The 60,948-nt window shown below is 45.7% G+C and overlaps 5 protein-coding genes across 6 annotated transcripts in view; 3 read left to right on the top strand and 2 right to left on the bottom strand.

Moving 5' to 3' along the window:
• The first annotated feature begins 6,887 nt into the window (after positions 1–6,887).
• On the top strand, positions 6,888–19,304 carry LOC307070850 (ribosomal protein S6 kinase beta-2-like). 2 transcript variants are annotated; one of them, XM_079729523.1, is made up of 17 exons: positions 6,888–7,178; positions 7,296–7,322; positions 8,762–8,816; positions 9,019–9,056; positions 9,530–9,644; positions 10,235–10,303; positions 10,613–10,760; positions 11,122–11,179; positions 12,247–12,347; positions 12,642–12,732; positions 12,980–13,070; positions 13,612–13,719; positions 13,921–13,983; positions 14,066–14,143; positions 14,251–14,358; positions 14,769–14,878; positions 16,589–19,304. In XM_079729523.1, exons 3-17 carry the CDS (start codon positions 8,763–8,765, stop codon positions 16,764–16,766), a joined length of 1,410 nt encoding a protein of 469 aa, XP_079585649.1. In that variant the 5' UTR covers positions 6,888–7,178; positions 7,296–7,322; position 8,762; the 3' UTR covers positions 16,767–19,304. The 2 variants fall into 2 exon arrangements, with proteins under 2 accessions (XP_079585649.1, XP_079585648.1); XM_079729522.1 differs by lacking the exon at positions 7,296–7,322.
• Positions 19,305–20,189: 885 nt separating this feature from the next.
• Positions 20,190–25,354, bottom strand: LOC307092142 (uncharacterized protein). The gene is made up of 10 exons (XM_079759045.1): positions 25,252–25,354; positions 24,424–24,507; positions 24,029–24,079; positions 22,887–23,029; positions 22,636–22,739; positions 22,384–22,535; positions 21,401–21,730; positions 20,906–21,045; positions 20,706–20,806; positions 20,190–20,605 (listed from the first exon to the last, which is right to left on the bottom strand). The coding sequence occupies exons 1-10, from the start codon at positions 25,340–25,342 to the stop codon at positions 20,479–20,481; spliced, it is 1,323 nt and encodes a 440-aa protein (XP_079615171.1). The 5' UTR covers positions 25,343–25,354; the 3' UTR covers positions 20,190–20,478.
• Positions 25,355–47,341: 21,987 nt separating this feature from the next.
• tmem176 (transmembrane protein 176) lies at positions 47,342–51,944 on the bottom strand. Its single transcript, XM_079728762.1, has 7 exons — positions 51,815–51,944; positions 51,415–51,607; positions 50,697–50,807; positions 49,214–49,270; positions 48,950–49,102; positions 48,261–48,377; positions 47,342–47,479 (listed from the first exon to the last, which is right to left on the bottom strand). The coding sequence occupies exons 2-7, from the start codon at positions 51,538–51,540 to the stop codon at positions 47,426–47,428; spliced, it is 618 nt and encodes a 205-aa protein (XP_079584888.1). The 5' UTR covers positions 51,541–51,607; positions 51,815–51,944; the 3' UTR covers positions 47,342–47,425.
• A 91-nt stretch (positions 51,945–52,035) lies between these two features.
• Positions 52,036–57,199, top strand: LOC307070331 (uncharacterized protein). Its single transcript, XM_079728763.1, has 6 exons — positions 52,036–52,153; positions 52,995–53,073; positions 53,172–53,285; positions 54,129–54,185; positions 54,911–55,078; positions 55,833–57,199. The coding sequence occupies exons 2-6, from the start codon at positions 52,999–53,001 to the stop codon at positions 55,938–55,940; spliced, it is 522 nt and encodes a 173-aa protein (XP_079584889.1). The 5' UTR covers positions 52,036–52,153; positions 52,995–52,998; the 3' UTR covers positions 55,941–57,199.
• Positions 57,200–57,857: 658 nt separating this feature from the next.
• Positions 57,858–60,948, top strand: part of vps37c (VPS37C subunit of ESCRT-I) — a 10,669-nt gene continuing 7,578 nt past the window's right edge. Inside the window, exons 1-2 of the mRNA XM_079729349.1 lie at positions 57,858–58,349; positions 58,802–58,911. Of these exons, the coding sequence (XP_079585475.1) occupies positions 58,819–58,911 (93 nt within the window). The 5' untranslated portion in view covers positions 57,858–58,349; positions 58,802–58,818. The remainder of the gene's footprint in view (positions 58,350–58,801; positions 58,912–60,948) is intronic.

Below are 60,948 nucleotides of genomic sequence, written 5' to 3'. Positions count from 1 at the left end.
AGTCTTTTCGTAAGTTTGACGTTCAGATCGTGGTACGATTTATATAAGCTACATTTAACTGATAGGCATTTTGTTGGAAATTTATCGGGTCAACGACCTAGCAGCATATATTTACCAATCATACTACCTTTTCCATTTCCTCTCAATATACGTTGACTAATCAAATCTTCCCCGTCCATTATGTTTTTCCGTTTCTTACCTGCCGCCAATCACGGACAGGCGACCGTGGCACGTAGTAAGAACTTCGGAAAAGTACACTGCACTACAAGGTGACTATTTGATTCACATTAAAACGCATGCTTTACATTTAGCACACATTAAATTAAATCTTGTAAATGATACAAATTGTTAATTCGTTAGCTCGTTAGCTAATGCATATTCGTAGTAATTCATCCGAAAGTTCGACGGCTAAAGTTAAAATGCGATCTATGTTATGTATCGTAATTTCTTCGGTTGTTACTTCCCTAACTTCGGTTAACTAGCTGGCTTTACTAACTTTATTAGTATCATTTCACTAACTTCGGTTAACTTATTGTAAACTTGGTGGCATGTTAGCATCAGTATGGTATTCGACCTATTAGCGACAGTACCCCGATGGACACCACGCGACGAAAATAACGCAAAATAATAATTTACCTGTTAAATCGGACATGATTGATTGACAAGGGATTATTGGTTTCGTATGTATGTTTTGGAATTGTTAATTGTCATCTATAAACGACTATTATATTATTAGTCCTTCACCGTGAACCTGTGTAACCTGTGGCTACTGTGTGGCGAATTATGGTAACTTCGCCATTTTCGTCTTGGCGTCAGATGTCTACTAAGAAGCATATATCCATGGGTTCTGAGGAGTGGGGGGGCCGCCTGGAGGCATTTGCCTCTTCTGGCACTTGGCCCTCAAGGAGAGGGAACAGACCTTCTCCGAGGCAGGCAAAGTGGTACAACCTCTACAAGAAGGTAAACGTTGTCCCAACAATATACCAACACTTCAGATTAAACCGATCGTGTCTGTAATTAATTCATGCATTTCAATTGATTACAGATTGAGGAATGTCCATTGCTAATGCGTGGGCAGACCTCACCTTCCAGGGGGCTGCAGATATGTACCTGTGGCTATCATCCCTGGCAGGTAATATTGAGAGCCTGGATGAAAAAAATGCATTCGGCAGGCTTACAATTTATGACGTGGGCAAAATCCCATAATGAATAATATGATTAATATTAATTCTTGTTTCATGGGTTAATCTTTCTCAGTCTGTGAGTAGTCCTGCAGCATTCATGCCAGCCTCTTCTGGTCTGGCCTCTGCAGCTACCTTAGCCCTCAGCTGCACCTGCACAGGGTCCTGGGAGGCCTGCGTGGATGATGTCAATGGTGAATATTTCCATCACATTAATTACCATGTTGTTCACCTGGTTTACCATGATCAACTCATGTCAGATCTGTGTGTTTACATCTCTTGCATGTGTATCATTGCATGGTATTGGTGTGTATTATCTTATTTTTAACATAATTGTATTAAGACCATTGTTGTCCTATCTCAACGTGACCAGGAAGCCAGGTAATTGATGATCGCTATTCCCTTCTGGTTAGTGCAACTGTAATAACCTCTATACGGGTCTTACATACTCTTTGCTTGTAGTGGATAGATGTTTTATTGTCTTTCATTTTCTTAATGTAGGTTGCATCAGATAGGAGTCCTGCTCCTCCTGGTCTCCTCCCTGCTGCTCCTGGTCTCCTCCCTGCTCCTCCTGGTCTCCTCCTGGTCTCCTCCCTGCTGCTCCTGGTCTCCTCCTGCTCCTCCTGGTCTCCTCCCTGCTCCTCCTGGTCTCCTCCCTGCTCCTCCTGGTCTCCTCCCTGCTCCTCCTGGTCTCCTCCCTGCTGCTCCTGTTCTCCTCCCTGCTCCTCCTGGACTCCTCCTGTTCTCCTCCCTGCTCCTCCTGGTCTCCTCCCTGCTCCTCCTGGTCTCCTCCTGCTCCTCCCTGCTCCTCCTGGTCTCCTCCTGGTCTCCTCCCTGCTGGTCCTGGTCTCCTCCCTGCTGCTCCTGGTCTCCTCCTGCTCCTCCTGTTCTCCTCCCTGCTCCTCCTGGTCTCCTCCTGCTCCTCCTGGTCTCCTCCTGCTCCTGGTCTCCCCCCCTGCTCCTCCTGGTCCTGTCCCGACCCCTCCTTATACTGCTTCAGTTCCAGGTCCGGCTCCAGATCCGTTCTGGCCGCCGGCAGGAATGAGGAAGACCATTCCCCAGCAGGACCAGCGCTGGATCGCGTCCACTCTGTGGAGGAACCAGCAGCTGCGGCCGGACGTCCAGCTCTGGTACGAGCCCCCTGTGCCAGCCCTAATGTATGACAAAGCCCCGACACCAGAGCCCTTTTTCCGCGCACCGGCTCCTGGTGTGGATGCCCTACCGCCTGTGGAAGGTGAGGCTGTCCTGCCCCCCAGTGTAAGAGGCAGCTCACCGGGGCCGGCATCCACAAGAGGGCACGGAAGGTCCTGGACGTGGACAGGTACTACCTGATGGTGACGGAGACCCGCAGGTGCAACTCCCCCGGTTGCAGAACCAAGTACCCGTCCACGAGCCAGAGCGTCCTGGACCAGCTGAGCCTGCCTCTCCGCGGGGGGGTTCCGCATCATCCTGACCCCCAAGTGAGTTCAGATCACGTTCACGATCACGTTCAGATCATTATGTGGCACAATTCATCCCGCCAGTAATCTAGCAAATGGCAACATTTGACTTTGGCACAACATTTTGAAAAAAAAAAAATCTTTGTCCAACATAACATCAAACGATTGGGTACTCATATGCCAATTGTCAGGATGCTACGGGAAAGGGAGAGGCTAACAGCTCCACACGCCTGGCCAAACAGCTAAGGGAGAACCATAGCGAGGAGTGGCTGCAGCGTGTGGCCCGCTGCATGGAGCTGTGTGCCGACTTTGCAAGCAGGCCCAGTCTCTTCCCTGTGGTCTGTCAGAGGCCCCCCCCAGCCTGTGGCTGTCCCGACCAACAGGTGGCTCCTGACGGTGCACGGGAAGGACTTGGTGAGCCGTATCGACCACCTCAGGGCCAGCATCACCTCCACCTTTGGCTCTGTTTTAAAAATGGATTCAACAAAGAAGGTAAAAAAGGACATTTACAAGCGATGACCTCGTCATCCGGCTGGACGTCTGGCACTTTCTTCGGCGGCTCGCGGCCGGGTGCACGATCATCCCCCCCCCCTGTACCCGTTCTTCATGGCCAAGCTCTCCGTCTGCCTGTTGGAGTGGGACCCCGAAGATGTGGCCCTTCTGCGCCAGGCCAAGAGGGAGGGGCTCCGGAGGGAGGGTGTGCCCGGCATCGCCGAGGCTCTGGTGGACAGCCGTTTAACTAAGGCCCAGTTGGCGCTGTACTGCAGGCGGAGGACCCGCGGACAGGCGGCCACCGTCCGCCAGGTGGAGGCCCTGCTGCAGGAGCTGATAGGGGACAGAGGCAGGGACCTGCTGGGTGTTACCCTCCTGGACCGGGTGAGGATGGAGCACATCTGGCGGGTTCAGAAGAGGCACGTCAAGTGCATCCAGGACCTGCCAGGTGTGCCTCTGTACACAAAGACCGGCACCACCAGGACCAAGGAGGGCGTCGTCCGCACCAAGTACAGGTGTGCCCGGGGTTTATCGTCCCTGGAGTCCTTCTACCGCCACCTGAACCGCTTTCTTCCTGGTGAGTTCTGATGGCATCCCCATTATTTAATTTCCATGACGACCATGAACCTTTATTGTTAATATAGATGTTTAAAGAATATTTTCTACTTTCAGGGACCCAGGCCAAAGATGTCGACTTCCAGCCGTACTTGTTGGGCGGGCTGGCCAGGTGGAATCAGGACCGGGCTGCTGCTGAAGTGGCAGAGTGAACGTCGGCTCTCCTCAGCTACTCAGGGGACCTGATGCAGTGTGTCAACACGTTGGGCCCCAGGGTGTTTGGACAGGAGTTTTTCCCCTCCTTCCGCCCCCCCGCCAAGTACACCAGTAAGTTACGCTGAATAGGGAATACTTACAATGCTCCACATATATCGTTTGATTTTGTGTGCTTGTGACATGAAATGACGACCAGGCATGTATACGTTTGAAATAAAATGTCTCTATTTCTGCAAAACAGATTAGATTCATATATTTGTATTTCCTGTCATCAATTCACCAAATAATAAATATGTTAACAAGTCATAACAAGAAAGTGCTACAATCAAATAATAACATGAAGGTAGACTGCACATTATGTATCTGTAATCAGACCACCATTAATATGGGTTCAACACATTATTATTATTATTATGCTACTTATTCCATTATTTTTCTCATTCCCAGGAGAGTTGATTGGAGTTGATTACCTGTACGCCCAGACAGGCAACGTCATGCAGGAGATAGATCTGGAATCTGATGGTGACGGAGGATCAGCTGTCAGGACTCAGCCGACGAGGCAGAAGACGAGGACTTCCCTGACGACACCGTTGACCCCAAAGTGGCTAGTCTGGAGGTCTCTGCCGTCCTTTCAACTGCACCACCTTCTCGGTCCCACGCCAGTGGTGCCGGGCCAACTGCCTTACCTCCTTCTCCGCCCCCACCCCCGGCTCAGCCCTCCACCAGTGATGCCTGTTCCTCTGTTCAGCCTCCTCCTCCTCCTCCTCCTCCGCCACCACCACCTGCTCAGCCCTCCACCCGTCCTGCCTGCCCTACCTGGCAAAGGATTCAGCCTTCTCCTCCACCACCACCACCTGCCAAGTCGTTCACCAGTAGTGCCTGGTCCTCTACTCCCACCCTTGCCCCCGCTTCATTCGTTTTTTCCCACCCAGTCATCACACAAGCCCCTGCCTTCTTTGGCACTCCTGCCCTCACCCTGACCCTATCCCAGCCTAGAGCACCTCCTTGTCAACCCTCTTTTTACTTACACTCCCGCCCGGACCTCCTGTATGGTGGCTGTCCCCTCAGCAGTGCCTCCACATGCCCCTACAAATAAGAAGACATACAGGAGGACTGGAGAGGCCAATCGCTGCAGGAGGTGTGGGGAGTCCAGGGATGCAGAGACCGGCCACAGTCAATATAAGGGGTTAACTTACTGCCAATCCTCAGAATCCTTGACCAAGGAGCAGGGGTTGGCAGAGATGAGGAACAAGAAAAAAATGTAAATAAATGTTAATATACTTTAACAAATCTTTGACTTGAGTTTTATTTCCTGGTCGAATCATTCTAAACATTTTGTGTTATGCAGTCCAATCTGCTAATATATATGTATTATTGACTGTTATTTTTAAATTTAACATTGTAGATTGAGAAACATGCAATCAGTCTTTGCCAGGCAACGTTAGTTGTTAACAAACTATAGCTTAGTTTGGATTTGTTTTGGTCATTTAAATGCATAATATATAAAGAACACGAATGATTATGCATGCGATATAACATGCACACAGAATGATTTTTAGATGAAACACTTTTGAGAAGGTGAAGGCTGAATCTAAATTGAGCCTACACGTCACAATACAGTGTCGGCTTGTATAAGTATACAAGTAGCTTGCTAAAGAGTACAGGTGTAGAGAATGGCATAGTAATGAGAAAATTCCAATTAAAGTAAGTGCATATATGTGTGTAAATATTGGAGAAAGATGATTATATTTGCGCAAGAGTTCTTAAATACATCTATGAAAGCACGAAAGAAAAGTGTTTTGTTTGTCACTGGTGACCATTGAACCGGTGATCTCAACAACTCCAAGGCTTAACAGTGCCGCACAAAACTCCATACATAACTGGCCAATCTTGGATTCTCATTGTTTTTTAATTCATTCTAATGAATAACAAAAATTGAATAGGTGACAATTTTAAAATAAGCCTTATTTCTCTCTTTCCCTTCCCTTTCCCACTTTTCTAAATTGTTCCTCTTTTTCGTCCCTTTCCTCTTCCCGCCGTCTCTCCCTTTTTCCTCTTCCCCCCCAGAAAAAATATTATTCCTCAGTTTTGGATACCGTATTACAATTTGTAGAACCTTCAATTAAACTTTATTTTTTAATTCCTCGAATGTAACGACCCACCGCCACGATAGATAGACATGGCGAATAGCAATTTGAGTTAAAAAGGATGGCCGCCCAACGTGGGGCTCGAACCCACGACCCTGAGATTAAGAGTCTCATGCTCTACCGACTGAGCTAGCCGGGCGATACTCTATCTACTTCTAAAGCTTTTTTTTATTAGACAAATAATGATAGAACATCTCATGAGATATTTGTGTTGTCTTTTACACCACTTTAAATTAATTGTATGCATAAAATCGCTTATTGGTCTCTACGGATAAATAAAACTGAAGGTATTTCTGTACCTCCATGACACACTGCATTTGTATAATATTCTTGCATAACAGCAATGTTGGCACGCACACGTCATACTTGGGATATATATAGGGTTACCCTAGGCTTACCCTAACTATGGCCCCCAAACCCCTAGGCCGCCTAACGAGGGCTCAAAAATTAAGCACATAGAATAAAAATAAGTGAGCGATAATCACAGTCATAAAAGGCTCAATTATTGATGGGTATACGTATGTGTGCTCATATGTTTATTCTCGGTTGTAATGATAATAGTGGCATGGCAGGCTCTCCAAATTTGGATTGGGAACATGTATGTTATCGGGGTAATTTATAATCAGTGGGTGAAAAACTGTGGCACAATACTGTTTTTTAAAGTAAGGGAATGGATAAAGAAAACCATTAGCAGTTGCTAATGGTATATATGTTCCTACAATCCAAACTAAAAATAGGATTTAGATTGGAGTAAAATTGGCTTTTAATCATTGACAAAAAGTTAGGGAGGGCGCGCCAAGGAAAACTTGCGTAGGGCTCCAGATTTGCTAGGACGGTCAAGCCCTGAGCAAGGTGTCTGTTCTTTGTTGTAGTTCCTGTACAACACTTGAGGCAAACCCTATATACAATCGCAGGATGGTTTTCCCTTAAATATTGATAACATATACCGTATAGGCAACTGATAACTAACAATAGACAAAACTACTGTACCAAACAGTAGCATCCATACTGCTTATAAAGTAGCCTCGCTGGTTGTTTGACTTGGGCGGCAGTTTAAAGACACAGTACTGGCGGAGCTTTTCCAAAGCCAACGAGTTCACTTGGATAATAATGTGAGACCAGGATCAATCCAATCTTCGCTACTGGAAGTAAGACGCACATACAGTTTATGGTTTGGGTGGGGGTTGACTCACTGGACGATAAGGAGTAGATCACCGGGTGTGTACAGGCACAGTGCTAACCGAGCGATTTCGTTGCGGTACCAGCTGTCAATCTCTTTCACGTGATCTCAGGTAACATGATTTAATCTCAAATTGTTTATCCAATTTAGTATTTATTCTTTTAAAAAAATCGACACGTGGCCGAAAGACAATCTGTATGGACCCAAACAAAGTCGAATTATAACGCAAGTTTTCCAACTTCGAACCTCACATGCTGGATGTTTTGGTAGCATTAGCAGTTAGCAACATAACTGGGACGCTAGCAATAGCCGTTAGCTTGGAGCTGTCAGCTCAACCAAACCCGATAGGCTTGTAGCTGATCTCTACAGCAATACAATGACTTACAACCAATACTGCTATTAATGCTAGCAGTTGTATCATATAAAGGCCTCGTGTAACCCTATCTGGTAAGGTGCGTTCATGTCATGTGGGACGTGGAAAAAGTGTTGGGGAAGCATTCCCCTCTATACAACTCTCGAGGGCTCGCGACAGTGCTTCACAAACCACCAGATGAATGCCACTGCTTTAGGTTTTCTAATTGTTGATTTGTGTGAGTGGTAAAGACTTCATTCAATTACGATACAATGTCCTTGATCAGCGGGCTTATGCTGACGTGTGGTTTCCATGTTTGTTTGCTTTTGTAATATTATTTACCAACTAGTCGGATTTACCGGCAAATTTCTGGAAGATACCAAATTACCATTTGTAATTCACTACCAGGTGGCTTTTGGTGTTGACGTCGTTTAAATGTCGGAAGTTGGTAATGAATGGTAACTCCCATATGTCTTGGACGCAGCGTTCGTTTGCTTTCATTCCTCTTTCATTTCCTTCCTCAACCAACTCCTTTGCTATGTTTAATTATTCATTGCTTCGGTTTCAGCTTTTATTGTTGTCTTGGACTTCTTAATATCATGCTGCAGTTTAAATCTCAGACAAGTCTATCGGTATTCTGCATTCTAATAACCCACAGCCCGTCATAAGGCTGCCTGTTGACTAGTGTGTACACAGAAAACAATATTTCAGTTATCGCGTGACTAGATTAAATGTCTTTAATAGTTGCCCATGATTTTGCACTCGACTGTATGATGAGGGAATAATACAGTTGTAATAACTCTTCTACGTCATTAACTTCGTCAAAATATCATATGTTCGTATTCTTCCCGAATGTTACGTTCAAACGTATCGCTGAGTGACGTTTTCCTGAACTAATATCCTGAACTAATATGTGACGCTACCAAGGGATGAGGCCAACCTGCTCTCACAATAAACTACATAAATGTATTAATAAACAATAAAAGATAATCTTACATGGTTTATTTATACTCTCATTTTAAACTAACATCTTTCTACTTATGGTCTATTGAACTACTATCGCCTGGTAGATGCTACAGATGTCCTGATGTCTACATGTGGGATTTAGCCACAGTACAACGCAGTCATACGGGAAGTAGAACTGTGTCAACATGTACAACAGTACCAACCCTGCAGTCTAATGTGTGACTGTCTTTCAGCATGGCCAGCATGTTCGACATTGACATAGAGACGGAAGATGTCAGCGAGGCCGAGGTGCGTTGCTAAGGCTGAGGTTGCATGATGCACAGGGTTTCTGGGGACCCTTCTCTCTTTAAAGTTCTAAATTCAGTCCAACACTTGCTGTGCAAGAATGTTGAAAGAATTTCATTCACTCATTTTCAAATGTTTACTTTACTGGCAAATCCCGAAATCTGGCCTGGCTGATTTCGGGATTTGTTATTCCACTGGTTTGTAGGATGAGGTGTGTGACTTCACTGTGGCAGAGACAGACATGTAAGTCCAATTTACTCCTCACAATCTTGGCTTCTGTACATCTAAAAATATTTATAATGGACTGTTTGTAAGTATATTACTTCTAGAAACAAGAAACAAAATGAAAAACTATTAAAGGTCCTATGACATGCAACCAGGTGTGCGTGTCCACCTAGATGTGTGCTGGATAGATCAGTCTACCAGCCTACCCAGTGGACTGTAGCAAATCCTGCTCATCTATCCGTCACACATCTAGGTGGACACCACCTGTGATGTCATAAGGGGCAGATTTCCAAAACGGCTTGTAACGGCTAATCACACCACACCTGGTGGCATGTCATGGGACCTTTTAAAGTTAATGTTATAAAATGAAAAGTGCAGCACAACAACATCTGCATTATGGCTTTGATGTTTACCACGTAACAATACTGAATATGTGGGCGGGCTTAACAGTGTGGCAGTAATTCTGCTCTCTTCCTGCCTGCCCATATTAGTGTCCAGACGGAAGAGGTGGAGCTGACCAGTGCCACCGTCAACCGAGACAGCGAGCGAGTTGGACCTGAGTGCTTTGAGCTGCTCACCGTCCTCGGGAAGGGGGGCTATGGCAAGGTGTGTGTGCGTGTCTGTGTGTGTGTGTCCCTGAGAACTGTCCCCTGCAGCTCACAGCTTCCTGGGTCACAACCTATTTTGGGATCAGACCCATAGTTCTTATTTAAAACTAAAATAAAACTGCGCAGAGGGCTTTTCTCAGATTTGGATTATTTTCTTGCCTCCAGATGGATTGAACCAGATTGAAGAGAGCAGTAGCGTCACTAATTGGCTCGAGGTTTTTGAGCAAAATGTTTGGAGATCAACGGCTTCCCAGCTGAGGCCAGTGATATTCATAAATTAAACCGGAAGCCTGAACCTCGTACAAAGTTTGTCTTTTGAGGCAAAATATGGTCTTAACAATAAGTTGTTGACTTGAGAATGTTTGTACAAGCAGTAGAATGAATAGAGAAACGACCAGATTGAAACTACAAACATAACCAATAAATGCCTTTGACCACTCAGATCAGATGGATTAGACTATGATGCCCATCAATCATTTATCAGATGAAGTAGAGTATGCTGCCTACCACTCATTGATCAGATGAATTGGACTATGCTGCCTATCACCCATATCATCAGATGATGATACATTTAAAGTTTCTCTCCAGGTGTTCCAGGTCCGCAAAGTCCAGGGGGGACAAACAGGGAAGATCTTCGCCATGAAGGTCCTAAGAAAGGTACCGTGGTGCAGGTTCTGCAAGAACCAGCTTCTCACTCACTCACTGACTAAGTCCACTAACTCACTCACTCACTCACTCCACTTACTAACTCACTCATTCACTCACTCACTCCACTTACTAACTCACTCACTCACTCACTCACTCCACTTACTAACTCACTCACTTACTCACTAAGTCCACTAACTCACTCACTCACTCACTCCACTTACTAACTCACTCACTCATTCACTCACTCACTCCACTTACTAACTCACTCACTCACTCACTCACTCCACTAACTCTGTCTCTCTGTCTCTGTGTGTGCAGGCTAAGATAGTGTGTAATGCTAAAGACACGGCCCACACGCGGGCCGAGCGAGAGATCCTGGAGACGGTGAGACACCCGTTCATCGTGGACCTGCTGTACGCCTTCCAGACGGGCGGGAAGCTCTACCTCATCCTGGAGTGTCTGAGCGGTGAGCTTCCTGTGTGTGGTGTTGGATAGTGTGTGCAGTGTGTTTAATCTGTGTGGCGTTGTTTAGTGTGTGCAGTGTGTGTTTTAGCGTGTGTGTGTAATGTCTGTCGCATTGTTCTGGTGTTTTAGCGTGTGATGTGTGTTGCTTGTATATTAGCGTGTCGTAACGTGCGCAGTGTGTAACGTGTGTGCCGTTGTCTAGTTTGGGTTTTAGTGTGTGCAGCGTATTTAACGTGTGGGGCCTTGTCTATTGTGTTTAAGCTTGTGTTTTAGCATGCACAGTGTGGGGCCTTGCCTATGGTGTTTAAGCATGTGTTTTAGCGTGTGCAGCGTGTTTAACGTGTGGCGTTGTGTCTCCATAGGGGGCGAGCTCTTCATGCAGCTGGAGAAAGAGGGCATCTTCATGGAGGACACTGCGTGGTAGGTCTTCCTGGAAATAATAAGGGCGGCACGTATTGAACAAATAGGTGTTATTCTAAAGGAAACATTGTGATCTTTCCATCTGGAGCCTGTTTCCTGATTATTATTAATCATTAATCATTATTATTAATCATTAATCATTAATCCCTTGGATTAATGATGAAGGATTTTTGATATTGGGCGAGAACGCTGAAGCCTTAATGGGCTAAACGGGCTGCAATTTAATCCTCTGGGGACAAAACGCCGGTCAATGTCTGCCTCTAAAAGGGCTGGTTTGCCACTTACTCAGATTTAAGTCATATAGTCATAACATAATGGAAAGGATCCCTACAGAGAAATAAAATGCTATTGGGGAGCTATTGACCCAAAGGATAACATTGCAGCCCATTTAGCCGGTTAAGGCTGCAGCAATCTCCCCCAATACTGGAAAAATCATTAGAAAATTTGTTGTCTGCATCAGTCCCTTTGGTGCAGTCACACCAAAAGCGGTGTGAATAGTCATGCCATGTGTACGCGCGAACTGCAGACCATCCGCACAAACTTCAAAACACTCGCGGGAGTTTTCAACCATGGCCGAGATAACCACCACTACGAGTCTTTACTTGTTGTGGAAGTACCAGAGACATCAGAGAACCCAACACCATCGTTTAGGGTCCATAATATCATCCAGAGGCGCACATAGCTTTTGGCCGTGATACTAAATATTATATTATATAGATATTATATCGGGCTCCAAGAGTCCAAGGGCCACAATATCTCTCTCCTCCGTGTTGCGGTTCAATCTGGACTCCAGGGACTGAATGCTGATAGGCTGTCATGACAAAGCGAAATTCACAGAAAAGTAAAAATATTTCGAATTGCGCAAAATTCACATGAACCAGATATTCACGCCGCGCCGTTGATCAGTTCACGCCGCAGGTTTTTCTGGAGGTAAATTTTCCTCTAAACTCGTTTTTGCATTGACCTTGCATGCATTTGCGCTCTAGGTTGAAAGTTTAAAATTTCCTTTAACTTTTGGCCCTGTCGTGTGTGTGTGTGTGTGTGTGTGTGTGTGTGTGTGTGTGTAGTTTCTACCTGGGGGAGATCACTTTGGCTCTGGGTCATCTCCACTCTAATGGAATCATCTACCGAGACCTTAAGCCAGAGAACATCATGCTGAATCACCAAGGTAACGTCTCCATGACCTGCTGAATCACCAAGGTAACGTCTCCATGACCTGCTGAATAATCAAGGTAACGTCTCTATGACCTGCTGAATCACCAAGGTAACGTCTCTATGACCTTCTGAATCACCAAGGTAACGGCTCTTTGACCTGCTGAATCACCAAGGTAACTGTATCCTAAATATGGCTACATATGCTAGGTAGCGTTTATCCTCTCGGCCCGGCTACACTTGCTAGCTAGCATACTAAGGAGTAGCTCATGGATTTGTGTGGATGACAGGTTGGCTTGTTGTTCCATAGGTCACATCAAGTTGACAGACTTTGGTCTCTGCAAGGAGTCCATCCACGACGGGGCCGTAACACACACCTTCTGTGGCACCATAGAGTACATGTGAGTGGTGCTGAACGGGTGATGTAATCACACGACGTATGGCATCAAGTGACATCACATCATATGCTCTCTCTCTCTCTCTCTCTCTCTCTCTCTCTCTCTCTCTCTCTCTCTCTCTCTCTCTCTCTCTCTCTCTCTCTCTCTCTCTCTCTCTCTCTCTCTCTCTCTCTCTCTCTCTCTCTCTCTCTCTCTCTCACTTTGTCTCTCTCTTTGTCTCCATGTGTGATTGTTTGTCTCTGTCTCTCAGGGCTCCAGAGATTCTGACCCGTTTGGGTCACAACCGGGCGGTGGACTGGTGGAGTCTTGGAGCTCTGATGTACGACATGATGACCGGCTCGGTGAGAGGGAAGGAGGGAGGGAGGGAGGAGAGAGATTTAGTACGCCCTTGCATCCTGTCGTAAAGCCCTTCCCAATACACCCCTACCCGGCCCCATCTGTTGGGTCCTAGTGTGTCCTGGTTCTACTTTAGGTGTAGGGTGTTCTGGTTCTACTATAGGTGTAGGGTGTTCTGGTTCTACTATCGGTGTAGGGTGTCCTGGTTCTACTATAGGTGTAGGGTGTCCTGGTTCTACTATAGGTGTAGGGTGTTCTGGTTCTACTATAGGTGTAGGCTGTCCTGGTTCTACTATAGGTGTAGGGTGTCCTGGTCCTACTATAGGTGTAGGGTGTTCTGGTTCTACTATAGGTGTAGGGTGTCCTGGTTCTACTATAGGTGTAGGGTGTCCTGGTTCTACTATAGGTGTAGGGTGTCCTGGTTCTACTATTGTTACTATTATTCTTACTTACTTATGGTACTCCAGAAGACGGTACGTACTGTAGTAGCAGGTTCGGACGAGCCCAAGTCTTCCAGGTAATAACTCTCTCTTCCCCCCTCCCCAGCCTCCCTTCACAGCAGAGAACAGGAAGAAGACCATCGATAAGATACTCAAGTGTAAACTCAACTTGCCGCCATACCTCACTGTGGACGCCAAGGACCTCATCAAGAAGGTAAAAAGCACGCACTGACTGCACTGTGGTGGCAAAGGACCTCATAAAGAATGCAACATGCATACACTTAATTCACTGTGGTGAACAAGGAGTCCATAAAGAAGATAACACGCACGCACTTCACTGTGGTGGCCAAGGTCGTTGTAAGACGGGGAAACACACAAAGCCCACGGTTACATGTACGCCTCTGTATCCCTCCAGCTGTTGAAGAAGAGTTCTGCCCAGAGACTCGGCTCCAGCAACATGGACTGTCTTGATATACAGGTGACACTCACTCACTCACTCACTCACTCACTCACTCACTCACTCGTAAAGCCATTGGTAATCACACTCCTCTCTTCTGCAGAAACATCCGTTCTTCCGACACATCAGCTGGGACGACTTGCTCAACAAGAGAGTAGAGCCGCCCTACAGGCCCCAGCTGGTACTGCACGCCATATTTCTATAGCTATAATGGGGTTTTGAGTTGTGTCTAGAATGCTCTTCACTCAGACTGTGTGTGTGTGTGTGTGTGTGTGTGTGTGTGCGCAGAAGTCGGATGAGGACGTCAGTCAGTTTGACAGCATCTTTACCCGCCAGACGCCGGTGGACAGCCCGGACGACACCTCCCTCAGCCACGGCGCCCAGCAGGCCTTCGCTGTGAGTCCAGCAGCGCGCTTAGCGGCCACCATCTTGGCTCTAAACGCCTGGCACTTGTTTTGAACCAAGATGGCGGGGCTAGGTGAACCATGTCCACAACAGATATTGTGAACCCAGCAGACTCCTGCTGGTCTTCCATTGTTGAAGTGCATCAAGTCAAGTCAGCATCTTATATCTGTTTTGGTGTTGGTGTGTAATCAATGGGTGTAACGTGGTCTTGTGGTCTTATTGTGTAGTAGCCTCACGCGTGTGTTTGTGTGTGTGTATGTATGGTCTAGATGTATAATGCGTGTGTATCTTCTAGGTGTATAATGTCTGTTTGCGTGTGTGTTTGTGTGTGGCTGTATAACGTGTGTGTGCATCGTCTAGATGTATAATATATATGTATGTATTTGTGTGTTTGTGCGCAGGGCTTCACCTATGTGGCTCCGTCCGTCCTGGAGAGTCTGAAGGAGGGGTTCTCCTTTGAACCGAGAGCACGGACCAGACGACAGAACAGTAGCCCTCGCACGCCCATCAGGTAACACACACATCACACCTGCAAACTTCTCTATTGGGTCTATTGGGTCATTTACGTGAACCGCGTAGAACTGCAGAGTTTTCTTTTTTGGGGGGGGGGGAGGCTGTCCCTCATATGCATGCCATGCAGGCTAGAATTGCGAAACATTATTGGATAATTCTTATCATTTACATTTCTCTGGGCCAATCGGAATCTCAGCACTTGCTTCAGAATCTTGAAGCACACAGCGCCGACTGAGCTCGCCTTTGCATGAGACGCTTGCCTACCGCGCGAGTCTGATGGAAACGCTTAACGTCAATTTGAAGTACGGGTGTACGGTATAAACGGTATAGAAAGTACACCAGTGTGAATTTGCGCTACGGTATGGATTTTTGACGTTACCGTGTGACCGGTAGACAGTGTTGTGTGTAATGCGCAACAAAGTAAGTGACGCGTTAATACAGTAACTAACTGAAAATATGGTAACGAAACATAGTTCCTTTTTCAATTCGGCGAAACGTTACTTTTCCCAGGGACAGATTTGACAGCGATCAAATCTGATCGCTGTGCGCAGCAAGCGCGCAAGCGCGCCTGCATGCTTGCCGGTAGTCCCTTCACAAGCTCTCATTCCACACCGTACGAGACAGGCGGCAGCGTGAAGCTGTCTCTGCATATCAGACATTGCTTCGGCAGGCATTTTCCAAAGCCAGTCCTTACGACAAAATCGACCAATATGTCGATAGAGAGGACTTTAAAGAGATAGTCAAAACACTCAATCCCAGGTACGCGTTACCTGCCCGCACACATTTCAGCTAAATTGAGATAACTATACTGCAAGGTCCGCAAGCAAGTGGAGAAAGAAATCCCTACTATTAAACATTAGTGTTTTTCAGAGATGGAAGTAACTTGAGATAAGATTTTTATTTTTTTAATGCAGTTTCGCTGCCTTACCAGTATTTTACCCCATCAGAAGCATTAATATCTAAATTAGAAGATAAAATTAACATACCGTGATATAATACCATTACCGTCTATGCCTCAAATCATACCGTGATATACATTTCATTCCATACCATGCAGCCCTTATTTGAAGGAACTATCTTATGTTAAATTCAAGGTAAGTCAAGCTTTTTGGAGCAAAAACAACAGCTATTTGTTTGCTTGATTCAACTAACGTTAGCTACCGCTTTTTTGATGTGATATAATTTACAATGATATTGTATTTTTAGGACCGAGTCAACGCTGAGTACTGCACAAACGTAGACCTTGCATAAAGTTAGTAAATTCTAACAACATAGGGCTATTTAGATGAATAATCTGGCATGGGTGTTGTCCTAGGCTAATACACCAACAGCAGATTTCTGTATAATAAAGGGATACATTTTGCATCCAAGTCTGTCATTTGAAATCTTTCCTTTGTATTGTGTGCTACAACCTCCGTAATGAATATTCACGCTAAATCCCGCCCAGGGTAGCTCAGAATTCGAGTAGCCGTATATCTCGAAACACTGATCAGTGCCCCCCCCTGTGACACTGTCACCTTTTTTACTCTGAGGAGTTTGCAGGTCTCACACACACACACACACACACACACACACACACACACACACACACACACACACACACACACACACACACACACACACACACACACACACACACACACACACACACAGACACAGGGAGGGAGGGTGATGACGGTCAGTAAGAGGTGCCTCCCTGTCTCTTCAGCCCCCCTAAATTCTCTATGGCCGGACCCTTCAAGTCCAGCATGGAGGGAGAGCACCACCCCCCGACCCCTCCCCCACCAGCCCAAGCCACAGCCACAGCATCGCTGGACAACGGCTCAGCCTCTCAGCCAATCAGGACGCCTGCCAGGAACAAGAAGCAGAAGGCCCATCGCAGATGAATGACTGGTGGACCAATCACAGCACCATCTTCCCTTGATTGACAGTCCCCTGTGTGAGGGTTTGCCCTATGGGGCGGGATCAGGGTTTTACTGTAAACCCTCAATTTTTGGTTGTCATGGCAACATTATAATTAATGCAATGTTTCACATCTCTCTAAGCTTGTTGGTGTCTATGTCGGGCGTGGCTTCCTTTTGCAAAGGAGGTGTGGTCTAATATGTGAGTGTGGTTTGTTTGGTGGGCCTGGTCTCTTTCAGATGACCGGGCCATTTAACACACACACACACACACACACACACACACACACACACACACACACACACACACACACACACACACACACACACACACACACACACACACACACACACACACATATATATATATATATATATATATATATATATATATATATATATATATACACACACACACACAGGATCTGGTGTGAACCGGTTCTGTGAACAGCTTGTATAAATATTATTTTGAGTAAAAATCAGTAAAGTATTTTTGGCTAGCAGTGTTAAAGGACTACGGGACCCTTCTCCTCCCCCTAATCGCCCTGCATTCAGTTCACTGAGGGACAGGTGTGTCCCACCGATACTGCATCAGCAGGTGACCAGGTGGGAGCCAATGAGAGGTCATGCCTGCAGTAGTAGGTGTTGAGGTGTTGCGTTTCTCTGGCTGTTTTACTAGTCGGTGGTTTCACTGAAGGCCAACACCACGATGTGATACCAGGGAAGAGGGCGATCCCCACCTCTCCTCTCACACGCTGGCTGGCGACACCTCTCCCACCAGGCGTCTCTTGCAGGGTGAGTCAGGTCCTGTGGTGATCATAGGCGGGAATGTATCTGAGATAGAACGTTTGTAAAGAATATAACATGCCCATCTGTGATACAAATATTTTAGTGGCCCTCTCACCATTCCAAGAGGCTGCTAATTGGACAAGATAGATGGTGCAGGTTTGATTAATTCATGTTAAAGGAGTAATCCACCGGACAAATCTTTTTCTGTACTTACTCTAGAACTAAATATTTTGGAACATTTAGCAATCATTACGGAAAATTGTGCCAAAAATGTGAAAGCCCTCATTCTCAGGCTTCTAAATAGCAACGATTTTCTAAAGGGCTCATGCATTGTATAGGAGCATAAATATGTTCTTGATAGTAATGGCGTTTTGGTCATTGTTTAGTAATTGATCTGGAAATGAGTTGTCATTATGGGAAGATGTGTTTGAAACTAGCACCTAATTTCTCATGAGATGTGGTGCAAGAAAAGTTTTTATTGGGTTACCGTACATTTACGTTTCTTTAGGATTTTACAGTACTATACATTTCTTGAGCCATCACAAAATGGCGGAGCATCGCGACCAGAAAGTCCTGTGATGCATTCTGCTGTGCAAGCCAAATGCACTGCATGGTGGGAGCCCCGTCCATGGGAAGCGTTTTTACCGTTGCATGCAATCAGTCATTGTGTATTTACATACATAGAATAAAACTAATGACTTGCAGAATCATATATCAAAGGGAAGCTGAATTCCCGGTTAATAGTATATGCCTTGATGCAAGACCCACTGATAAGCATCATAACCCCGACATCCCTTTGACTGTCAATATAGATCATGTCTTTAAGAGGCTCAAACTGATGAAGATAATGTACCCTGCACCAGATGTCATCAGAATCCGCTTTTATATAGCCGCTGGGGGCTAGCTGCTGTCAACTTTTTTGATAGTCGTTTTGTGATTTGCAATGGGTTATGGGTAACCGTTAACGTAGTAAACGGTACCTTGAGATGACCGCATCTGTCTACTTTGAGGTTGATTTAATAAAATACAAATGTTGGAATGTATTTGGTGCACAATATAATTTGCATTGACTAACAGAACAAAATCTTCCGTTTTCATTCAAATCTCCGAGTCCTGAACATGTAGTGCTGTGACCCCCAGAGCTACGCTTCGCTTTTAGCTAGAGAACTCCTAGGCAGCACAATTATGAAAAATATTGTTTTTTGACCAATGGCTTAACAATCATTATCAAGCATAATCAATAGAAATGTAATTTTATTCCTTTTAAGTTAATTAGTGTTTACGTGTTACATAGCTAGCGCTTAGTTAATCTATTTAACTATCCCGTTGTTGTTGTTGTTGTTCTTTTTTTATTACTTAGTGGTAAGTTACCTAGTTGACAGTTAATTAGCGTTGAGTCAACTAGTGGTAACAACTGCCAAGTGCCAAGGTTCTTATGGGCATGTCTGACAGAAAGACAAGCCGTCAAAATTAAATGACAATGTTCGGGTAACTGCCAGTCCACAACCTTCGCATGCTGCTCTCTGCTGCCCCTCGTGGACGTCCACTACGATGTCTCAAAGATATTTAAAATTGTTTTTTTTCACCAATCACCTGTTTTAATCATTTTAGCTCGAGTTGCTGTGAAAAACATTTTAAGTTATGTTTTTTTTAATTTAATCTGTTATCCAAAGTTAAGGTGGCTTTATGATTGATTTTGCTGGCGGGTTGAAGAATAAATGTGGGTGAACTCCGCAGCGTTGTAATGTTTGTGTTGGCCTCAGGCCTCATTAAAACATAAGCTTTGACCTTCCGTTAGTAGAGGTTGGAGGCTTGGAGACGATGGCCCTGCTGGGCATCCATGGGGTGTGTGAGGATAAAACGTTTGACAGTCTGCAGGTTTGAAACCCACGATCAAGAGAATGAAAGCGGTTGGATTGACATCTGGCACTACACATATTCTTTAAATTAAATTAGCCGCAAAGTAATACTGAAGTCATTCTGTAGAAGTACTGTCGTAAGGCTGCAGAAGTACTCTTATGGTGTTGACTAGTGCAGTGGTACTGTATTAATACTGTAGTAGTAGTAGTACCCTAGTGGGGCACGGGCGAACCGGGCAACCGCCAAACCGGGGCGGAATTTTTTTATGACCCGTGGGGGGCGGCAAGAGCACTTCAAAAAAAATAAAATGCCCCGCACCGCGAAGCAGTTTTCTACGATCTATCATATCGCTGTGTGGGGAATTGGCATATTGGCGCCCCCTCCGGCTGCAGGCGCCCCTGCTCGCTAAGAAGGTGTCTTGCACAGAAGCTGTGTGAGAAGGGGAGACAGGGCGAAACCTCGCGGGGGACAGTTCACACCCCCTCCTCGCCAAGGGTTTAATTCAATATAGAAAAGCCACTGAGTTCAGTGGAACTGTAGAGCAGTGTGGCAGTATTAGAGTAGAACTAATACTTTTTTTGACAGTATTAGTACTATAGTATTCATCTATTGATCTGTACCAAGATAGAATGCATCGTAAAGGTATATATCAGATGGTACTTTATTGTTCTTACATGTGAAAGTACAGTACAGAAGAAATATAGCCTTGATAATATTCAAGTTTTGGAAACAGACATTTGAATCTGTAATGGTATCCTCCATGGTTGTCTCCTCCATTTTGATGAGTCATGTTTCATATATTTCATATAAGGGTTGGCGAAGCTGAAGCTCAACAGAGACCTATTGGCCTACCTCAAATATAATAAGTAGTATCGTATAATGTACAGAGAATAGAAAGGATCAACATCTCAATTGACCAATACAAACAAAGCCTACAGACGCTCTTTGTTCAGGTCAGCATCCAGATGTTCAAGGACTGCGACCTTCTCACAGATCCAGAAGTAAAGCGCGGCACACAATCCATCATACCAGCCTCTGTCCCAAGCTCCTATACAGTCTTCTCACAGATCCAATTATTTTCAGAGGCACAGGGTGTAGGAATCAACTGGCTGTTGTCACTTAATGCACAGGCTTCTGTGATAGTTGGATTGTCTGGATCACCGGACAGCCAGGAACTGAAACGAGAAAGAATATAAAGTTGAGCCCAGTGTTGAGGTGATATCACTCTGTCCCTCTCAGAGAAGAGAGGCTGCTGAATGGAGTCATCAGCTTTACCTTGAAGTCAAGTTGGTACCATCCACCCACTTCCAGGTCTCTGTGTCTCGGTCCAGTCTCAGTCCAGTCCAGGTACAGATCCTCCATTTGGTAGCAAACTCCTGTTTCAAATATGAATAACAGCTGCTGTCATGAAAACACACCTGGCTGAATGAAACACTTAACTACACAGACACACAGACAGACAGAGCCTCTGTTACCTGTTCTCCTTTGCTGTTGATAACCACCAGGTCTGCCTTTCTTTGCAGGCAGTCCTCTCTGCTGGCCGTCCAGTTCCTCTTAGTAAGTGAAACAAAGTAGAGACTCCGGTTGAAAATATTCCAGCCCTCTGGTGTCAATCCTGTTGAATGTAAAGAAAGACCTTGTGTAGTAGACCACAATAGAAACCTGACCTTGTGTTGTAGTCCACAATAGAAACCTGACCTTTAGTAGGCAACAATATAAACCTTACCTTAATAGACCAACTTAAATGCCTGACCATGTGTAGTAGAACACACTAGAGACCGGACCTTGTGTAGTAGACCACAATATAAACCTGACCCTTGTTTAGTAGACCACAATAGAGACGTGGCCTTGTGTATTAGGTCAAAATAGATACCTTGTGTAGTAGACCACAATATGTTAGAGCAGAACTCCTGATCCAGCAGTCGTACTATGTTATTGCAGATCATCTGATCCAGCAGTCCAGTTCTTACCAAAGACAAACAGCACGGCGGTCTTATTGGCTGTGCCAGCGCTGTTGTTCGCCAAGCAGCTGACCGTGTCCACGCTAGGCCTCATACTTCTAACGATGAGGTCCTTCCCGTCCAAAATGATCGAAGGCTCTAGTTTGCTGTCTGCCCTGTCCCTCTTCATGGGTTGGCCGTTGTGTAGCCACTCGATGGAGGGTTTTGGCTGGCCACTGGCACGGCAGTATATGACCATTGCCTGGCCCACAGACACAAAATAAGTATCCTGTAGTGCTGTAATGGCCGGTACTTCCTTCTCCTCCTCCACTTCCTCCTCCTCCTTCTCCCTGGGCATCCCTGAAAGGAAGATGAGATGAGTCAACTTTGTTGTACAACAGGAATGCAAACAACTTCAATCACCATTTATACATTTACAACTTCCACAGCCATTTAGTGTGCAGTCGTGAACCCCTTAAATGTGTTCAAATTGCCGGCGAGTGTAATGTGGTCAATGCTGAGACGTTTACCAATGGCAGTAGTCATTTTTTATTCACTATATTTATTTTTCTACATCCAACACAGAACAGAAGGTTATGTGATGGGACATTAGTGTTCAAACGTTATACTACTGATTGGTCCGGGAAGAGGCCCCCATCAGCACGGCGGAGGACCAAAATCCGGGAGGCTTCTACCTTTTTAAGGGAGTGGTTACCTAGGGCTCTTTATATGAAGGCAGCACCAACAATCACCATTGAGCAAGCCTAGAGTAGGCATCGTCATCTCAGACCATGCATTGCTACTATTTTATTACTCAATTATGTCATCTAATAGGGGCCTTTCCGTGTGGCGATTACGCGTGCAATGATTGAATGACAAAAACTAAATTGGTTGAAATTAATATTGATTTTATTTTCAGCTGAACTCAACCCAAACTTTAGCATCAACTTAAGTTACACAAGCAGCAGTTCAAAGGAACACCTTAAAACAATAATTAAAAAGAGTCTACAGACCCTCTTTGTTCGGTTCAGCTTCCAGATGTTCCAGGGCGTTGACCTTCTCACAGATCCAGATGTTTTGAGAGGCACATGGTCTAATCACCAATCGGTCAGCTGTTACTGCACAGCCATCGTAGTAAACCCAGTAGTTTGGTACATGCCAGGTGCTGAAACCGGAAAGAGTACAAAGTTGAGCCCAGTGTTGAGGTGATATCCCTCTGTTGCTCTCAGAAAGGAGGGGGTGCTGGATGGAGTCATCAGCCTTACCCTGAAGTCAAGTTGGTACCATCCACCCACTTGTAGATCCCCTTCGCTTCTCGGACCATTTGAAGTCCAATCCAGGAACCCATCTCCAATTTTGCAACAAACCCCTGTTTCAAATATTAATAGTATCTGTTATCATGACAACACTGCTTGCACACACACGCACACTCACTCTCACACACACACACACACACACACACACACACACACACACACACACACACACACACACACACACACACAGCCTCTGTTACCTCTTCTTCTTTGCTGTTGATAACTAGCAGGTCTGCGTCTCTCTTCAGACAGAAATCTCTGCTGGCCTTCCAGGTCTTCTTAGTAGTAGAAATAAAGTAGAGACTCTGGTTGAAATACAGCCAGCCCAGTCGTGTCAAACCATCTGTTGAATGTAAAGGAAAACATTCATAATCATATATCTTTTAATGTTACTGTTTTAATTACATGTGACCCACAAATACCTCTACAGGATAGAGACCTGACCTTGTGAATAGACCACAATAGAAACCTGAAGTCACAGCTACTTCTGTTGAGCCAATATGACAGTTCAGCGTCAGTATGTAGGTTGAGATCCACGTTGCTACCCAGAGATGTGGCTCTATGCCTGCACGAAGACGTGCAGTCCTCCCAGAGCGTATAGCAACACGCTGCTCGTCTCTGGAGAGGTTCTGGTCACTAGTAGCTGATGGTCGATGGTCGAGCAGGGAAGGGCCGTAGTGCTTTGATCTGTTTTCGACAGCCAGAGTCGACAATACAATGGATTCACCAAGGCGAAAGGGCGGTGGACGATACATGGCCTTTCTCTGGTTCTAGAATACATAAATCATCTAAATGATGATGTAAAGTAGCCGCAGGGTGCGATTTGTTTGAGGGAGATGGGAGGGATTCCCCCTCTCAGTTTTTTTTTGGGGGGGAAATTAAATGTCATGTCTTTTTAGTTTGCATTAAAGATGAATGCAAACTTTAGGGTAATAGGGCCTACAATTAACTTAAAAAAAGAATTAGGGCTGTTGATTGCCCATTTGTTCATGAAAGAACAAATATATATACCCCGCAAAATTTGAAAGTTCCTTATGTACTACGATTGAGGGTCCTCGTCGGCTTGTGAGTGAGCCCTCAGCGGTTGGAGCGCATAACAGAGAAGATCCTCTGTTCTGGCTCTACAGCTCTCCCTGCTGGAGAAGACTCACAACAAATACAGTACCACGATGCTAGTAGTACAACACTGTGCATGCGCTTTAAACCTGACAATAGATTTATTTATATTTTTAGTAAGAGAGTATTTTCAAACATAAAACGAAAAAAAGCAGAACGTTTTTTGAAAGAAAGTTTAATATCGTGATTAATCTAGTGACATTTATATCGATTATAAAAAACTCACCAAGCCTATCCATTAGGTGCTCTCTCCCCTTTGTCCAAGACGTCGCTGAATCTAGAACAGGAGAGAGGATTACCGCAGAAATGAGCTCCAAACCAGAACAGAATAGTCTTTAAACAGTGATTATTATGAACAAGGAGTTGAATTAGGATCAGAGTTATCTGAGACTGGAGTTTTAGTTGCAGTAGGTGTTACTCTTTCACTGTAATCTTTATGTTGTATTATAATTATTGTTATTTTAGTACCATTATCATGGATTATGTTTTGTTATAATTGTTTTATTAATGATACAAATATGGATTATTATTATTATTATTATTATTATTATTATTATTATTATTAATGTATTATTAAGATCAGTATTCTTAATAATTAAGGATTAATTTATTTAGACTCACAGAGGCGCAGGGAGATGTTGAGAGTGGCTTGTAGAAAGCACAGCAGTGCTATGCTCAGAGCGACACAGACGTACAGCTTTAGAACTGTTCAGAGGCAGGACACACACACACACACACACACACACACAATGATGTACATCCTGATATATTAAAACTGCATGGATATCGTTCACAGTCCAGACATTACTTACATTAATTAATTAGCTGATGCTTTAGTCCAAAGCGACTCCCAATAAGTGCATTCAACAATGAAGATACAACCCAGAAGTTCATAAAGAGTTCATAAGCTCATCATATATGCAAAAGTGCTACATTATAAGAACAATAGATAGAGATGTTGTATTGTTTAAAAAATATATAGCTTTAATATTATTATTCATGATTGGAATAAGTTAACTAGCTCCCTCACTTTTACACAACACTACTAACAAAATAATCTTCCAGGGGAGAATGCAGGAACCGCCTACATTGGTTCTGGATTGATCTTATTTCTAGACGGGTACTTATCTGGACACTGATATTCAATTGATGTTCACGCATAGCACACAATATTTAGTTTGTTGTCTATTTGTCTACCTCACTTATTTCTAAACCCTGGCTACGGCTCTGACTGTAACTCTGGTGTGGAAATTAGAAAACTTTATTGAGATGTACTATCTATATCTCAGTATTAATGAAAATAATAAACTTGTGTTTCCTACAGCTGCACTCTGTCATTTGTTGTAGCTACTCAATATTGACTGATCATATAAATGAGATTTATTAAATGTAAAACTTATTTTATTACTGATTCTTTATTCACTCTAAATCCTCTAAAAAGGCTCCTACCAGATCTCCCCTTCCTAGTCCACCTCCTTTCCAGAGACGTGTCCTCAGGTTCCTCAGGGGGTCCAGGGTCCAGCTCAAGGACGGGCTCCATGGTTCCTCTCTGGACGGCCTCCACTGCTTCAGCTCTCAGGCTTCAGCCCGGCTTTATCAGCTGGAGGAACCACGTCACATGTTTTAATTCTGACCAATCATCTGCTTTCATTTTGAACCATTACTGTCAGTAGATATTTTTCTTCTACTCTTATCAGACGCCATCATTTAACACACACGCACGCACGCACACACACAAACACACACACACACACACACACACACACACACACAAACAGACTCAAACACACACTTAAACACACTCTCTCACCAAATCACTCACTCACTCACTCACTCACACAAAGCTCCTGCAAAACCAACAACCCTTTCCTCCTGTAAAACTGGCTATACAAATTATATACATGCAACCCCGGGGGGTTGCGGGACGCCGAGGGGTGGGCCGCGGAATGATTTCAATGAATCAAATAATAAAATAAATTATAATAAAAAAATTAAAAAATACAAATAAAACAATACAAATAATAAATAAATTAATAATAAAATAAATTTTGAAAAAATAAAATACAGAAAAATTCAGCCATAGTTGTAAAAATTATGAAACATGGTAGTTAAAATTAAAATAAAACTACAGATTTTCCTCCTGAGGTGATTACGACAGATTAACGATAGCATCATTTGCAGGTGTCAGGTCACTTTACGGCTCCACAGCAAACATCACAAAGCGGACCAGTAGATTTTCTCTGAACTAGCTCATTGATGATTTTTTGATGATTTTTCAAAATGAAACGTTGGTTAATACCGAGCAAAGAAAAGACAGAGAGGCCAGCGGACGAGGCAGAGAAACCAGCGGAGGAGGCAGAGAAGCTAGCGGAGAGGGCAGAGAAGACCTCTGGCGTGGGAAGAGAATCAGTGCCGCTGTCTGACGGGACCATTTCCCGGCGCATCAACGATATGGCCTAGGACATGAAGAGTCAGCTGATTGACAGAGTGAAGAAAGGGAAATATGCTTTACAGTTAGACGAATCCACGGATGTATTGTGGCATCCCGCCGCTGAACCTCGGACCGGGCGGGTCCGAGGACACGCAGTAGACGGGGTTTACCGTCGCCACCCTCCAGCCGGCGACAGAGAGCACCACGTCTCTCCCCCCAATCAGCGCGATCGGGGACACCTGGCCGGAGGAAGGGAAAGGACCAGGAGCCGGCATAAAAGGGGCACCAGACCGGGTGAACGAGAGGGGCTGACACGGAGGGAGTAAGCACCAGACCGGGCGAATGGCAAGTGACACGGAGGGAGTACGCACCACGGGGAGAGCGACACGGAGGGAGTAAGAACCAGGCCGGGTGAACGGCGAAGCAACACGGAGGGATTCCGCACCACGCTGGCGATCTAGAGGCTCCCGAAGACCCTAGCACGAGGATACAGAGTATTTATTCTTGTGAAATAAACTCCGACTGCGGCTTTAACCCTTGCTTTCCGCGTTATTCCTACCGGGTACCTGACACTTGGGGAAACGGGCTGCCACGTATGGTGGAGAATGCAGGCAACTCGACCGCGCTACAGGCCGGTGTTGTGAGGGAACCCCCTTTTGCCGGTATGCAGAACCCGGGTGTGACCGCGGCGGCGTCCGCCCAGCAGCAGCAGCGGGAGACCACGGAGAGTCTGGCCCTGCTCTACGAGGCCGTACTACGGCTCGCTCAGCTCGCCGTCCACGCCGCCCCGACCAGCCGGCTCACCAAGCTGGGACCCGACGACGACGTGGAGGCGTACCTCGAGGCATTCGAGTGGACCGCCGAGAGGGAACGCTGGCCAGAGGAGCAGTGGGGCCATATCGTGGCCCCGTTCCTCACCGGACCCGCCCAGCAGGCCTGCCGGGACCTACCGGCGGAGACCGCCCGGCAGTACCCGGCCCTCAAACAGGCGATCCTGGCCTACTACGGCCATTTTTTTTGTGAGTGAACGCCAACCAGCAGCGGCGACACGAGGCAACGCTATCCCTCGGGGAACCCCAAACCAGACCGTGATGCCGCCGGAGACGACGCAGCCGGGGACGACGCCGCCAGAGACGACGCCGCGGCCTGAGATGAGGCCGCGGGAGACGGGGCCACGAAACGAGCCACGCTGGCAGCAGACGCAGCCATGCATGCTAGCGACCTGTTGGGCACAGGGGAAAGTAGGAAGCCCGACCATACCGGCGCGGGTAATGAACCGGGACACGCAGGCCCTCGTTACCGGCAGCGTGGTCACTCTCCTCCGCCCCGACTTGGCGGGCGGGAAGGAGGGGGCACCCATAGACGTGGCCTGCATACACGGGGACACCCGGACGTTTGAGACCTGCCACGTCGTCGTCCGGACCCCGCACGGGGTATTCACGAAGCGGGCAGGGATCGTACCCCACCTCCCGGTGCTGCTGCAATCGGGAGGGACTGCCCGATCTTCCACCGGCTACAGGACCCGGCGCGTGAACTCCGGAGCCGGAAAGAACCACCCCGCAGAGGGGTGAGGGGAGCTCGACAGGCATACGGGGCCACCAGGCCTCCGGCGTCCCCCGGAGGGCGAACAGAGGAAGTTGCCCACGTCAAATCTAAGCCAGCGCCGTGCGAGGCCAGCCCGGCCGCGCCTGAGGCCGGGCAGGAGGCCTCCGGCGAGGCCCGGCCCCCGACCGAGGACGGCGTGGACACTGAGCCCACGACAGAGGCCTCAATCCTGGCTGATGAGACGTCGGTCGAGCCCCAGCCTGTGGTGGAGACGGAGCCCGAGGCGGAGGCTGAGCCCGCGGCCTCACCGGAGCCAGAGGCTGTGGTGCTGCTCGAGGCCGACTCGGAGCCAGAGCTCAAGGCCGATCCAGGGGCCGACATCGACACCGAGCCAGAGGCAGAGACGGAAGCGGCAGAGACGTCGGTCGAAGCAATGGACTCCTCTACAGAAGCTGAGGACGATCACCGGGCCGTGTTGATCCCCAACGAAGACGCCATCACGCTGGACGTAGATGGGGACGACCCCCTGGAGACAGATAAACCTGGGAAACTTCCAGATCCCGACAGGAGCCCTGACGACCACCTGGTCCCCTCTGGACCCACGGGCCACGATGATGACTACGACCTGAACACCAAAGAGTCAGGGAGCCACGTCTGGGTCCACGATGGACAGGCCCGAGACTCGGTGATCTCCGGGCAGAACGTGTGCCCGGGCCACAGCGCGGGCAGCCCCTGCGTGGAGGTTGACGTGCTGGGCATGCCCGTGGACGCCAGCCACCTCCTGTCCAACCCCAACCCCACCGACTACGTCCTGATGGAGGAGGTGAGCAAGGACCCCGGCTCTAAGAAGGCGTCGACCGCCAAGCTGCTTCGGCGAATCATATTGGACCACGAGTGTGCCTATCAAGCCCAGAGCCGGTGGAGGGAGGTCATCGTGGTCACCGACCACGCCCCCCTGAAGTGGATGGCCGGAGCCAAGGACACCAACGCCCGAGTGACGCCGTGGTCCCTGGCCCTCCGAAACTTCAGGTATTAACTCCTAGGGAGGGAGGTCATCCTGCTCACCGACCACGCCCCCCTGAGGTGGATGGCCGGAGCCAAGAACGCCAACGCCGACGCCCCGTCACGGCGGGATGCCTGCCTGAGCGGGTTCACCGACGACCAGAGGCCTGAGCAAGCGGTGGAGGAGTGTGGCATCCCGCCGCTGAACCTCGGACCGGGCGGGTCCGAGGACACGCAGTAGACGGTTTACCGTCGCCACCCTCCAGCCGGCGACAGAGAGCACCACGTCTCTCCCCCCAATCAGCGCGATCGGGGACACCTGGCCGGAGGAAGGGAAAGGACCAGGAGCCGGCATAAAAGGGGCACCAGACCGGGCGAACTAGAGGGGGTGACACGGAGGGAGTACGCACCACGGGGAGAGCGACACGGAGGGAGTAAGCACCAGGCCGGGCGAACGGCGAAGCAACACGGAGGGATTCCGCACCACGCCGGCGATCTAGAGGCTCCCGGAGACCCTAGCACGAGGATACAGACTATTTATTCTTGTGAAATAAACGCCGACTGCGGCTTTAACCCTTGCTTTCCGTGTTATTCCTACCGGGTACCTGACACTTGGGGAAACGGGCTGCCACAGTATCAAACTGTGCCCAGCTGCTTGTTTTCGTTAGATATCGTTTTGATGGAAAACTTAACGAGGACCTGCTATTTTGCGCCCCGCTGGAGGGAACATGAACAGGCGAGGACATTTTCAAAAAACTTGACAACAAACTGAAAGAAGAGGGACTGTCTTGGGATGAATGCATCGGTCTGTGTACAGACGGTGCCGCAGCAATGCTGGGGAAAAAATAAAGGACTTAAAGCAAGAGTCTTACATGTGGCGCCCCACATCAAATTCACGCACTGTATAATCCAGAGAGGCTCTTGCGAGTAAAACGCTCGGGCCAGAGCTGAAAAATGTTCCTGAGACTGCAATAAAAATTGTCAACCACATTAAATCGCGTCCACTCAACACCAGGCTGTTTGCCGCTCTCTGCAACGAACTGGGATCGCAGCATGAGGGCCTGCTGTTCCACACAGAAGTCAGATGGCTTTCGCGGGGAAATGTTCTCAGCCGCCTGTCTGAGCTGCGGGACGAGGTGCGCTTATTTCTGATGGAGCATGGGTCCCTGCTCGCTGACCACCTGACTGACCCTGACTTGTTAACAAGGCTAGCGTATCTGCCTTGCATTTTTGACAGACTGAATGGACTTAACCTGTCATTGCAAGGTGAAAAAAAGCATCATGTTAATGAGTGATAAAATCCGCGCATTCAAGAGAAAAGTGGATCGCTGGACTGCAGAGTGTTCACATTGTGAAGACGTCTATAACTACCCACCTTCAAGCCCTCCTGGAACACTTTGACAAGTATTTCCCTGAGGAAACGGCTCCGGAACGATATGACTGGATAAAATCACCATTCACTGTAACCACCGCAAGTCATCTGTCAGCTGGCATGGAGGACGCACTGATTGAGCTGTCATGTGACCGCACTTTAAAGACAGATTTTAATTCCAAGACGCTTGCTGAGTTCTGGATTTCAGTCGAGAGGGAATATCCACAGCTGTCCAAGGCCGCGATGGACGTACTGACGCCGTTTGGCTCCACATACCTGTGCGAAAAAACTTTCTCTGCACTGACATATATTAAAAATAAATACAGATCACGTCTAAATGTGGAGGATGATCTCCGTGTGGCCGTCTACACAATTAAACAGAGAATGGACTTGCTGTGTTCCGCGCATAGCGCGCATCCATCTCATTAGATGAGATTAACGCTGAAACATAGTTGCCAGCAACAATGTACATATGTTTACAACAGTTTGTGGATATTACCCTGACTGAGATATTCTTCTGTTCAAATGGAAATGAAAGTAATGTTTCAAAGTTAAGTTTGCACATGACAGCAATACTGTGCACTCATGTTACATGGATATTATTTTGACTGAGGTATTCTGCTTTTTATCAAACAGTAAATTTCTATATGTCAAATTATAACAGGCTGGTCTGTTCTTTTGTGTTGTTGTTAAGCCCGTGTTTAGATAAGCCTAGTGCGTACGCCCTGTGCGCACATTTTATTTTATTTTTTCAGTTACATCCGGGGATAGTGGGGGTCGCCAGTCTCTGGCACCGTTGTTTTGGGGGTCGCGGGTTGAAAAGTTTGGGAACCCCTGTCCTAGAAGGTAGTGGACATATCTACGATTGGTCAAGCTGACCTTGTGTTCTTCTGTCCCCAGACGCCGTCCTGGAGCCCGGTGTCACCGTAACGTCTGTGAGCAGCGAGGGCTGCACCCTGCTGTGTGTTGTGGACCAACTGAGTGGAGGGACTCTCTCCTGGTATGAAGGAGAGGACCTGGTGGACCAGAGCAGCACCCAGCGCTCTCTCCCTCTGACTGTGGACAGGCTGGGTCTCCTGTCCATCATCATAATCATCATTGTCATCATTATCATCATCGTCATCATTGTCACCTAGTCCTATAGTTGACACACACTGATTTGATTTAAACACCTATAGTCAACGCACTATAATGTAATATAAACACCATATAGTCTACACCCCGCAGGTTCTGTGGTTCCTCTACACCCCGTGATCAAGCTGTATGCTCGAAGGTAGTGGACATGTCTAGGAGTGGTCAAGCTGTATACTAGAAAGTAGAGGAACCAGGTTCCCTGATTCCATTTGAACCCCCTGCAGGTTATCTGGTTCCTCCAATCCCTGCAGGTTCTCTGGTTCCTCAACACCCTGCATGTTCCCTGGTTCCTCTACACCCTGCATGTTCTATTGTTTCTCTAAAATACTGTTTGACGAAAGGCTAGTTGTAGATGTTCACTCTGATGCATCATGATCATTTGTGTGAAGACCATCTGTTCCATTAACTTGATCAGAAACAGTTGCTCACGGTTACAGATTTAAAGACTACATAGACTCAGCTAAAACACCATGGACATGATTTGGTCCTGATTTGTCCCTTTATGAACTCTTCATTTATTTTCATGTTTAAATATCCCTCGACCAACAGAGTGAGAGAGGCCGGCAGACTTGAGTTTGACATCTGCAGCAAGAGGGTTTGTAGCGTTTCCTGTCAGCAGCAGCTTGTTCTCTGGTGCTTCTAGTGTATCGTGTGGATCTCACAGGATGTTTCCTCACAGCCAGGTCCTTTTTTTATCTTCTGGTCATGCATTTCATGATCTAAAGATATGTTGGGTCACAGGTAAAAAGTTCATGAAGTGTTCTTGAAGCTCATCATGAAGACAAAAGTGCTACAATATAAAAGCAATAGATAGAGATGTTGTATTCTTAAAAAAATATATAGTTTTATTATTATTATTCATGAGTAGAATAAGCTAACTAGCTCCCTCACTTTACCACAACACTACTAACAAAATAATCTTCCAGGGGAGAATGCAGGAACCGCCTACATTGGTTCGGGATTGATCTTATTTCAAGACAGGTACTCATCTGGACACTGATATTGAATTGATGTGCACATATAGCACACAATATTTAGTTTGTTGTCTATTTGTCTACCTCACTTGTTTCTAAACCCTGGCTACGGATGTGACTAACTCTGGTCTGGTAATTAGAAAACTTTATTGAGATGTACTATCTATATCTCTGTAATGTAAGCTGCCACTAACAAGTGTTAATGAAAATAATAAACTTGTGTTTTTTGTAAACTGTCATTTGTTGTAGCTACTCAATATTAACTGATCATATAAATGTAAGTTGTCAGACCCAATGACCTGTGATTATGTCCATACATATATAATGAAACACACGTCTGCGTCGTTCGGTCTGGAAACAAATGTTTATCGTTTGCCTTGAAAGTGCACAGAAATCATTAAGCCATCATCATTTCCTTGGCGCAGTGGTCTTCTTTCCCCAGACGCCGTCCTGGAGCCCGGTGTCACCGTAACGTCTGTGAGCAGCGAGGGCTGCACCCTGCTGTGTGTTGTGGACCAACTGAGTGGAGGGACTCTCTCCTGGTATGAAGGAGAGGACCTGGTGAACCAGAGCAGCACCCAGCGCTCTCTCCCTCTGGCTGTGGACAGGCCTGGTCTCCAGCCCTCGTAAAGTCCATCATCATCATCGTCGTCATCGTCGACATCATCGTCACCAGACATATAGTCTACACACACTATGATGTGATATAAACACCATATAGTCTACACACACTATGATGTGATATAAACACCATATAGTCTACACACTATGATGTGATATAAACACCATATAGTCTACACACATAATGTGATATAGACACAATATAGTCTACACACTATGATGTGATGTAAACACAATATAGTCTACACACTATGATGTGATGTAAACACCATATAGTCTACACACTATGATGTGAACCAGGCCTATTGTCTACGACCCTTCCCTGGTTCCTCTACGGCCTGCAGGTTATCTTGTTTCTCTACATCAGGGAGGGGCCACTGGCGTCCCGCGGGCCGCATTCTCACTGATAAATAAAAATAAAAAGGAATTTTTTTTAAAAAAAAGAAGATGAGAAGCAGAGTATCTGTTCATAGAATTCAAAGGCAAACTCATGTGTCTAGTTTGCTTAGAAACAATATAAGTCATGAAAGATTTCAACTTAAGTCGCCACTACAACTACTACAACTGCACTGAATATAATGCTGGTTGTTTAACTCAACTGTTTTTCAGTTTTGTGCCATCATTTGAATGATGATGTATGTGAGCCCGTCGCAAAAAATACTAATCACTCTCTCATATCCGAATAGTTGAAGTGCGCGGTCATGTGATGACTGATGGTGATGATGATAAATTCTGGCCCTCTTTCTCTGAGTTTGACATCTGCAGCAAGAGGGTTTGTAGCGTTTCCTGTCAGCAGCGGCTTGGTCTCCGGGGCTTCTAGTGTATCGTGTGGATCTCATAAGATGTTTTCTCACAGCCAGGACTGTAGCTCTGTAGCGCTGTGAAAAGAGGTTTGTTAAAGGTTATTTTGCTGTCCTTGTATCTCGGCCGTCTGCTTTAGCTTCAGAGGCAAACGTATTACAATATCGCTGCACTTAACGAGCGACATTCATACACGCTTGGTCATGCTTTTGCATCAATTTAAGATAAGATAAGATAAGATAGCCTTTATTGTCATTGTACAGTCGCCTATAAAACGAAATTGAGAGTGCCAATTGAAGGTGCATTACAAATACAAAAAACAAACAAGCAATTTAAGTTAAAATTTGTAAAAAAAATAAATAAAAAAAAAACACCTGTAAAAAACAATACAGAAATAACAAGAAAAACATTTGGAACAAGACAAGGACAGGCGAGGTGAATAATAAATATAGAATATAAAAGGCCTAGCATATTGCACTTTATAGAAAGTGAGGTATATGTGTGTCTGTTTAATGTTTTATGTTTTATGAGTGTTAAGTGTCCTGGTTGGCCAAGGAAAGAAGCTGTTGTTCAGTCTGTTGGTTCTGCTCTTCAGGCTCCTGTACATCCTACCAGAGGGCAGTAGGCTGAGCAGGTGGTGGCCGGGATGGAGGTGGTCACGGATGATTCTTCTTGTTCTTGAGATGCATTGAGAGCTGACGATGTCATCCAAGGAGGGCAGGGGAGAGCAGGGGCGAGGCTAGCCCATTTTTAGGGGTGCTGAAGCACCCCTAAAAAGGGGCTCAGCACCCCTAAAACTTGGGAGTAAGAAATGTTATTCTAAAAATTATATTTGTTCGTCTTTGAAATTGTTAAATAATGTCCAAAACATAAAATCTTTTGAGTTAGTTGAACCAATGTTAAAATTATGAAGTTATTTTTCAATAGAAATATTTTTTGTTTTTGTGTGAAAAAAGGGTGGGTGGTGTGGCAGTGGGGCTCATTGAGTGCTCAGCACCCCTAAAGCTCTGACCCTAGAATCGCCCCTGGGGGAGAGCCAATAGTTTTTTCCGCTGACCTTATCACCCTCTGCAGCCTTTTTCTGTCAGCCACTGTGCAGCCAGAATACCACACAGTGATGGAGACAATAATGACGTAGGTAAACTAGGAACAAAACATTAGTTCCATGCGCTTGCAGCACATTAACACCTAAAACCTAATTACACATTACAAATGGGTTCAATTACATTTAACCTTTTTACCCAACATGAATTATTATCTATATATTTATTACATGAAATTGAATTATTGATTATTAAGTGTGCACAATGAAAGAAAACGTATTCATGCGTCACTTAGAAGGACCTTTATTTATCTTCTGGCCATGCATTTCATCATCTACAGAGATGTTGGGTTACAGATCCCTTCAGTCATGCTATCTGTTCCAAAAAAGTGTATCTATCAGACAGACATTTCCTGTTCCAAAAAAAATAATCAGTCAGTACCGCAACATCTTATCTATCAGTCAAGGGAGTAGATTTGCGTGGGGACCAGGGGACCATAGGCACCGGAACCTATGAGGCCGCGGGGCCAATGGCCACCACACTTTTCGTGAAAAAAAAAAAGTATATATATTTTTTTAGCCTGTATTGATGAACTATTTCGTTTCTTGGTAATGTTTTTGCCTAGTATTGTTACTATACAAACGAACAGTGCTTCGCCTCCCCACGACCTTATATTGATTCAGTCTAAAAAGTTCTCAACGATTCAGCCAATGAGAGTTTTACAGCAGGTAGCAATCGCGTTGCCATGGCCGAAGGGTAAATAAATGATAAGGCACCACCACACAAGTTAACTAACGATCGCTGTAGGCTTCAATATCATGCAAGCACTTTATGTTTTCTTTTTATTTTTTTCTACATTTCAATTGCATGCTATAATAAACTATTGTTTTTACCTACCATTACGAGTCTCGTTTGGTCTAGTAGGGAATTCGCACAATGGCGCTGCTGCTGCTTGCTTATGGCTGGTTCAGACTACACGATTTCAGCCCAATTTTGCCCCGATTCGTTCGTCGCAGATAAATTTAAAATAAATAAATAAGTAGGTTAACATTGAAAACTGCAACTGAAAATCGGAATGACATTACAGCTCATCCGCGCATCTCTACTAACTAGACTCAATGCACTACGCAGAGGACCGCTATCAAAATGCCTTGTATAGGAACTCGGGATCCATTGTTATTTACACTTTGTTGCTGCCTAGATGCTGCGTGAAGCACAGCATTAAACACGACCAAAGTTCTACAGTCAAATACAAAAGCCATCTATAATGATGATTGTGATGATGATGAGGATTATGATGACAATGAAGAAGATCATTATGATGATTCAGTGTGTACTTTGCGTTGACGACACATTATTTGGATCACAACGGTGCTGCAGCGCGCCGCTTCCTATTGGTGCTAGGGGCGGCAATTGACGCGCGTGAAATGCGCACCGCAGCGCTTCGACGCCGGTGTGTGGCCGGCTTTAGGATGATGAGGTGTCATGCGCTGTTCGACACATGCACGCGCATTTGCCCCCCCCACCACTGAAATCATTCTGGCGCCACTGCAGGGGACGTGTCCCCGCTAATGTCAAATGACGACTGAAATGTCCCATTTAATCTATTCATTGGTGATCTGGGACACGTCATTTAAATAACAAATTTCAAACTCATTTGAAATAACAAATTTCAAACTCATGTACCTAATGTCCCTTAAGGAGCTCCGTAGGCCTACAGATAATTTATTGTTTATTTTTCTCATTTGTTTCAAGATTTTTCAACACAAACACAGAAAAATTGTCTGTAAAAAAAGGCAGCTGCTTCATCTCTTCTTTTTTTAGAATTTTAGGCCTATGTCTTAATGTTTATTTTATCTAGCCATCTATTGTCTTGTTTATTTGTAGGCTATGTGAATGAAAGTCCGCGTCGCGGCCTCAGTGTCGCGAGCGGACGTTGCCATGAAACACACAACCGGCGCGCACGGCGAATGCATCCACTCCCCAGAGGGCCTAAGCCAACAGCCGCCACAACGAGAGAACGCAAAATCATGAGAACCATGGACAGAGACTTAGCATCCCTAGATCACACGTCAAAATCTCGAAAAGGACGAACTCACAAACATTATTAGAACCACGTACAGCGTATTTGCAACACACTGCCTACTATCAAAAACAAAACATAAATACTCCATTCAGCTGACCACACAACTACATTTCCCAAACAGCACAACTATGGCCTAATCAAAATGGCCAATGGTAATGTGAGAATAGCGTGTTAGATAAGTACACCCCCGCCCCCATTTTGCCATAATTTGTTTAACAGTCATTCTTCTTGTTTTTGTTTCATTTTGTAAACATTGTGCTCCATATTCCTTTACGCCCATATAATGTAATGCATGTAGTACCTAATTTCCGCCACAGAGTGGCGTTGGTCTATTGGTGCACTCTGTCCGGTGAAAGCTACACATTCTGTAGAGCAGTGTTGAGACATGGCGGACAGAGCGTGTCGTAACCAGATGTGTACTTTGCCTGTGTATGTTTACAGGTAAGCAAACAATATAAGAGTCAGGAATGTACATAAGATGAGCTGGGCAAGGGTTAGAGATGTGGGGAAGAGTTGGCAAGTTAACTCAGCCGTGAATGTTGTATTAAAAGGTTGTAATGCCGTCATAAGCAACTTCTACTAGCAGCTAAACTAATCTCCTTGCGTCGCCATTAGGGTCCGGTCGCGGTACATTTATGTAGATGGTGTTTGTTTACTTTGTATGCCAAGGTTAAGAACTGGGAATAATATCAGGAGCCACAATTTGCTGTTATTTTGTGTATTTCCATTGCCGATTACTAAGTCTATTAATATGTATTTTTGCGAATGGTGTAATACTTAGATTAGGATGTAAACAGACCGAAAGCTACACATTCTGTAGAGCAGTGTTGAGACATGGCGGACAGAGCGTGTCGTAACCAGATGTGTACTTTGCCTGTGTATGTTTACAGAACTCATTAAAGAAACTACTCTTCAAGTCACGCTTGAGTTTATTTTCAAGTGTGCAACAGTAACATACTCCTACATGGCACAGCGGCCATAACCAATAATAAAATAACAATCGTGAACGATTCGGTCAGAACGAACGAATCCCGAAGGTGAACGACGAGAACTGATTTTCAAAACAAGAGAACTGATTCTTTTTTTTCTTTTTTTAAACATATAACAAAAATATGGTCACATAAATAAAATATACAAACGAACGGCTTCGTCTTCCCGCAACCTTATATTGATTGATTCTAAAACGTTCTCAACGATTCAGCCAATGAGAGCATGGCACATGGGTAAACAAATTATAAGACACCACCACACAAGTTAACCACCCATCGCTGAGGCTTCAATATCATGCAAGCACTTTTTATTTGTATTTTGTTCTAGATCACAATTGCATGATTTAATAAAGGTCAACGCTTGTTGCGTTTTTTTTTCTTCCTCCATGGGCCCCTGACGCCGTCTGGGCACCGGTGCAGTGCACCAGTTGCACCGTCAATATTTACGCCACTGGTTACGATGTCTTAAGGAGTAAGAGTGTCAGAATGGGCAGATGCTTCAATGAAAACAGCTGAAAACGAAGCAGGTATGAAACTTAAACTGTGATTCTGAAGAAAGTTTAAATGATGTAGAAATTCCGTTATTATTGAAGATGATTGATTGATTGAGATGATTTGTTAAATGGTTTGAACGAAGATAAACGGCTCTGTAGTGGCTAAAACTCCCTTCTTGTGCATTTGTAAATTGCTCTAAACATATTCAGTCGATTAACCACTCTTTGACAGAAAGAACGAGATCTACGCGTGTTTACTGTTGAAACGACGGTGGAAAAAACAGTGCGTTCGCTCCGTCTTTACTGAATGCCATAAAAAGAAACAAAACAGTTTTACTCTGCCTCAATGCAACGGCATAACAGCGCTCTATATAGCAACCAATGTCCTATGCATCTCTAATAATATCTAAGTCTAAATTACAATATGGCAAAATGGCACTAACATTTCCGGCCCCTAATTGCTCATCATGGGGATGAAAATTACCTATCTAAAACTAAAGAATAATTTTGCATTTTCTAATTCCTTCTGTCCGCTTTCATAGGTCTAAAACAACATAAACAACCTCGACCAATCTAGGTGAGGCCCACAAGATGGGCAACTATGGAAAATAATAAAGTTCTAAATAATAATTTCCTTTATTGTCCATGAGATTCTTCCATCTCGAGCAGGAGACACAACTTATCTATGGGTCTCTATAAGGTGCTGGTCTTTGTTTTGACAAGGACCCGACAGACAAACCCTTTGGCATCGGGGATTGTCTTCTCCACTTTTCCCATTAACCAGGACCCTCTTGGAGCCCTCTCGTCCACGATTAGTACAATGTCTCCCTCTTTCACATTTCTCCTCTTCTCCAGCCACTTCTGCCTTTCTTGCAGTAGGGGCAAGTATTCTCTGGACCAGCGCTTCCAGAAGATGTCAGAGATATACTGCACCTGCCTCCATCTTCGTTTTGAATATAGATCCTCCTTCTGAAACACACCTGGAGGGAGTGCTGGTTTTCCCTTGAGCAGGAGAAGATGATTCGGCGTCAGTGGCTCGAAGTCGTCCACATCATCAGATGACTTGGTAAGGGGTCTGCTGTTGATCACTGCTTCTACTTCACACATCACAGTTTGCAGACATTCATCATCCAGTGACTGGAGCTTCAGAAGGTTGGTAAGTATCTTCCGGACTGTTCTTATCTGTCGCTCCCAGATACCACCGGGATGCGACCCGGCAGGCGGGTTGAAGATCAAAGTGTCTCCTCTTTGCAGTAGAGCCTCAGAGATCTGGGACTGGTTCCATTCTTTCATCACCCGGCGGATCTCATGTTCTGTAGCTACCAGGTTCGTTCCATTATCGGATCTCATAACCTCCACTTGTCCTCTTCTGGCTATGAAACGTCTCACTGCGTTTATACAAGAGTCGGTGTCAAGAGAGTGTGAGATTTCTATGTGGACTGCTCTGACTGTAAGGCAAGTAAACAAGACTCCATAACGCTTGACTTGCACGCTTTGCTTCAAAGGGGCCGAAATAGTCTACACCGACGTTAGTGAACGGTGGTTGGTCAGGCAGTAGACGATCAGGTAGTAGATTCGCCATCTTCTGTTCACTCACAGCAGCTTGACACTTCCAGCATTTCACACACTTTGAAAGCCCACTTCTCACCGCTGCATTTCCTTTGCATATCCAGACCCTTTGTCTCAGCTGAGCAAGGGTATGGTTTCTCCCTCCGTGTCCGATTTCCTCATGAGCGTTCCTGATAATCAGGGTAGTGATGTGGTGATCCTTGGCCAGGATAGCTGGATGCTTTGTGTGTTCTGGCGAGGCTGCCCGGTTCAATCTTCCACCAACCCGGAGAACCCCATCTTGGAGGAAGGGATCCAGTTTCATGATAGAACTACTTCTCTTGATATTTTCACCTTTCTGCAGAGCGCGAAGCTCCTCACGGAAGGTGTGACTTTGGCTGAACTGAATGATCACAGTTTCTGCTCTTCTGATGTCCTTGACAGTCAAACGGGTTCCTTTCAGGATGGATCTCCATTTCTGCGTGTGGTTCTCAACTGTCTTGATTTTCACAACTTGACTTTCTGAAGACTGGGCTTGCGACTCGAACGTCTTCCTTGTTACGCACAGACTTCGAAGCAGCTCCTTCAGCCTCAACATCCAGGCGACCGCCTTCTTCACACTGTGCCAGTCGGAGTAGTGATGAGTCAGCTTGAAGAGAGGGTCTGTGCTTGAGTCGACAGTCTTGATGATGTTCACACTGGTCGTACGCTTCACATCAGCATTGTCTTCACTTATCTCTCTTGAGAACTCTGATAGGACAGGCCAGTGAGACTCACTCTTGGCTAGGAAGTCAGGACCTTCAATCCAGTTCTGACACTTTATGAATTGCTCTGCATTCAATCCTCTTGATGCGTGATCAGCTGGGTTGGAAGTCGTGTTGACATACTTCCATTGTGCTTGCCTTGTGTTCTCTCTGATTGTCGACACTCTGTTCGCAACAAATGTTTTAAAACAAGCGCCGTCGTTGTCGATGTATCGAAGGACGGTGGTGCTATCTGTCCATAGCACAGACTCTTTGAGGTCCATCCGAAGCTCTCGCTTCATGATCTTATCCATTTTCAATGGTAGCCGCGGTGAGCTTGAGGCCTGGGACTGTGACTGGTTTAAGCGGCGTCACTCTGGCTTTTCCTAGAAGAAATGAGCAATGAACTCGACCGTGGCTGTTCTCGATGCGGAGGTAAGTGACGACGCCGTAGCCCTTCTCGCTAGCGTCTGAGAAATGATGCAGTTGTGCTGACGTTACTGGACCAAATCCCTCTGGCTTGATGCACCCCCTGACAGAAAAGCTAGCGAACTGGCTCAGATCAGACAGCCAGGCGAACCATCTGTTTGCCACATCTTCTGGAATCTCTTCATCCCAGGTAAGTTTCATTCGACAGAGACTCTGGACGATGGTCTTTGCGAGAAGAATGAACGGAGACAGGAATCCAAGGGGGTCGTATACTGAGCTTACGACAGAGAGGATACCTCGTCTGGTGATGGGCATGCTTTTCACGTGAATACGGAACTTGAAAGAATCTGATTCTATGCACCAGTCCACTCCAAGGGCCCCTTCCATGGGTAGTTCATCCCTGTCCAGGTCTAGATTTTTGATCTCCTTTGCTCTCTCTTGTTCGGGAAGTGATGACAGCACTTTGCGGCTGTTACTTGACCACTTGGTCAAGCGGAATCCTCCACTCTCACACAGTGCAATGAGGTCCTTGGTTAAGGTAATAGCTTTCTTCTCGTCGGACGTTGAGACCAGGCAGTCATCGACGTAGAAGTGCTCTAGGACTGTAGTTACTGCTTCAGGTGATGACCTGTCTTTTCCATTCTCTGCAGTCCGTCTTAAAGCGTAGTTGGCGCAGCTTGGGCTCGACTTGGCCCCAAACAAGTGGACCACCATCTTGTACTCGCGCGGAGGCTGACTCAGATCTCCCTGTGGCCACCAGAGGAATCGTAGAAGATTGGTGTCCTCATCAGGGACTCTTGCTTGATGGTACATCGCTTCAATGTCGGAGATGAGTGCGATGTGTTCGTGTCGAAACCTCGTCAGGACTCCTACCAGACCATTAGTGAGGTCCGGACCCTGTAACAGTTCCTCGTTCAGTGACTTCCCTTGAAACGAAGCAGCACAATCGAAAACAACCCGCAGCTTTCCCTTTTGTGGATGGGTCACGCCATGATGGGGGATGTACCATACTCTGCCGTCGTTGCGGTTGCGCTCGTCTTCAGGAACTTCCACTGCGTAGCCTTTGTTCAGCAGGTCTGACATGAAGGTCTTGTAGTCATCGTGGAAACTAGAGTTCTTGGTGAGTTTCCTTTTCAGGTTTGACGCCCGTTGCTCGGCAACACATTTGTTGTTTGGCATCACCACATTTTTGTTCCTGAGAGGCATCCCAATGCTGTAGTGCCCGTTGACTTTCTTGGTTGTCTCAGTCACAGACTTCATGAACTGAATGTCCTCTCGTGACATTTCTGACTTCTCTTCGCAGGCTTGCTCCGGAAAGTCGTAATTGTATTGCTGCAGCAGCATGCTGTCCATGCCGCTGACTGAGAGTCTGTTGACTGAAGCCCTTTGACTGAGGCTTGACTTGTGGTGATTGTCACCTTTCTTGAGAGGGCCATTAACTACCCAACCGAGGTTCGTCTTTACCGCATAAGGCCCGTCATCTTGGCTGTAGATTATCTTCCACGGCTCCATTGCAGAGTGAGCGTTCACTCCGATCAGTATCTCAACATCCGCGTCGACCTGTGGTAGCCGTACTTCTTTCCGTAGATATGGCCATCTTTCCAAGTCCTTCTCAACAGGAACATTGTCTTTTGTTACAGGTATGTCTGTGTGGGTGTAGACGTCTGGCAGGCTTATGTACTTGTTCTCTGTCAGACTTTACACTTCTAGATCTGAGAGCACGTAGCAGGACACGGGCTTCTCCTGGCCCATAGTACGGAGTAGCACTTGAGTCTTCTTACCATGGACACCAAGCCGTCTCATCAACCTTTCAGAGCAAAACGTAACGGAACTTCCTGAGTCCATGAACGTACGTCTCTATTGTTGTGTTGCTCCTCTTGGATTTGATGCGCACGGGCACGATAGACAGGATACAGTCATTGCCTCCGGCCCCGGTGACTGCCGTGACTTCACTCCTGGCTGACGCATCTTCTTGTGGAGTTGAGTGTCCACTGGTGGAGGCTTGACCTTTCTCAGGCCTGGCGTTCTCTTGGTCGGTGTTCTCGTCCCTTTTGCTGTGAAGCAGGCTTGGGTGGTTCTTGCTGCAGATTTCACATGTGGCTCTCTTTTTACAGTCTTTTACCATGTGCCCTTTGGTCAGACACCCGAAAAAATGTCCTTTACCTTTAAGGAACTCGATTCTCTCTTTGTTTGGCAGACTTCTTATTTTGTAACATGCGCTCAGGTTGTGTCTTTTGTTGCAGTACAGGCATGGCTCTTGAAACGCGTTACTTGTCTGCTTGTTCTTTCCAAGTTCTGAGCCAACCCCTTCATCTGGCCTAACACTTGTGGCACAGCCAGTAGTTCTTCTCGGTCCGCCTCCCTTGGCAAATCTAGTGTTTGACTTGCTCTTTTCTTTCACTTCGAAGGACTCTTTGAAATCACCGAACAGTGGATCTAAAGCTATCAAAGCTTGTCTGTTGATGTACGTCACGAGATCAGAGAACTTTGCTCTTCTTCCTTCTCTTTCTTGTATGTCGAAAGCTATAACTCTCCATCTTTCACGAAGTCTGAAGGGCAACTTTGACATGACGATCCGAAGGTTGCTCGGGCTGTTCATCTCCTCGAGGTACTCCATGTCCTCCATGACATTGTTACATCCGGTGAGATTGATGGAGAAGCTGTGAAGTGACTTGGCATCTTCTGCTTTAATTTGAGGCCATTTGACAGCCTTATCCACGTAGGCTGCAGCTATTTTCTGCTCATTGCCATAGTGATAGGTCAAGAGCTTTCTTGCTTCATTGTAGCCTCGTTGTGCGCTCATGTGTTGGCAACTTCTCAGAAGTTCTCTTGGTTCACCGCTGGTGAATAGCTCTAGATAGTACAAGCGGTCTTCATCGTTGTCTGGACGACTGTGGATGATGTGCTCAAAGGCCTTCAGGAATGGCAGGAACTCGAAAGGATCACCAATGAATTCAGGGACTTCTCGTTGAGGTAGGTTGGCTAGTCTCTGTTGTGTGACTAACATCTCTGTGATATCCCTCTGGTTCAGTATCACTTTGCCGAGTTCAACTTGCTTCCCATCGGAACTTGTACTTGTGTTATTGTTGTTTTTCTTCTTTGCTTGCACATAAGACGTGTGTCTAGTTGGCCTGTGAGAAGCACTGTTGTCTTGGATAACTCTAAAACTGCTTGTCAATTTTGGTTTGATATCTGGAGTATGATGTTCAATGGTTGCTGCTGTCGGCATTTTCTTGTCGAGGTAGGAATTCATCCCGTCGTCGTCCACGTTATCTATATTATCGTATTCTTCCAGAATTAGTAGCTTTGCTGTGGACTCTGCGATCGCAGTTTCAACGTCTAGCTCCTCCATTTGAGCCTTCAACTGAATCTTCTTGACTTTCAGCTGTGCTTCCAGTTGAGCCTCTTCCAACTGCAGTGCCTGTTTCTTATTAAGCGCGGCTGCGCGTGCGAGTAGGGCTGCACGGTTAACTTCCTCTTTTCTACGCAGAGACGATGCATGAGATGACGCTTTGGATACATTTGAGTGTCTGCTGCGTACACTTTGTGCTGTGAATGACCTACATTCTTCTAGTACTGCGGATGCACTGTCGTCTGGATCCACATCTTCGGTGGCGGACTCACCTTGCTGTGTCTTCGTGCCATCCTTTGGAGTCACCTGTTCAGTAGCAGCCTGTTCGTTAGCGACCATAGCGTGTCGTCTTGCTTCTATTATCCACTGCTCCAGTTTGGTCAAAAAGTTCTCATACAATGTAAGATTTGGCTCACTCCAATACTGCTGGTCAGCTTCCCTTTCATCGTCTGATAACAGCATACTAACTCCATAGTTCACTTCAGTAAAATCATTCAGGAATTTTGAGTAATCAATAAGATGTTCCTTTTCTACTAGAAGTGCATTGGAATCATTTTTCATGAGGTTTTCTATTTCCTCTTTTTTAGATACAAGGCGTGCTAATACACGTTTCCTGAGTTTCATCTTGTCATCAAGTTTCTCTTCTAGGGCCTTTGTGGTCAACTTGATCTTTATTTTAATGTCTAGCTCGACATTGCCTTCCATTTTGGTTTCATCCAAATCCGACATTTCAATTGGCTGTTAATGTTAGCTAAGTCTCTTGTTATAGCAAACTCTTGCAAACTTCTGAAATCCAGATCAACAGTCCTTTAATCTCAAAACATGTAGATGCCTTCAAAAGAAAGATTCCAGGGCTGTCTTTATTTCCAGATTCAAACTCGAGCTTCTTATGGGCTAATATGACTATAACTAGCAATAGTAGATTTCTCAAAAATGTCCTTTGTGACTACTGGCTATACGCACATCTTGGCTATGTTGATTACAATGACAGAATTATCCTTATTTCGTCATGGACATCAAATATGCAGCTATAGCTTATCCAGTTATTGATCTTTGTTCTTTGTGTACTCATCCATCATTGAAAAGTCGTTTGGAATTCCAGTCGGGTGTACTGCGTGGTCCCCACAGCTAGCTACTTCATTAGCTGGCTGGCTAGCTTAATCCGGTCTCGTCCAGCGCGGCACATCTTCCCTCGGCTTCCAACGATGTTCTCTCGCCCTCGGCGAACTGTTTTTTCTACTTAATGTAGTGGCTAAAACTCCCTTCTTGTGCATTTGTAAATTGCTCTAAACATATTCAGTCGATTAACCACTCTTTAACAGAAAGAACGAGATCTACGCGTGTTTACTGTTGAAACGACGGTGGAAAAAACAGTGCGTTCGCTCCGTCTTTACTGAATGCCATAAAAAGAAACAAAACAGTTTTACTCTCCCTCAATGCTACGGCATAACAGCGCTCTCTATAGCAACCAATGTCCTATGCATCTCTAATAATATCTAAGTCTAAATTACAATATGGCAAAATGGCACTAACAGGCTCTGCCGTCCTCCCATTGACTCCCATGTTAAAAAAGATAATATTTTAAAAGTAGAATATCTTAAAAAGTATAAAACATTTTAAAAATCTGAAGAATTCGCGATTCCAAGCTATTCTGAATATTTTTAAATTTGAATGGAGTCTCTAGGTGAAAAATTGAGGAAGGTGATAGGTCCCAAAGTTTGTAGAGAATAATAAAGAAAGGAAGAAAGAAAGAAAGAAAGAAAGAAAGAAAGAAAGGATAAAACTTGTGAAGACCAATAATTGAGCACTGCATGCAGCACTCACCTAAATATATGAGTGAGTGAGTTTAGGCTACATGCCACCCCGACTGTGATGTTATAAGAGAAGAGAGCCTTATATAAACCAGTTAGTTATTTTCTACAATTACTTGTAGATACCTTAGATATAACGCATCAGATTTGGTTTCATATTACCGTACCCAACTAACACTATTACCATCCATGGACCCATTAAAGAAAGGACAGCGGACAAAAACATGGCCGCCCATTCATTCCTATGAAAACTGCTCCATGGCGCAGAGGAACATAAAGGAAGGATTTGCTTCCGCATCATGGCCGCCTAGCCCATTTTTTGTTGAGACACATTCCTGTTCCCCACTTGTAATGGAGTGCACGGGGATATCTTCTTCTGGGACTCCATGAATCGAGGGACGGGGCCCCCCTGAAGCCCCGGCCCAAGCCACGCCCCCGCGCGGAGTGTCCAATCGCATTTACATCTAAATGAAACGCCAATGTGTGTAGGGTGCGGGAGGGTAAATTGGGGTGCTAGCCCAAGCCGCCAATTTACCTCGGGCAGTGTACACGCGCGGACCATGCCAGGAAAAAGGCACGCATAAAACGGGCACATTTGGCAGTGTAAAAACGTCTTTTCAGACAGAGCTGTTGTATAATTTAATAGGTGGACAGAATCGTTGTCTTCGTTAACCAAGCAGATGTGTACAATTGGAATGGTGCTATACTAAATGTTTCAAGAATATTAGGTTGTTAATTCAGAATTGATTTTCTCAAGTGAACCCACGGTCTGTTGATTATGCTATCGAGACAGTATAAACCGACTGCACTTTTGTTGGGAAGAAATATGTGTTCAGGTTACTATAGTTCAACACTGATTGAACAGCCGTCCTCTTAGCTCTTTAATAGCACAGAAAAGCCTATGGTTTTATTTAGTAACAAATAAATCATAATATATGAGGCAGTAAAGGAGTGGTAAATGTTGGTGGGAGCAAAACACAAACACATTTTACATGTAAAAAAATCACAAGACCCAAGAGGACAAACGAACAACCAAACTAAAACCACAACGTGTAGAAGAAACACCTTCTCACCCAACCACCTTGGTTTGTCTTCAACAACATTTCACTGCACACAACTCCCTCCCTCCATCCTCCCTCCCTTTTTCCCTCCCTCCTCCCTCTCTCTAGGACGGCAGCTTGAGGAACAGACATGTGACACATCAGCGTCGAGGATAATGATACTGCCTCGTCCAATCACAGGTCAGCTTCAGTCAGGGGGAATGACAGGTGTGGGCGTGTCTAAGGCCTGTTCGTTGAGGGTCTGAGAGCGAGAGAGATAGAGAGGAAGAAAAAAGCATGGAAAGATGACAGGAAGAGCACAATATTAATTCCCAAAAACCTTAGTCCTTAAGTTGTTTTCTGCTATTGCACTTAAAGGGGACATATTATACCACCAGGTGTGAGTGTGATTAGCCATAACAATCCGTGAAAATCTGCCTCTTCTGACATCACAAGTGGGTGTAGATCAGTCTACCAGCCTACCCAGTGGATTGTAGCAAACGTTGCTCATCTATCCGTCATACATATAGGTGGACACGCCCACTTGTGATGTCAGAAGAGGCAGATTTTCAAAACGGCTTGTAATGGCTAATCACACTCACACCTGGTGGTATAATAGGTCACCTTTAAGTTGTTTCTTCTATTGTTCTTAAATGGTTTTCTTCTATTGTTCTTACGTTGTTTTCTTCTATTGTGCTTTTTCTATTAAGCTTTTTCTGGTATTGTAGTTTAATAGATATCTGGTATTGTACTTGAGTAGTTTTCTGGTATTTTACTCTGGTCGTTTTCTGGTATTGTACTTTGGTCGTTTCTGGTATTGGTCATGGTGTCGTCTGTGGGTTGTCATTGTGTTGTCTGTGGGTTGTCATGGTGTCGGCTGTAGTTTGTGGGTTGTCATGGTGTTGACGGTGGGTTGTCATGGTGTTGACTGTGGGTTGTCATTGTGTCAGCTGTCGTCTGTGTGTTCTCATGGTGTCGTGGTGTTGTCTGTGGTTTGTCAAGAAGACGGCTGTCTTCTGTGGGTTGTCATGAAATAGCCTTACCGAGTACTGGGAGAAATTGTTTCTGACGCGGTAGAGCAGGAAGCAGAAGGTCGAGGAGATGGTGGTCTGGGTCAGCGTGAATAAGAAGAGAGATGACTTCACCCCTCGACTCAGCTTCTGAAACATGCACATACACATACACATACACACACACACACAGACACAAACACACACACACACACACACACACAGAACTTCAGCTGAAACCGGTTCAGTTTGGGTTGGTGTGCTACTTCCGATGTTTCCAGAGTGTTGGTTTGTTATTGGCTGTTAACCCTCCCTTAAGCCCGCTCAGATGTGCATTTTGACGACCCTCACACACGCTCCTATTAAATGACTGTGTTGTTTTAATCGCTGACATTGGAACCACCTGTGTTTTAGCGGAGGTCCTCCTGCAAAAACGACAGGGCTATTCTCCCTGTAAACACGTAATGAGGGCGCCACCAGCTGCTCACACCTCAGACAGACATGCAGATAGACAGCCAGGCAGACTGGCTGACTGACAGACATGCAGACAGACAGACAGGCAGACTGGTTGAAGACTGGTTCAGACAGAAATACTGACTAACTGACCGACTTACTGACTGGCACTGGGACAGATAGACAGACATGCAGTCAGACAGACATGCAAACCGACAGTCAGGGAGACAGACAGACATGCAGACAGACAGTCAGGGAGGCAGACTCACGTTGACGTAGTACGGGTCTTCACACATGTTGCCGTACTCCTGTGACTTTACACATGGGATCTCTGGGTTCTTGACCAGGTCTGTGATGTAGACCACCGCTGCTACCAGGGACACCAGCACTGACCCCAGTGTGACCAGCATACACACACGCAGCTGGACAAAAAACATGAAGACACCGAGACACTGATGCAGCTACACAACTACATGAAAACAACAAGGCAATATTGTCCGCAACACAAACGTGTGTGTGTGTGACAGACTTACACTCTTGATGGTGCAGCGCTTCTCCGTGATAATAGCAGTCACTCCAGCTGCAATGAACTGCAACACACACCCACAGGTGAGACCACCAGGTGAGATCCACCAGGTGAGATCCACCAGGTGAGCCCACAGGTGAGATCCACCAGGTAAGCCCACAGGTGAGAACACCAGGTAAGCCCACTGGTTAGCCCACAGTTGAGACCACCAGGTAAGCCCACAGTTGAGACCACCAGGTAAGCCCACAGGTGAGATCCACCAGGTTAGCCCACAGGTGAGATCCACCAGGTTAGCCCACAACTGAGCCCACAGATGAGATCCACCAGGTGAGCCCATAGGTGAGCCCACAGGTGAGATCCACCAGGTTAGCCCACAGGTGAGATCCACCAGGTTAGCCCACAGGTGAGCCCACAGGTGAGATCCACCAGGTTAGCCCACAGGTGAGAACCACCAGGTGAGACCACAGGGGAGATCCACCAGGTGAGCCCACCAGATGGAGAGCAACAGACACGTCAACACCTGATAACAAGCATTCCGTCTGGTTGTGGCCTGGACCTTTGGCCCGCAGACAGAAGCACATGTACTGAGCGCAGGTCAAGCTAGAACCCGAGACCTTCAGAACACGGAAACCGGGTTCTGATAAGCTGGCCAGTGCCGTGGAAGGTCCAGCCCTCTGACGGAGCTGCGAAGTCTCAGGGTGGTCAGTATGGAAAAGTACCAGTACAGGCCGACCCGTAATCATGGGACGCTTCACACAGGCACACACATACGCACACACAGACATATACATACACGCACACACATGCACAAACAGTGACATATAGACACACACAGACAAACACAGACACAAACACGCACAGACACACAGACACACGCACACACACACAAACACACACATACACACATACACAAGTGCACACACACACACAACCACACACAGACACGCAGACATATGTATATACACACACACACACACACACACAGACATACACACACAGACATATATTGTGGCAACCCGCTCCCCACCAGGAGGGTCCGGGGGCTAGTGGTGGAGGGTGTGTACCGCCGCCATCCACTAGCCGGCGGCAGAGAGCACCACACCCCTCACCCCCATCAGGCAGATGAGGGACACCTGGCCGGAGAGAGGACACGTGCGGGGAGACCCCTCAAAAGAGAGCGGAGGACTGACTCCGGCAGACAGGGAGTAAGACCGACAAGGAGGCGACCACGGAGGCCCCAGAGACTACGAGGCTCACGGAGACCCTAGCTCAGCATTGCTGTTCTTGCCTTGATCTACTGACTGTAAATAAACGCAGACTTCGGCTTACCCTTGAATTCCGAGCGTGGTACTTGCTGTGAGACCAGACACTTAGGATCCGGGTTGCCACAATATATACACACATACACTCACACACACACAGACATACACACACACACACACACACACACACATAAACAAAGACACATAAACACACACACACACACTTACGACCAGGCCGCTCCACCAGGGGGTCCCAGTGTTGAGGACCTCAGAGAAGGTGGTGAGGCACAGAGGGAAGGAGTAGGTCACCACCAACAAGCCCAACATCAACTGGGTGACCTGGGGAACACACACACACACACACATATATATATGTACAACCGTAATGTAACCCTAACCTTACATAAACCTAAACTAGCACAACCCCAATGTAACACAACCCTAACCTAACACAACTCTAACCTAACACAACCCTAACCTTACATAAACCTAAATTAACACAACCACAACGTAACACAATCCTAACCTAACACAACCCTAACCTAAGACAAACCTAAATGAACACAACCCTAATGTAACACAACCCTAACATAAACCACCCCTAACACAACACACCCATAACGTAAAACAAACCCTAGATTAACACAACCCTAATGTAACACAACCCCAGATTAACACAACCCTAATGTAACACACTTATTTAGTTCTAGTCTAGAACGTTTTGAATAAGTGAATCATGTTTGACTCTGATCCTAAGCCCTCACAAAACTTTTGTGTTTACCTCACATGCACGCTCTCATGCACGCACTAACACGAACAGTATGGCATATGTTTTTCATTAATTCAGTCACTCATCTAAACAAGTTTAGTCTGTTTCCTCTCTCTCTCTCTCTCGCTCTCTCTCTCCCTCCCTCCCTCCCTCCCGCTCATCCCTCCGCCCACTCACCCCTAGAGCTTTTGGCTCTCCCTTCTGCAGGCTCTCGCGCAGAGCTTGTTGTCTTTCCGTTATTTTCGTGACGTTAACGTCCTCGTGCACGCGGACGAACAGGTCGCTTGAGATGGACACGGCCATGGCTGGATCAGGCTGGATCAGGATGAGGATGATGTAGAAAATAGGTGGTCGGGTCCCTTGAAAGTTGCTGCCGTGAAGAGGGACAAAAAAATTGTTACATCATCAATTGGGTTAAGTTGTTATTCTGGTAATTTAGTACATTTGGTGAGGAGCGAGGAGCCATCGCGATGTTCTGCTGAAACGCACTTCTGCTTGTCTCGTTTGGTAACACAGACAGAAACACTGAGAACGCCGACGGCTGGGGATTTAAGTAAAAAGGTTTCAGCATAGTCACCTGTCTCCCTCGGATGAATCACAATGAAATGGAACAGAAAGCGACACAGATCCAAAACACAACCCCTTCGTTTCTAACTTTGTTCCCTAGTCTCCGAAACCGCCCTCTTCCTCTTCATGGGCGCGTGCGTGCGTGCATGCGTGTGGGTGCGTAGTGTGCCTGCGTGCGTTTGTCCTGCGCGTAGCGGCCGGACTGAAGGTCTGCTCACTGCTGCGGGACTACATTGGGAGAGGGTTCGTCTTGCTTTCTGGACTTCATATCTTTAACAGCCCCCCACCCCCTTCTCTCAGCTCAAAGTCATCCGTCGTTTCTGTGACCAGCTTGAAAACGCTCATTGAGGTGAGTAGCACCGCGCCTTTTATCTAAATGCCTCCTAGGGCGTCCTTAAGACAGGAGTAACGGAACAATGATACCGAGCTGTCCAGTTTTAAAACGACGTTTTATTTTTTCACTTTGTTCTGTAAGTTTTGTTGCGCAACAAGAGTCTCCTCGTGTTTATGGGTGTTGACCAAGACAGCTGGAGAGAAACACAGAGAGAGAGAGAGAGAGAGAGAGAGAGAGAGAGAGAGAGAGAGAGAGAGAGGGTGAGAGAGAGAGAGAGAGAGAGATAGGGTGAGAGAGTGAGAGAATGGGTGGGAGATGGGGAACAGAGGAGGGTTGTAAGGGAAACGACAGCTGTGCTTCCTATCATGTTCTGATGATGTGCTCAAAGTCTTTTCATGTTAATAACGTCTTCACTCATCAGTGAGACTGCACTCCTCCTCTCCTCTTCTCTCCTCTCCACCCGTCTCCTCCCCTCCGGTCTCCCCTCATTCCCTCCTCTCGCCTCTCCTCTCTCTGGGGGAGTTTTAGAGCTTTCTACGGGCCAAGTTCTTTGGCCCGCAGAAAGAACTCTTTCTTTCTCACTATCTCAGCCCCCCCAACCAACTGGGGCCCCCCCCAGTTCATCTGTTTTCTCTTCAGTGTTTTTCCATGAAGCCTCACGTGATGTCGAAAGATAGTCTGTTTCCTCTCTCTCTCTCTCTCTCTCTCTCTCTCTCTCTCTCTCTTTTTGGGGATTATGGGGGTTCTACTGGGTTCTACTGTGTGTTCTACAACTGAGTGTTTTAATGTGTATTGTAATGTGTATTCTACTAGATGCTACTGTGGCTTCTACTGACTGTTTTACTGTGTTTTCCAGAGACATGTTTTCAGAGGGAGCAGGATCTGAACCCAGGCTGCGGCGTGTCCTGGCCCTCTTCGACATGGAGGCTGCCGCCGTAAGATCCATGAACCCACCAGCCTCGTCCCGATCAGTACAGCGACAGTATGCTGTGATCATACACCTGTTCACCTGTCTGCCTGTCTGTCTCTCCAGGTGGTGGCTATCTTATTGGGGATCGCTCAGCTTCTGCTCTCCACTCCTCTCTACTACCTAGACATCAGTCTTCCCAAATCCCTCTTCATTCTCCCCCTGTTCATTGGCACTCTGGTAGGTAGTATAGTAGTAACATGGTAGTGTATCACTACAGACACATAGTATAGTAGTGGTATGGTAGTGTATCACTACAGACACATAGTATAGTGGTAGTATGGTAGTGTACCACTACAGACACACTGTATAGTTGTTGGAGCCATAACGGAAGTATGGCAATAATGGAATGGAAACAATAATAATTTATATATCTATGGTTCATTTGAGTTTGTATTCCGTCTGTGTAGGTCAGTTCTATTATTGCAGTCATTCAGCTAATAAAGGGATTTAATTCACCTGCGGGAATGTGACACAAACGAGAGTTAGACAGGGAAGCGGGACAGTTTTTTGACCGCAAATGTTCGCAAATAAGTATAGTTATCAAGACGAATCACTTTTGTATGAAGCTTTATTTAATAAAGCATTTTGATTGAACTTCGAATCGGATTGCTTTACTTTGTTCTTTGGATTGCGCGTCGTCTACCCCGCTCTTATAGTGGCTTTTAATCATATCGTAGTAGTAAAGTAGTATATCAGTACAGACACATAGTTTAGTAACATTATGGTAGTGTACCAGTACAAACACACGGTATAGTAGTAGTATGGTAGTGTACCAGTAAAGACACATAGTATAGTAGTAGTATGATAGTGTACCAGTAAAGACACATAGTTTAGTAGCATTATGGTAGTGTACCATTACAGACACATAGTATAGTACTAGTATGGTTGTGTACTAATATATACACATAGTATAGTACTAGTATGGTAGTGTATCAGTTCAGACACATAGTATATTAGTAATATTGTAGTGTATTAAAGGTGTGGAAAGGTAGCTCGTAAACTGGCCGTTTTGTTTTGCAGTTTGTGATTGGAGGATCGCTTACGATTGCCTGTGTCCGATCTTCCACCAAATCCGTGGTAAGGAGTATTGAAGGTGTTAAGATTTAAAAGCTACTGTTTGAGTGTATGCACTGTGATAATATCTTCCTAGTTGACCGTGCCGGGTGTATGACACAATTTTTTGATTAGATTTGATTACATTAGATTCAAATATATTATCAATATTAGATTCAAATACAGAGTGAGTAAGAAATGCAGTTAGTGTCTAACCAGAAGTACAACGGATTTGGTCTCCAAATCCTACCATCCAAGCCTAGCTTCCGACGCATTCAATTTGCGCGGAGCCACTATGACAGGAGCAGTATACCTTCTGACGCACAGGACTTTTAAATAACTTAAAGTTTATTAACTTTAATTTAAAGTTAAAGTTAATAAACTTTAACTTAAAGTTTATTAAACTTTAACTTAAAGTTTATTAGCTTTAAGTCATTTAGGGAAAACATATACAATATCAGTAATACGTTCTCAGTCAAGTTTCACGGTCTGAAAAACGTTTAAAAATGTTTAGAGGGGTGAGTGGTCTATTATCTCTGTTCTCTACGAAAGCATGAGAGCTCTGCTCTCTATGAAAAGACAAGAGCTCTATTTTGTCTTTTAAATCGGGATATAAAACCACACATTCCATTCAAGCTACTCAACATGTTGTATTCATGGACATATTAGTGGAGGAAGTCCCTCGGGTCCAGCATGTTTTTACACTAGCATCGCTATTGCAACCAGTGTTTCTTTCTGTCTCTCCCTAGCGCCAGAGCTGTGCCTACAGTAACGTAGCCTGCCTGTTGGGGGCAATGTTGGCTGTGTGTCTTTACTGCTTCTCTCTGAGTTCGGTGAAGAAACCGGACTGTGTCGAGGTTACCCAAGATTCACTCTATTACGCCGTTACCGAGGACTGCCTCGAGCGAAGACTTGTGGTCAGTTTATGTATAGTGTGTGTGTGTGTGTGTATGTGTGTGTGTGTGTGTGTGTGTGTGTGTGTGTGTGTGTGTGTGTGTGCAAGTGTCTGTGTGTATGTGTGTGCGTGCTTGGGTTTTTGTGTGTGTGTGTGTGTGTGTGTGTGTGTGTGTGTGTGTGTGTATTCGTGCTTGGGTTTGTGTGTGTGTTTGCTTGCATTTGTGCCCATACATTTGCCTGATTTCCCATCTGGGACAATAAAGTAGAAAGTACATCTCATATACAAAACAATAGACACAAAGACATTTCAGTAAATGGTTGTCCAACGATGTCAGACTTCTCTGTATGCCCTCCCAGAGGCTAGCAACGCTTCGCTCGTTTCTGCAGAGGTTTGTGTCAACTGATCCCTGATCGGTCGAGCAGGTAACGTCCGGTTATTTTTTGATTTGAAGAGTGGGACACAAGAATAGGCAGCGTCTTAAGGGGGTGGCGAAATACCAACTACTTCTTAGCAGTTAATTTCACTTCCTCTTTGTAGACATCATGTCAATGGTGCATACTCCATCTCGGAACACGATTCCACTTGAGATTTGGTTCCTGTACACATGGGGTCTGAAATGCTGTAATGCCTCTCGTCTACACGTTAGAGTGGCCTGGGAGTGTACATGCATGCCGATCCGCTGGATCTTTGCGGATGCCGTAGGTAGAACCTTAACCCTAGCTTAACTACACTGGATCTGGTCAGGTTGATGATGCCACTTCCTGTCCCTGCAGGAGTTGTTCTGGAGTGTGATGACGCTGCTGCTCTGCTATAACGTGGGAGCCCTACTACTGCACGGCCTGCTCACTGTCACCTCCATACGAGCACTCAGGAGCCCCTAACAAACACACTCAGGGCCCCTAGCACACACACTCAGGGGCTCCTAAAATACACACTCAGGGGCCCCTAACACACACTAACACTCAGTGCCCCCTAGCACACACACTCAGGGGCCACTAAAATACACACACACACACTCAGGGGCCCCTAACACACACACTCAGGGGCCCCTAAAACACGCACTAAGGGGCCTCCAACATACACACACACAAACACTCAGGGGCCCCTAACACACATACACACTCAGGGGCCCCTAACATACACACACACACACACACACACACACACTCAGGGGGCCCTAACAAACACCCTCAAGGGCCCCTAGCACACACTCACACTCCGGGGGCCCTAATGGCGCATTTCCACCGGCGGATGCGGGTCGGTTCGGTGTTCAAAGGTGCGGCACGGTTTGCGTTTCCACCGCCAAAAGTGGGCGGGGTCCGAACTAAGCCGTGATGAGCCGTACTCGTCTCACAATACTAGTCCTCACACAGGGGGATAATAACAAACAAACAAAGTACCTGAGTAGTATTTCTGGACAACGGTGAAAGCTTAGTTTATTGAAGAAAATGTCGCGCTAAAGTTTGACCTACGTTGTTGCTCTTTGTGCATTGTGTCGCATTCTTCTTTTGCCTTGGACTTATTAGCAGGCTACACTGTGTCGGGCTGCTATGAGATCACGATGCTTACGTAGCTGCCGTGGCTATCGCCATCCGGCTTAAACCCCCCCTACCATAAGGTTACTGTCGGCGGTGGAAATGCGACCCGTAACTATGCTTGGCCAAACCGCACCCTCACTACTCCACCATCCGCACAAAACCAAACCGCTCGGTGGAAACAAGGCATTACACACTCAGGGGCCCCTAACATACACACACACACACTCAGGGGCCCCTCACAAACACACTCAGTGGCCTCTAATACACACTCACACTCAGGGGCCCCTAACAAACACACTCAGGGGCCCCTAACACACACTCACACTCAGGAGCCCATAACAAACACACTCAGGGGCCCCTAACACACACACACACACTCAGGGACCCCTAACACACACACACACTCAGGGGCCCCTAACACACACACACACACACACACACACACACACACACACACTATACAGGGGGCACTATCATGTATACACACACACATTAACAAAAAGGGGACCCTAACACACACATATAATCTGGAGCCTCTAACACACACACAAACACACACACACACACACACACACGTATTGCATGCCATTAGTTATACCACAGGCTCTTTTCTGATATTATCATTTTGTATTTGTGTTGCAAATAAAACCTTTTCTACTATGATCTGTTGGTTGTTGTGGTACTGTCTAGGGCGGATGTCATTATTGTGTTATTGGTAGGCCTACTCTCAAGAGTGCTTGAAGGGATAACAGTTCCGATTAGAAGTAGGCATAGCAAGTATTTAAAAGGGTTATCGTGTGACTGTTTAGATTCTTTCCCTGTTAGACGTGTACTTTTCAACCCTCCTTACAGAATAAACTCATCGTTCTACATCTACGTTCAACAAATAACGTAGATCTACAGCGTTGTCTAGAGTCAAATGTATATAATCAATCAAATATAAATGTACAGTTGAGAGAAAATCAAGCCATCGCCAACAGACGGAATAATACTGTCACGTCGGGGTTTCCCTCGCGATCAGCTGAGCGCTGGACTCCACCATTACGCTCCTACAGGGGGGTCAAGACCAAAGAAAACACTCGAGCTATAATGAACGAGTCAGATCAAGACACACAACACAAAAACATTCGACACTTCTACAACATATATCAAACAATGTAGTGCACACAAAGCGAGGTCACGGTGTCGAATAACATATAATAATGTTGTGCATAAACAACCCGCGGAACGCCGGAGATGGGTCATTCCGGAGATGGCGGCGTTCTCTGTCAGTCTGAAGTGAAACTTTCCTATTTTTAGCGACTCGTTTACAGCTTTAATAACGTGTTATTTCACCAATGACCGTACGTGTATTATCTGTTAGCAGTGGGACCAACGCTACGTTCGAAAACGACTGACGGCAACGGAGAGGCTTAAACCCACGGTTTTTTATGACCTATTTTATCATATTTTTCATCGCTGAATCGCTGGGCTTCCCTGGAAGTTGACGCTGGTGACTCGCTGACATTGGCCATCATAACGACTGTTGTTGTTGTTGTCGTCGTCGTCGTCTACATGAAACCCTAGAGCAGCCAAGAGACGTATCCTCCTACATATAGTAATATCATCTAGCTGTCTGGCCGGGCGGCCACTGGACGTCGACCGCATAGGAAGCCGTGTGGCTTACTGTCGGATCGCAGGTGTTTGTTGGGGCGGACGTGGTGGATGCCACCACTAGTCGCTGTCACGCATTATTTGGTTGGCTGAGATCGTGTAAGTTTTTAAGTATTACTTTGTTAGTATTCCTAGTAAGTATTTTACTTCTGGTGTGATCCCACTGTGATACGTGTCTGTGAGAGTGTGTGTGTGGGTGATGGCCTAATGCCGCCTAACGCCCGCAGCGTGTCAGCTATAAGCTGTTTCCAAATTTAATCACGGTTAGAGTTTTTAAATCACTAAATATGCTATTTATTTTTTATTTTTTGTCTAACTAGTTGTGGATTTTATATTAAACGGCGGCCGTTTGAGGTCTTATTTGCATCATTGTATCCTCAAAACGCTCCCCGATCAGTCTACCGGGCGGGTTGCGATTCGACCGTTTAATGAGCGACAATGAACCACAGCTGATGGTAGAATAAAGTCCTATAATGTCGTGGTGTCTTATCCCACAACCCATATTGTCACTGTTTTTAACTTTCATTTCCTGGTCCCTGGGTGATTGATAGCCATCCTGGCAAATCAAATGGAGAAGCTCCAGGAGCTGAGCCAATCAGAGCTGCAGGAGCTTCTGGACAACACGGAGAGGGTGGAGTCAATGGCGCTGGAATCAGATGAGGTAAATGTTGTGTTACGTTGTTACTTTTCCGTTGGCAAGGTGGAGATTGCTTCCATTGACACCAACTCCGTTAACAGTGTTCTGGAAGGACCATAGGTGTGCTATACCATGGGGGCGTGTCCCCCAGCTTTCAGAAATAGTAGATTTTTATCCCCATGGCTTTTTTTTTAAGCATTATTTGTTTTTAAATATAAAAAACTATAAAATCTTTTAAAAAAATCGGAAAATTGAGCAATTTTGTTGATGCTATTCTGTCAGTTGTTTCCATGTGGTCGTATTTTAGTGCAGTGATATTGTTATAGCTGATTGACCTGCCTGGGTGCTTTCTACAGCAGATGTCCTACTGGCATTGTTGCAGTTGTGGATGCCTATGGATGACCCATAGGGTCGACATTATAGTGCGCTTGAGTATTTCTGTATGGTCGACTCTGGAGTAGCCTAGGCTATGCCCTTTTGAATCGCCGTTATGCCATTCCTTCTCTCCGGAATGATCTGCTCTGACCTCATACCAATACCCTGAGATCGCATAGTGTAGCTTTTCGTATAGCCAAACGGTTGCAGCCATACTGCGTTCATTTTAACATAATTCCTATGATGTGAAGCAAAGGCTTTCTTTAAACCTAGACATCATAACAGTGCCGTCCACTGTAGCTGGACCCCGGTCTGAGCTGTGAGGGAAGGCGTAAACAGCACTCCTTTCATAGGCACGGATGTCACAAAAGTCGATGTGTTACGCGACTACAGTAGGCTTCCTTTGCATACTGGTTATTTATGTTTATTATATTCATTGTCGTTTTGGCTCAACTTATTCGTCCCAATGATAGTTTTCCATTTCCAGTTGATTATATGTTGGATTAAATCGGTATTGGGTGTATAGTATCCATACCGTCTTTGGTATCAGCTGTTAGAGCTTTTAGAGCTGTCAGTGCGTGAGTGTGAGTTTGTTGCCCTGACTCATTCCAGTAAACATTAACACTGACTCCTTCTCCTTTGTTAGTGATGTGTAATTTATTTGAGGTTCCTTTGGGTCTTAACTCACAGAGACGGTCAGAAAACCACGTGGCTCCACGCATTTCCGTCAGCTCATCAACTCTCATGTAACTAATAAACTAATCCTTATTTAATTGGCACAAAATGTTTTTCATAAGAAACAATCCTATTAATATATACATAATTCACTATTTGTTGAAAAAAATCGCTGATCGATATCTGTTCGGTAGTTCACACATTAAAAAGATCCCTAGTTCTCATTTTAGCCCTTATGTCCCCTGGCCCCGGAGCTACCTGAGCAGGTTCAGATCCCCTGGGCCTGGAGCCACCTGAGCAGGTTCAGATCCCGTGGCCCCGGAGCCACCTGAGCAGGTTCAGATCCCCTGGGCCTGGAGCTACCTGAGCAGGCTAAGATCCCCTGGGCCTGGAGCTACCTGAGCAGGTTCCAGGAGCTCTTTACTAGGAAACGACTTATGGTAAACGATTGGTATTGTTTGGATGGGTTTAAATACTATAAAGGTCGATTTCTGCTCATCAATATAGTTAAAACCAGAAATATAAGTACATCATTGCCTCTCATTATAAACGCCTTAGCCACTACAATATTATCACTGACACTGAATAATTTTACTATAATATTAGTTCCTAAGCCAAAAAAGACATGATGCTCATTAATAATATGCTATATGCTTAGTACAATCATTGAGCCTGATTTATTTATACGAAGAACAACAAGAGGAGTTTAAAAGGGAAGAAGCAGAGGGAGAGCAATTCTGGTCTTAACTGTAAGAAATTCAGCAAATCTTTATATATGTGTGTGTGTATATATATATATATATATATATATATATATATATATATATATATATATATATATATATATATATATTTTATAATGTTAGTGGAACTTATAACCAAGTTAGGCAAGCGATAATTGGAAGGCTGGTTGGACCAGCCGCTGTCCTGATGGGCTGGGGCTGAAGGCAAGCAACACTTTTCATTGGTTATGATTCCCGAGGGATGGAGGCTAAATAATAACTAAGTAAT

The sequence above is a fragment of the Pollachius pollachius genome (genome assembly GCF_949987615.1).
Source record: "Pollachius pollachius genome assembly, chromosome: 2".
In the NCBI taxonomy this organism is placed as follows: Eukaryota; Metazoa; Chordata; class Actinopteri; order Gadiformes; family Gadidae; genus Pollachius; species Pollachius pollachius.
The sequence above is the reverse complement of the archived record's forward strand: the minus strand, read 5'-3'. Positions and strand labels throughout refer to the sequence as shown.

Coding starts and splice junctions, on each gene's coding strand:
- LOC307070850 (XM_079729522.1), top strand. CDS start 8,763: ATGGCCAGCATGTTCGACATTGACATAGAGACGGAAGATGTCAGCGAG. Junction 13,071..13,611: donor ACGACATGATGACCGGCTCG/GTGAGAGGGAAG, acceptor CCCCCTCCCCAG/CCTCCCTTCACAGCAGAGAA. Junction 14,879..16,588: donor AGCCCTCGCACGCCCATCAG/GTAACACACACA, acceptor CTGTCTCTTCAG/CCCCCCTAAATTCTCTATGG.
- LOC307092142 (XM_079759045.1), bottom strand. CDS start 25,342: ATGGAGCCCGTCCTTGAGCTGGACCCTGGACCCCCTGAGGAACCTGAG. Junction 20,807..20,905: donor TCAACAGCAAAGGAGAACAG/GTAACAGAGGCT, acceptor TATTTGAAACAG/GAGTTTGCTACCAAATGGAG. Junction 20,606..20,705: donor GGTACCAACTTGACTTCAAG/GTAAAGCTGATG, acceptor TTCTCGTTTCAG/TTCCTGGCTGTCCGGTGATC.
- tmem176 (XM_079728762.1), bottom strand. CDS start 51,540: ATGGCCGTGTCCATCTCAAGCGACCTGTTCGTCCGCGTGCACGAGGAC. Junction 50,808..51,414: donor GAGAGCCAAAAGCTCTAGGG/GTGAGTGGGCGG, acceptor TGTGTTCCCCAG/GTCACCCAGTTGATGTTGGG. Junction 49,103..49,213: donor AGCGCTGCACCATCAAGAGT/GTAAGTCTGTCA, acceptor TTTTTTGTCCAG/CTGCGTGTGTGTATGCTGGT.
- LOC307070331 (XM_079728763.1), top strand. CDS start 52,999: ATGTTTTCAGAGGGAGCAGGATCTGAACCCAGGCTGCGGCGTGTCCTG. Junction 53,074..53,171: donor TCGACATGGAGGCTGCCGCC/GTAAGATCCATG, acceptor CTGTCTCTCCAG/GTGGTGGCTATCTTATTGGG. Junction 55,079..55,832: donor GCCTCGAGCGAAGACTTGTG/GTCAGTTTATGT, acceptor CTGTCCCTGCAG/GAGTTGTTCTGGAGTGTGAT.